This window comes from Peromyscus maniculatus, chromosome 5 (genome assembly GCF_049852395.1).
Source record: "Peromyscus maniculatus bairdii isolate BWxNUB_F1_BW_parent chromosome 5, HU_Pman_BW_mat_3.1, whole genome shotgun sequence".
NCBI classification, from domain to species: Eukaryota; Metazoa; Chordata; class Mammalia; order Rodentia; family Cricetidae; genus Peromyscus; species Peromyscus maniculatus.
This window is the reverse complement of record NC_134856.1, coordinates 7,994,160-8,066,248: the sequence shown is the minus strand read 5'-3', so window position 1 is coordinate 8,066,248 and position 72,089 is coordinate 7,994,160. Positions and strand designations below refer to the sequence as shown.

At 37.6% G+C, this 72,089-nt stretch overlaps 1 non-coding gene across 1 annotated transcript; it reads left to right on the top strand.

The window, feature by feature from the left end:
* The first annotated feature begins 29,348 nt into the window (after window positions 1–29,348).
* On the top strand, window positions 29,349–29,454 carry LOC121829875 (U6 spliceosomal RNA). Its single transcript, XR_006072937.1, has one exon. It is a non-coding gene; the product is annotated as a U6 spliceosomal RNA (small nuclear RNA).
* Window positions 29,455–72,089: the final 42,635 nt, after the last annotated feature.

The following is a 72,089-nucleotide window of genomic DNA, read 5'->3' as shown; positions in this document are numbered from 1 at the left end:
GCCTATCAGTTGGAGATTTGGATACAACTGCACACAATTAACAAAATAAAGAAATATTCTCCCTCTCCCTCTCCCTCTCCCTCTCCCTCTCCCTCTCCCTCTCCCTCTCCCTCTCCCTCTCCCTCTCCCTCTCCCTCTCCCTCTCCCTCTCCCTCTCCCTCTCTCTCTCTCTCTCTCTCTCTCTCTCTCTCTCTCTCTCTCCATTTTGCTCCCTCTTTCTCTTTCTTATGTATGTGTGTAGGCAGGGGATGAATCAGCTTATACAATAATGGAGCTGAAGAATTCCCATTGTGCTGGGTAGTTTTGCGACAATGTGGCACATGCTAAAATCCTTTGAGAGACTTGAACATCAATAGAGAAAATGTCTCCATAAGCTTGGCTTGTAGGCGAGCCCGTGAGGCAATTTCTTGGCTGATGACTGACTGTGGCCTTGCTACCCCTGGCCTGGTGGTCCTGAGTGTTGTAAAAAAGCAGGCTAAGAACGCTATGAGGAACCAAGTAGTAAGCAGCGTTCCTCCTTAGCTTCTGCTTCAGTTCCTGGCTCCAGATTTCTTCCTTGAGTTTCTGCCCTGACTTGCTTTGGTGATTAACTATAAGCTGTAAGATGAAATAAACCCTTTTGTCTTGTGGCTGATTTTGGTAACGGTGTTTATTACATCAACAGAAAACCTGACTAAGATGTCCATCATCTCGCATGTGCACAATGGAGCCCCAAGAAAGCTGCTGGAATACAGCATAGTTTATTTTGAGCCAGAATACCCGAGAAACAGAGGAGTTGCTGGAATACATTTCTGAGGACCCAGAAAGGGAAGATTAGATGTTACAGCTAGAGTAGGCAGGCAGGATGTAAATGGTAGCAAACTTGTCTTGCTCTCTTTTGTCATAATCAGGCCACTTACACGGAGTCAGCCATCTCCTGGGCATACTACATCAAGCGTCAATTGTAGCCTAACCATTCTAACCTAACGAACAAATACACAGAGATATTCCAAGGCTGCCGTCGATATATACAATTAGCCATCTTAAGAACTGAATTTGCTTTTAATTATTAGAATTGCAAGTATCAAGCCACTGTGTATGTTGTAACTAAAAGGCCAGCATTAATGAGGTGATGAATGTCTTAGACTTTAATTAGAGGCTACATGTATGTTTTCAGCAATGCATGTGGTTTTGCAAGTAACTGTGTCTTCCTCCCAGTGTGTTGATCTTCATGGAATCTTCATTACTGAGAAGCAAGACTGTAAATTTCTTTGAAAGATCTTTCAGACCTCTCCTATTGCATGAATACTATCAATGGAGTTCCTGCCTGATGTGAGATTGCTACACATATTATAAACATCTAGGAAGAGTATCACAAGAAACACCATGAGAATTTACTTTTTGTCTTTCCTATGAAATTACTCAAGGTCACATAACTAGTAAAGGACACACTGAGGTATAAATTCAGATATCTTTGGGAAGTTGAATAGAATCTGGGCTTTGGGAACCAAGCTCTACTCTACCTTGATCAGATCAATAAATAGAAATACATTCCTCAACACTAAGTCATCATCATTTCCATTCTGAAAGATTGCATTGCTTTTTCCCTACAGGAATAGGGTGACATGACTGTTATCAGAATGGAATTAAAGAGACAGACAAATTTCAGAACAATGGTTGCTATTCTCTGATTATTCTGCAAGATTTTCAGTGAAATTCAGGAACGCTATGATTAAAAAAATATAGAATGGGTAGAGGTTTCTATAAGCTTACTTCTGAATGAGATTGAGCATAAAAACTTCATTCCAAACAAAAAGTTCTCAAAGTGTCAAGTATTCCAGTTAAAACAGACCTGGTTTTAGGTAGATACAGACACATAAAAATATAGATGAATTCAATTGTCATATGAATCTAAAACATACATACACTTTCGCTTAAATTAGTTGAAATAATATTATAATTAATAATTTCTCTCTGTAATGAAAGTTACCATCTTAAAACAATTCAAGACTACCCACCCCCTACACACACACACACACACACACACACACACACACACACACACACACACTTTTTGTTTCAGGGACAAACTCATCAAAGCAGATGGTCGATCTTAATTAATTCTTATCACAGAGACAACTTTGTCGTAAAGTATTTTTCACAGATGAACAGTATTATATAAGCCCCTTTGTTTACAGAATTAAATAGAGAATGACTTTTCATGAGGGAAGCAGTTACTGTAATTTTATCTTTTATTTCTTCTACTTCCTTGGCACTTAAAAGCAATTATAACATTTAGGCTATTGAGTCTTCGCTGAAGCAAGAGACATGTTTGTTTAAAATGCTTATGTTTTCAAAAAATGATTTTTTTTTCAGAATTTTTATGTGAGGCAGAGTTTAGTTTCAAAATAAATATTGCAGAGGCCACATTTGTCAGTAGGCATGCTCAGAACTTCTACTCGCCACTGACACAGCTCTTATGTCACTTTTCTTCCCTGGCTTCCCTCCCATCTTCCCCGGCTAGGATACGGTTACATCATCAGACTTGTTTTTTAGAGTATTCAGAAGAAAAATTGTTTAGAGACAAACACCTAACAATTCAATTAGATTTAATTTGTCAAAAGTCATATAACCATAATCTATATGTTTCAGAACACTGAGAAAATGAATCATAAATTTTAGTGTGATCTTTCATATCATCTCTCCTCTCCTCTCTCTCACTCTAGACACACACACACACACACACACACACACACACACACACACACGCGCGCGCGCGCGCACGCGCGCGAATTTCAAATGTCATTAAATTTGTTACAAGAAAGATTTAAATCAGTGTCCCAGCAAACGGAAAAATCCAAGTTTGGTATTACTATAAACTAACTTCAATATTTAGAATAATCATTCAAGAAAGGCTTAGAAATACCTCATGGAGGTGAACTGGAAAACCTGGATCTAAACAGGTTACTTGACTATGAATTCTGATTGTTTGTGACATACCAGCCCCTTTTTTTGTCTCTAAATAAAGCAAAAGTACACAATTTCCATTCTTCTTGATATCTTAGGAATTCTTTGTATGGTTTCAAGCAAAATGAGTGCTTTCATTTTCACTTAAATGTATTACTATTCATCTGAAATCATCAAATAAGCATGCACTAGAATGTATGAGCATGTGTTCCTATGTATGTGTACATATGTGTATGTACATGTGTGTGTGTTTTCTTTGAGTCATGTTCTGTTCATACAAATGCATTGTTTGCCCTTGTTTATTAGGCTACTTCAACATGAATTTTCGTCTTTTCCTTTAATAATGCATTGATTGATATCTCTACATCTATTTTTTCTAAATCTATTACATTCTTGAGATTATACTGATGCCAAGATTAAGCCTCCACATTAACACAAAAGCAAAATTATTTTCTAAACAGTAAGCATAATTTTTTTGAGTTTCCTTTTTCTGCTCCAACTCCCTGCATTACAAACTCTCCTTAACTCTAACTTACTAAACAGTATCTAAGGAAGCAAGGGGAAAATTGAGAGGGTGAAAATGAAATGAAGGTTAGATAAAAATGCTAACGAGTTAAGAATTAGCTCAGTTATTCACTCAACAAATACTGAATGCGTGACATGTGCCAGGTCCTATATTAGGGAAAGATTCCAATGGAGAGCAATATCGGAGAAATTATATTGCTTTATAAGTTGGCAGATAATATTATATGTATTTACAATGTGCAGTGTGATGTTGTGTAGTCTGTATGCACTGTGGAATAACTAAGCCTAGCTCACAGGGGCATTTATCTCACATAGCTTCATACACCTTATAGTGAGAGTAAAGCTGAACGTCATGTCTCAGCACAGCTAAATTAGTATGTATCTTACACAAATACTTAAAAAAAGTTTTATGCAATAAGGGTGGAATGCAAAGCAAACTATGAAACTAAGGAAGTAATTTAGTGAGTTTTTAAGAGAGCAAAATAATTTTCACTCTTGAAAGCCTAAGCCAATTGTAAAGTATCATTATCTTAAGAATTAAGAATCTTTGAAATATTTTAAATAATTTATTCAAGTCAAGCAATTAAACCTAAGAAGAGAAGAAAGCAACTTCTTATATTGTTTGGTAATAACTCTGATGAAAGGCATGCATAATGACATTTTGATCAAACAACTTGAAGATTTATTCTCAAGCTATTTCAGAATAAGAAATGAAATTTCTTGTTGTGTTTACCTCACAAGCAGCATCAAATAGTGCCTTAGGGAGGGAGACTCTGTGTGACCGTCAAGCAAGGCCCACTCTGCTTGAAATGGAGCTTCTCATTGACTATCAGACTCCCATATGTTCCAGTGAGTGGATGACAGCTCAGGTTCTAAATGTTGGTGTAGGAGTCAATCTGTATATATTGAGAATCTATCACAATTGATAAAAAAAAAAAAAATACCACCACAGTTTTGCTTCTGAATCACAAACTGTAAAATGTTATTTTTCCTTTTTAATATGAATCATAAGGCTTTGTCATATCATCCCCAGTAGTAATTAGTAGTTATAAAAGCTCCCACATCTGAATCAAGTGAATCACGGGAGACTGACCAAGAAAGAACAGCTCTGCTCTATAAAATGATGCAATGTCACCCTTGTACTACTTGATCATTTGATGAACTGGAACGTACTGTGGAGTTCTTCTTTGAATATGGGACAAGCACAATCACCTGAGAAAAAACTAGGAGTCTCCAGACCAACAAGGCTGAACCAATGTATTCTACAAATATAAGAAGTGAGTGGTGAGAAGGGGAGAGGAAAGAGGAAAATATAAATTGGAGCAGAGAGTTGTCAGCCTGATGAAGAGAAAATCTGTTCTGGGAAGGGGGTAAAGAAAAAAGGTGATAAATGTCCTTGCAAACACTGTCCTTAGAGGCTACACTTTGATTTAAGGACACATTTGTCAAGATCCAGCACCTTTAATCATCTAAAACAACAGCTAAATGCAATTGCCCTGGTACTTCTATGAGGCAGCTCACCTTCAAGGCATACACAAGATCGTGCAAGGCATACACAAGATCCTGTTTCTAGTCTACAACAGAATGTCCTACACCAAGTAATATGATCACTAGGACCTCTAGGGTAACAATGTCCTGAATTCCTTACAGTTTCTTTCTTTTTCAGTTCAAAATGCTACCCACTGAAAAGGCAAACTTTGTAAAATCCCACTTAATATGTTGTGAATTCAGGAATAAGAGTCTAGGGCTGGCAAGTTTGCTCAGTGGGTAAGGCTACTTGCCATTATGCCTAATGACCTGGACTTGGTCTTTGGAACACATCTAGCAGAGGAGAACCAGTTGTCTCTGATCACCATACATGTGAAATAGCATGTGCATGCCCACACACAAATAACCACAAAATAAATACACATAAAAAATACTAACTGTGTAGCACTCAGTACTAATTAGTCTTTAGTGAATATAAGCTATTTGCAAGCTATTTACAGGTGACCTTTTATTTAATAAACATGCACCTTCTATGTTTCTTAACTCATTAATATTAGAAAAACATATGAATTTGACACTATGACTATTCATACCAATCAATTGAAGAAAACTGCATATCGTGATATTTTATTTGTGCTGAAATGTGATTTTATTTGTATGTTAATAAATAAAAGTGCCTGGGGTCGGAGCTAAGAGCAAGCCATAACAGAAGTCTGGTTCAGAAATCTTTTGTGTGATACTGGGAAAGAAGTGATTAAACAGAGATTAATCATTTCATTTGTTGATGTCAACATTAACTTTATTATTACTGTGTTGTTTCACTTGAATTCAGTAATATTTCAAATGTTAAAGACATGTAAAAATAAGTGACAGGTTAGTTAGCCTGATGAAGACTGCCATTCTCAAGAAGATGTATGCATTACATTTTTTAAATTATTTCTGTCACCAAATATCTGACACAAAAGATTTAAGAGATTAAATGTATATATCATTTTGGAGAACACAGTCCATCATGGTCTTGCAGGCATGGCCACTGGAGTGGTTTTCTTGATGATGGCTGGAGCTTGCTGCTGCTCACATGATGGAAGTATATGATAGTCAGAGAGGAGGACAAGACATGAGAATGAACTATAACCTTAAAGCACCCATCAGCATGCCTGTGTTCATTAGGAGAGTCTCATGTGTCAGAGGTCTACAACATCCCCAAAATTTAATACTATCTGAATACTCAAAACATGAGCCTAGGGAGAAGGAGTGAGTGGAGTGGTGTAAATAGTGATGGCCCTCTTGGACTCTTGAGAGTAAGGACTGTTGAGAGACACTCTATAATCAACAGAGCTGCTTGGATGACTTTCAGATAAGCTGAGCTAGCTGGAAGAAGGTCATACTACTTGAAGTGAAGTAGTGTCACCAGGAAGTGACACTCCTCCCACCTATGGGAGTAGGTTGCAAGTCGTTTAGTGAGCTCCAGGTCACTTTTGCCAACTGTTACCCATCCTGGAGTGAGTTTTGGTGACTTTGAAGCATTTGTACTTTTGTAAGAAGCTCTTAGATAACCTGTTGGTTCATGAAGTTGAAGTCTGGTCATATCCTACTTTGGTCTGTCATAGTTCGCCTACTATGTAGTATTACTTCTACTGGGGTCAGTCGAAGTTTATGCACATCTGGTCAAAAAGTAGTGTTATACAATACTCAAGAACTTAGATGATTCACTTACTGTCTTTGTCTCTATCTCTGACTCTGTCCCCTCTCTCCGTCTCTCTATCTCTGTCTTTCTCTCTCTTCGTGTGGTATATATATATATATATATATATATATATATATATATATATATATATATATATTCCTAGACAACTCAATAGCTAATTATTGTTTTTCTTTATTGAAGAAGCCACAATTTGAGAAGCTATAAGATGCTTTGACAAGTGTCTAAGTTTTTTTTAGGAGACATAAAATGTTAACATACTTCACTCATTTCTGTAGTAAAAATACATAATTTAGTGATCAGTACCCACAAGAAAACATAGACAAATATAACTAAATACTACAGTTAAACACTGAAAATTATAAGAGTTCAGGATATAAAGGAAGATCGATTTATGAGCTTTCTATGAAAAGCCATTTAATAAAAGATTCAGATAGGCTAAATTTTGAAAAAGCAAACCATTACAAATACAAGTCAGAACAATGGAATGGCTTTTTGAATATAGAAAGGAAACACTGGAGAAATATTATTGGAGATAAAAGGTTACCCTTCATAATGATAAAGGGGTAAATTCATCACCAAGTCATAAAACTAAGTGTGTATGCACATAGTAATTGAGCCTCGGAATGTGTGGTGTGCATGCTGATAGAAGAGAAGGGAGAAACAGACAATTCAATGCTTATCATAGGACATTCAATATCAGTAATCAATGGAAGTGTAGACAGATAAGCAATAGAGATGTGGAAGGAGTAAACACCATTAACAAATCTGAAATAATTGACCTTTGCAGCCCTGGATCATCACTAAGTTACTTAAAGAAATGCCACCTTTTCAAATGCAACACAGGAAAAATTTAGATCTCTTTCAAATGCATTCCTGCATGTAGCAAAGTGAAATATATTCTGGGTCATAAAGTAAGCTCCAGCAAAATTAAAAGAATCAAGATTATGCAGACCATATTCTTTTATCAAAACATAATTAAAATATAAGTCACAAGCAGTAAGATATCTAGAAAACCTTTGTGTATTTTGAAATTAAACAATGGACTTCTAAATAACCCATAGGTCAAAGACAAACTCAGCAGGGAAATTAAAGATATTTTGAAACTGAAGTAAGTTGAGAATAAAACATGTCATACAATAGAGGATATGTTAAACAGTGCTCAGATAGTAATTTGCAAGTTCAAAGTCTTGTTCTAATGCTTGTACATAAGTAAATTATATAATTAATTAAAGAGGAATACTATTTGAAGATAGGCTCTGGTAAATTAATTAAATATGCTATAAAGCATAGACCATCCACCAAAAAACAAGCAAGAAGGAATAGAATATAGGGATTAGGCAACACACAAAAGAAATAACCAAAACTCAGTAACTCAGTTTTACATCTTTAGAATCTAGATACAAGAAGGAAATTTTTAAAAAATAAGAAAATTAAAAACACTGATAATTTTTTAAAGTAGATAATTAAAATACCAGTGAAAAAAGTTTGATCTGATAGTGAACCCACAAAAGTAATAATTTTATAGACTGATCATTAGAAACAAGCACAAAGTACTAAGATTAAGAGTAAGAGAAAATGAACAATTAACATACAGATATTAAAGGAATATCTTTTGGTAAAGAAAACTACACTGTATCCAGGTTCTGGCTATTACAAATAATGCTGCTATGAACATAGTTGAGCATGTGTCCTTGTGGTATGACTGAGCATTCCTTGGGTATATACCCAAGAGTGGTATAGCTGGGTCTTGAGGGAGGTTGAGTCCCAATTTTCTAAGAAAGTGCCATATTGATTTCCAAAGTGGCTGTACAAATTTGCATTCCCACCAACAGTGGAGGAGTGTTCCCCTTGCTCCACATCCTCTCCAACATAAGCTGTGTTCAGTGTTTTTGATCTTAGCCATTCTGACATGTTTAAGATGGTATCTCAGAGTCATTTTGATTGGCATTTCCCTGATGATTAAGGATGTTGAGCAATTCCTTAAATGTCTTTCAGCCATTTGAGCTTTTTCTGTTGAGAATTCTCTGTTTAGCTCTATAGCCCATTTTTTAATTGAACTGTTGGGTATTTTGATGTCTAATTTCTTGAGGCAGATGCAGAGATCCACGGCCAAACCTCAGGTGGAGCTCTGGGAGTCCAATTGGTGAGAGAGAGGAGGGATTATATGAGCATGAGATATCGAGACCATGAGTGGAAAAAGCACAGGGACAAATAGCCAAACTAGTGGAAACACATGAACTCTAAACCAATAGCTGAGGAGCCCCCATGGAACTGGACCAGGCCCTCTGGATAAGTGAGGCAGTTGATGAGCTTGAACTGTTTAGGAGGCCCCCAGGCAGTGGGACCAGGACCTGTCCTTGGTGCATGAGCTGGCTTTTTTGTACCTAGGGCCTATGCTGAGACACTTTTCTCAGCCTTAGTGCAGTGGGGAGGGGACTGGACCTGCCTCAACTAAATCTACTAGGCTAGGCTGACTCCCCAGGGGAGACCTTGCCTTGGAGGAGGTGGGAATGGGGGGTGGATTGGGAGGGAAGACTGGGGGGTGGGAGGAGGGAGGACAGGGGAATCTATGGCTGATATGTAAAATCAAATTAGTCATAAAATAAAAATATTTATTTAAAAAAAACTACACTGGTCTTCTCTGCTAAGTACTTTGAAACTTCTGAATATTATCATGATTCATGGGCTAGAAGAAAAGCTTGGTGGTTGAGTATGAGTTCAGTGTGATTAAGACTCTGGGTATTGTCCCTAGCAAGACACATATACACATGTGAGAAGAATATTATTCTTATTCTTTTCATACACAACAAATGAGGAGAAAATGCTTCTTTGCTTATTTATGAGGCCATTATAACAAAGGCACCAGAAGCAAAGTCATTACAAAATCAATAAGCAAATAAGCCATTCCAGTTCGTAAGCACAGAGGGAAATTTTAACAGAATGAGCATATTAAATTCCTAATTATGTAAGATGGACACTTTGCCAGCAACAAGGAGAGTTTATTTGAGAAATGCAACTTCAGTTAGGCCTTGTGGCACAGATATAAAATTGCAGCTGAATTGGAAGCTGAGGCAGGAGAATCACAAATTCAAGGTCATCCTGGGATATAGAGAAAGCTCCATACTTCCTGTGTAACTCAATGAGATTCAATCTCACAGTTTAAGAGAACTGAAAGAAAAAAGTTGGGACTATGGTTTAGTAGTAGAGCTTTTGTCTGATATATGTGGGCATATATGAGTTCAGTATCCACTGCAGAAAGAGAGAAAGAAAAGAGAGATTAGAGTTTACCACAACATTTAGAAACCACTAATTATGTCAACAGATTCAGTAAGAGCATTTCAAAACCTCTATCTGCATTTAAGACAACTCTCAGCAAGCTAGGAATATATGGATAGCACTCTCAACTTGATAAAGTAATGATATTTTAATTCTTATGAATAAAATCTACATCATACTTAATGTAAAACTATTTACTTTTGAACTAAGATCAGGAACCAGGTCAAGATATTGCCATCATTATATTGGAAGGCCTAGCCAGTGTCAAAGGACAAGATACGGAAATAAAAATCACAGACAGAGGCTGAAAAGAGGACTTGGAAGTTAAAAGTGCATATTCCTCTTGCAGAGGACCTAAGTTTGGTTCCCAACACTAAAGCAGCACAGCCCACAACCACCTGTAACTGCAGTTCACTCACAGTTCTTACAGTTCATTCATATGTTCTTACAGCCACTAACATAAACACATGCACATAATTTTAAAAATTAATAATAATGCACATAGAAAAAAAGGGAAGTTGTTTTTAGTGTCAGAAAACTTGGTCATTTACACAGAAAATTCTAAGTAACATTAAATAAGTGACTAGGAGTAATAAATTAATCTTCTCAGTCTGAGCAGTAGGAACACTTGAATAATGTTAGTTCTTCCAACTCATAACAATAAAATATTACTCATTCAAAGATTAATTAATTAATAAATAATAGAGTAAAAGTTCAAACTCAAAAAGCACCAATGTACTTAATTGATAACCACAGCAGTAGTTACCAATTAACAACAAATAGAGCAGTAGAGTCTGGAATTGTTTCCCAGTGCTTCAAAAATATAGTTATTAATTAAATATATTAAAGACAAATGTAATATGTAGGAATATTTTTTCAAAGTATGCTTAAGAAATGTAAACCATTGGGTTAGAGAAACATATCAGCCATTAAAGCACTTGTCTTACAAATGTGAAAACCTGAATGTGGTCCCCTGCTCTGTGTAACAGTCCTGGTGTGGTATCCATACTTGTTACCCCAGGTTGTGCAGTGACTATAATGAGTCTGTAGGGTATATTAGTCAGGGTCCTCTAGAGAAATAGAACTGATAGAGTGAACATATCTATCTCTTTGTCTGTCTGTATATGTGTGTATGTTTGAATATATATTCATATTTATGGCATTTACATATGCATATATATATATATATTAAAGATTCCAATAGTTGTTCTAAAACTAGTATTTAAAAGTTTGGATAGATGGAGAAATATACTTCATTGGTACACTGAGAGCTTAATATTGATGAGATAACTGACAAATTTGCTAGATCAGTGGTATACTGGATAAAAGTACAAAGTTATAACAGAACAGCTCTCATCTCCCACGATTCCCACATGTTACTGTATGAGTGTATTCTCATATGTGTGTGCAGGTGTCCATAGAGGCCAGAAGATGGCATCAGACCCCTGGAACTGGAGTTATAGGCAACTGTGAATGGTCTGATGTGTTGGGATGCAAACTCCAATCTTCATGATAGTTAAGAAGCTACATAAAACACTGAGCCACCTCTCCAGCCCCAAATACAATGTTTCTATCATCCATCTTATTAATTATGCGGTGGTTGACTATGGTTGCCTTAAATAAAATTCAGTGTGTAAACATATGTAGAAAAATCAAAGGTAAGAACAATCAGCATTAGAAAAGATTTCTGCCCATGTGGAAGATTAAAATGTGGCCTTAACTATGAGTAAGGTTTTATGCTGTTAAGAGTCTCCTTTACTTTTTCCATGTTAAAGAAAACATCCTTCCATGCCCAACTGAACTAGTAAGGCCCAATGAAGCTGCAATAAAAACCATGAAAGAACAATCATGTTAGCTCTGTATTTGCTAAAGCTGACAAACCGTGGTTATTAAAGGAAGTTACCTCTGTGCTTAGGAAGTGCACCTTAAGGTATTTTGAAAGAAACTAGAGGCATATGTAATTTGCCTTCAAAATTTTTAAGGACAACATAAAACACAATGTACACATGGCGAGAGACAAAGAGAAGCAAGTGATAGGTACCACTTATGTAACAGAATTTCAAGTGTCAGGTAAAGTTAAAATGAAGAAAAATAATTATTATTACTAATTTTTGCACCTTTCTAAGTTTGAAACTATTTTCAAGAGAAATGTAAGATAAGATTTTATACTTAAGCAGAAATGACCAATGATATATGAAATGCTCAGCACCACAGTTCATCTGTGATCTACATATTAAATACCAATGACTTTAATTGCACATTCTCTTGAAAAGTTATTAAAGAATCTGACATTGTTAAGTGTTGACAAAAACGTGCACCAGCTGGAACTCATACACTCTACTGTGGGGGATATAAAATTGGTCAAGTACTTTGGAAAAATTCTTAGTAATTTCTTAAAATAATGGAACTATACCTACTTTTTGACCAAGCACATCCAATATGTAACCACATAGGATAAATCAAAATAAATGTTTTTTACAAAGCTATATCCATGGATATTCTTAGCATCAGAAAGAAGAGAAACAAAAGAACTCCATTGTATACATATACAGAATAGTAAAATGAGGCATCCTAAAGATATGGAAACAACCTAAATGTTCTGTAGCTGATTAATATATAATGAAAATGTAGTATATAATGACAATGTAAATGGATGGAACTAGAAAATATACTGAATGAGATAGCCCAAACCCAGAAAGACAAACACCGTGTGTTCTCTTTCATCTATGGATCCAAGCTCTGATGTGTAGACCTGAGTACATAGCCTGAAGTAACCAAAGAAACCAGGTGTGTAGAAAGGGACCATGCTGGGTGCAGGGAGAAAAGGAGCTCTGGAGAGAGGGGATAAGAGAAGACAGGTGCTGTGGAGATGGCCATGGGAAAACTAGGGAAATTGAACTGGGATAGAGCAGGAAGAATAATATGGGGAGAGGTGGGAAGGAAAGATAAGACTACAGATGCTTGGTGTTTTGTTTTAACATTTTTTTCTCACATAATATATCCTGATTACAGTTTCCCCTTCCTCTACTCCTGGTTCCTCCCCTCCTCCCTTCCCTTTAGGATTCACTTTCTTTTTGTCTCTCATTAGAAAACAAGCTGCCGGGCATCAGTGGTGCATGCCTTTAATCCCAGCATTCAGGAGGCAGAGCCAGGCAGATCTCTGTGAATTTGAGGCCAGCCTGGTCTACAGAGCGAGATCCATGACAGGCACCAAACTACATGGAGAAATCCTGTCTTGGAACAAAAAGAAAGAAAGAAAGAAAGAAAGGGAGGGAGGGAGGGAGGGAGGGAGGGAGGGAGGGAGGGAGGGAGGGAGGGAGGGGGAGAGAGAGAGGGAGAGAGAGAGAGAGAGAGAGAGAGAGAGAGAGAGAGAGAGAGAGAGAGAGAGAAAGAAAGAAAGAAAGAAAGAAAGAAAGAAAGAAAGAAAGAAAGAAAGAAAGAAAGAAAGAAAGAAAGAAAGAAAGTTTCTAAGGGATAACTAAAATAACATAAATATAATATAAGATAAAACAGCAGATAGCACATCAGAATGGAACAAAACAAACAGAAGAAAAGAGCCAAAGAGCTAGCACAAGAATTGGAGATCCACTCTTTTGCATGCTCAGGAATCCCATACAAACACTAAACTGGAAGCTATCTTATATATAAAGAAAACATAGTGCAGATCACCATGGAAGTTTTTAAAAGCTATATGGAAGCATATCATTTTATAAGCTTGCTTAAAAACACAAGTGTATTTTTGGTTGTGAGCCTAGTCTTTAAAGGCTGAGCTGTCCCTCCTGCATGCCTTTAATTCCAGCACTCGGGAGGCAGAGCCAGGTGGATCTCTGTGAGTTCGAGGCCAGCCTGGTCTACAGAGTGAGTTCCAGGACAGCCAGGGCCACACAGAGAAACCCTGTCTTGAAAAACAAAACAAACAAAAAACCCCACAAGTATACACAAATACGTGCATATATTCAAATGGAGTTACATCGCCGTTAAGAGGGAACAGAAAGCTAGTAAGAGCCACGGGACCAGGATGTCTGCTTCTAGTTTGTGTCCCCTAGACACACTGGGGAAAATGCCACCATGAAATGTCAGCAAGACTGGCATAATGAAATGTCAGCTGATATGCTGGTATAGATGTGGGAATTCCACAAGATCTTATGCTCTGATGCCCAATGACTGCTGAGACAGAGACAAGCTGTGACATATGTTGTGCAGTCCCAAGTGGTCAGCCCTTGATACACGTACATACAAGCAATGCTAAATGGGCTCAGAAGTATGTATGCATGTATGAATGTATGCATATATGTAATATGTGTGTATGTGCCTTTGTATAACAATAATAATTAAAGAAATCATCAACTTGGGAGAGGGAGAGGTGTTATGGGAGGAGTTAGAGAGAAAGGGAGGAGCAAGAGCAATGGAGAGGCAGCGTTTGTGTATGAAGTAGTTGTAATTTTTTAATAATATAAAAAGAAATAAAAGCAAAATAAATAAAACTAAACATATATCTAGTTGGTTCTCTGTATAGATGACCTCTACTTCCAAAAGAGTCCAAAAAATGATGAATTGAATATATTCAGGAAAAAACTCTCAATATCATGCTTAACCCTATGAAAATATACATTTATGGGGCCCATTATTGTGATTTGTAACCCAGTAGAACATATATCTTCTGAATGCCTATGATAACTTACATTCCACATAGGAAGTTATTAGGCAAGTGCCTCTTCTATGTCAGTGTATCCATAAAAGATACTGCCTATACTCAGTGGATAAAAGTACTTGTTGCATAAGTGTAAGGACCTGTGTTCAAATCCCCAGAACCCTGTAAAATATACATGTAGTAGTAAAACTGTCTGCAAGTCCAGTGTTCCTCCAGAGCAAAAGGAGATAGAGGCACAGGAATTCCCGAAGCCCCTGAGCCAACTAGCTCAGAGTGTGAGCAGGAAAAAAACAGCAAATAGATCTTTATTCTAAATGATCTGATGTGTGAAGAATGATTCAATGTTGTATTCTGACAACCACATGCATGCCTTGGTTAATAAGCACGTGCATTTCCATCCAAAAATGTGTACACACATATGTACACATTGTGCACACACAAAAATTACATTACTTATGCTAATTATTAATTTGTTTTACTATCTCAACATACTTTTAAAATTATAGTCTAAAGATGGAAAACTTACTATTTTCCTTTTATGCTGCATGCCTCTGAGAGTTAGTGTGAATGATTGAATTTGTTAAAACCACTGGAAGAGGGTATGTGAAAATGATTGGTGTTCCTTCTCTGTGGCATGAATGATTTACATGGCCTTCCTGTTGCTAGTGAGGTGTGCAGAGTGACTGTGCATCCACTCCTTTCATTTTAAATTAAGAATCATATTTTTCTCTTTTCTGGATTCTTCTAAATTATTAACATTCCCCATTCTTCATGGTATTTCTTTCAACTCACCAAAAGGGAAAAGGAGGAGGAATGTTCTCTCAAAGGTCATTCTCCCTCCTCACCCATAATCACGATGGAGTGATGCTCTTTCTGGGGTGAGAAACTTTTATTTGCTTTTGAAAAGGATGAGCTTCTGAGTTTGAAAGTGAAGATCTCGTATGAGTCTCAGAAAAATAATGAGGAATAAAAAAACTAAGATGCAATCAAATGCATGTTGAAAATTATATTCTAAAATGACTTAAAACTTACACACTTGTAATGCTATTTTGTATAGATTTAGTCACATAGACTTATAGATTACATTTTTTTTATAAATGTGAAAAACAGTATTATACTGAAAACTTCAACAAATCAAATATTCAAGTAAAGAGAATGGTTGAATAAATAATAGTGCACACTATTTTAAGGAATATATGCATTTATATTTTCAAAGCAATTAAATGCATTATGTTTTACATTTTAACTATACAACATAAGAGATCTTAAATATAACAAAAGTATACATATACACACCACACACAAAAAACAGAGAAAATTGGAAGTCACCTGATGCAGGCATAACTGGAGATACAATTTTTTCTTTGTTACTTAAGAGGACACTGAATCAATTAGAAATAATTATAAGGCACTCAGATCTTAACATGCAAATGAGCCATGCATGATGGTGCAGACCTTTATTCCCAGCACTCAAAGACAGAGGCCAGCAGATCTCTGGGAGTTTGATGCCAGCTTGTCCTACATAGATATTCCAAGACATTCAGAGCTACAGGGTAAGACCCTGTCATGAAAACAAACAGAAAACCAAAACCATGCAAATGTGTACTGTGATTGTCTAGGTTCTCCAGTGAAACTGGCTAGCCAGGTAGAAAAGACTTAAGAATTTGATTCATGTGATTATGGAGTGTCCAGTCCTGAGATCTGCAGTCAGCAATTTGGAGACCTTAGAGAGATAATAGTATTGTATCTTGTCCCAGTTCAAAATGCTAACAACGACAAGAACTGAAGCTATGTTACAGTTTGAAGACTTTCAGGCTTAAGACCTAGGAAGAACCAAGGTTTCATTCATGGTCAAAGCAAAGAAAAAAATCCCACATTCCCAAAGACATATCATAATTGTTCAGTCCAGAGCAAGGCAAACTATTACTGCTCATAGCAGTGGGATAACTTTTATGTGGAAAGGAGTATTAATCTTTATAAATTAAATTTTCATCTGACCAATTTTGTTAATTCTGGTTTCATCATTAATTAGCAAATTGCATTAAAATTGGCATATGTTCATTTAGTATTGTGTGTAAAATATTTATATTTTCATTACACCTTGACCTTCTTTGATAAATTCATCATTCCTATAATTACTTCCCAAAAAATATGTGATAGCCAGTGGATTATAAGCTTAGTGAAAGTAAGGACTTTATTTGTCCTATTTACTTTTATGTCCCCAGGACTTATTGTTAGGAATGTATGAGGGGCTCAGAAAATAGCCTCATAGTTTTCTGAAATAGTAAATTCAAATGAATCAAAATTATTGCTGAACAATCAAATGAGTCTTTCGGGGGAGTCTTCTGGTAGTCAGGAAAGCACTAACTGGCTTCATTGAATCAGAAAACGAAAAGTGTTTCTAAGAAGTTATTACTTAAAGACTGTCTTTCAACATCCATCACCACAGAGAGCTCATGGTACCTTTAAAGAGGAGTACAATAGTGTCAAGGAGCTGTGGTCCAAGCTATCAGCACAGACCAGAACAGAAATCTTTGCATAAGGAAGCAGAATTGCATTACAACGTTTCTACCTAGAGATTGTAACTTCTATACCTAGGGTATTTCACTTCTCATTCTTTTCCCTTTCTTAAAATCTTTACCCTTCAAGTATTTTGCAAGGAATTAAGGAAGCTAAAGCTCATGAAATATTTAAGTTCACAAAACACATCATTCAGTCAGACTTGGATGTGCAGCAAATTGTCATCTTTTGTACATTACCATGCTGGTGATCTTAGAAGAATGGTGAAAACTGGGGGTATATGCTTATTGACTCATGACTGATTGATATTAATATCTCAATCCTGACACATAAGTTCCCTGGGAACATGTTATTAAAAGATCTGACTTGTTTGCTGGATAACATTTATTGAGACCCAATGAGTGTGTGATTTCTGTTTATTCACACATGGAGATAAAAGGAAACAATCAAATCTAAACAAAGCAGAGCAACAACATCTTTGTCATGAGGTAGCATGTCTCTTTCACACAAGAGAATGATAAGAACAAATGTGACAGACCTTTTCAAATTAACTGTTTAGTCTTGGTGACTATTAAAGGAAACATCTTAACAATGGGTTTTAATAAAGGAGTAGGTAGAGTTAGGCAGATCCTAGAAGGGACTGCTTTAGCTGGGCTCTGTTAATACTTTCATCCCAAAAAGGATGAACTACAGGAAAAAGTGAGAATTGGACACAATATGATTGGCTAAAACCTGGCATTTGCTTTGCTTGAATCCATTGTGGTAAGCTCAGCTGCTGCTGATGATTCAGACTCAGTTGTTTTGTGACAAAACCAATTCTCTGAGCTTTCAGTTTAAGAACTGAATTAGCCTAAGGCTGTAGCTCAGTGGTAGAGTCCTTAGGTAGACTCTTTAGCATCCTCCCAAAGGATATTTTTATAAAACATTAAACAAACTATTAACTACTAAATGAGATTCTTCATGTGCTAGTTTGGAAATGGAAGGTCCCAGAAAGAAGCTTCACATTGAAACATGCCTAGACCTTGTGGAAAGCTGGCTAACTGGTAAGCATATCAATGACTGGAAAGTTTACAATGCTGCAGATAAAACGCCCAATTACAGTTTACCTTGGGCGGTCTCTAGACAACTAAATTGCCAGTCCTTGCCCACTTCATTGTCAGACCTAAGACTCTTTTAGAATATCGTCACTTAGCAAAACCATGTGTTCCACCAACCAAAAGGCTAAGAATCATCCTATAGCATCTGAGGCCTGCAACTGAGATGTCTCTGCTCTGCTGTCACCTCCATTTATGTTTGCACACACTTGAAAAGTGTTAGGATTAATGACTCCCATTATTCTGTTACTATAAAAACTTCATGAACCTGCCTCAACATTGGAAGACAGAATTTGGAACATGTAAATCTCTGTTCTATAGCTGTGGCCACTCATATTTGGCTCCAGAGCAAATCATTTCTTATTGCCTTTGAAGTGAGAGTTGTGTTTTGAGCAGACAGGCTCAAACTAGCAATACCGAGGCTTCCTTTTGTCTAATCTTTTTTGAAAATAGTATTTTGAGATCTTATACAAAAGATTCCTGCCATTCCATTGCCCTCTGACTCCTCAAGTGCCCCTTCCTCCTCAAATTTATCACCTCTTCTTTGTTATTTTTTCACATACATTTTATGCATACATACATTTATCATTGTTCTGTCTACTAATTTCCAAGACTGACCACTTAAGACTGAACAACTCATCCCTGGAGGAAACCAATTCTTCTTCTTTCCAGCAGGCATTGACCATCTGTAGCTCTTTGGCGATACAATTTTGTGGGATTTCCCCCATCCACATTAGTGTGCCAACTGTTGTCATGATGTCAGTCCTGTTCAGGCAACCATATTGTTGACATTTCATGGGTGCATCTTTCCTGTTATGTCTAGAGGACACTGTCTAGCAGCAGGTATCCTGGTCCTCTGGTGCTGATCATCTATCTTCCCATCCTCTTACATAATGTTCCCTAAACTGAGGTGTAGGGATTGCATTATACATGTATCAGTTGGAGTTGGGAACCACATGGTCAATTATTTCCTATATTTTGGTGAGATGTAGATCTCTGATAATTTCCATCTTTTGTAGAAATAAGCTTCATTGATAAAAGAGGAATGCTACAGTTACTTGTAGGTATCAGAATAAGTATCTAGAATACACTTAGAAATAACATTTGTTCAGGAAAATGGCAATTGTAGATTCTCCTTTAACATCTATAACCTCTCTACCCATGGTTAGTTGGCTAGGTTTGCAGTGCCAGGCATGAGTTCCTTCATATTGGGTAGACCATAAGTCTAACTAGCCAGCTGTTGGTTACTCCCAAGATAAAAGTGCCACTATTGTACCATTTAGGATCTCTTGCTGGTCTGTTGTGATGCATAAGCTTTATAGCTACATAGGGTTACTGATCGCTCCTCTCCTTTGGCAGATTTCATAGCATCTTCTAATTCAATGAGAGTCACTCTTCGGGCAAGAGGTTTCCAAGTTAGTTCCAGCTCAGTTCCTCCAAGACATGTGTCTGAAGTGTGCGGTATCGTCAGAAATAGGGTCATACCTTCAAATTATGAATGGTAACCAAGAGTATTGGCAATAGTACATGTTATTTTGAGTGACTCATATTCCCCCAGCCAATAAGTCAAAGGGAGGGTTCCCATGCTTGTCACCAAGGTTTTTGTTACTTAGTACATGGCTCTTGGTAGAGGGTACCTTCACCCAATGTATATACATATGTTATATATGTGTGGATTTTAAGATGTATACACATATTATATACATATGTGTAATTATAAAATGCACATTTGCACATGCTATATAATGTATACATTATATATGTGCATGTTGTGTGTATATGCACTTTAAGCTTATAAAATAACACGTTTCCCTATGACTTTTTCAAATATCCATTATTTATCTCTCCTTCCTCCATCTTCCTCTCTATTACCCTTCCTTCCCACTTCAGTTAAATCCTCCCCCATTTTTCCTGTTACCCCCTTTGTGGAGCCTGTCTTCTAGTATCCTGCTCTTTAGTGTTTCTTCACTTTCCTCCCTGCCATGACTCCTCTAATTTCCTGGCTCTTTGACTACTTTAGGTTATGTATTCTTATCTAAAGATTCAGCCTTTGCCTTTCTCAAAGCAATTTTATTTTGATTAAATGTAAGTTATTAGGAAACTCAATATTCACAGACCTTTAAACTCACATTAATGTTAAAATATCTGAAGGTTTTTTCTAGTCTTTTCACTGAGAATTCCTGCTTTAGCCCCAGTCAGAAAACCTACTGGAAGTGTGTTGTACTTTGCATCCATATAGTAAGCAAGCAGGAAATTTTCAGCTGCTTATTTTAGCATAACCCCTGAGTACTTCCTCTTTTTCCCTTGCAATCCCAAAACATTTTTGATGAGTTAATTATCATTTCTAAGTAATGAATATCTTGGTCCAATAAATGATACTGGGTAAATTGAATCACTGTGATTATCATCTAGATGTGTCTAATTAGTCATTAATATGTTTAAAATTCTAATAAGATGGAAATGGTCAAAGAGAGTAGACATATCCTCATCTACTGCAATGATAATTTTTTTACTAACTTATGAATGCATAATCTGCAAACCCAACAAAAAAAGGCAGCTTGCTAAAGCACTAATGTTATCCAAGAATTGGGAAGTACTGCTGGTGTCACACTCACTGAGCACAATGAGCTTATCATTGCTGAGAGAAAAGGCAAAAAGCATAACTAGGAAATAAGAGTGAGGCAAGGTAAGGAATGATTTTCATGTGTGCAATAAGGGGCTTGGAGATAACTCCACAGCAGTGTGTCTTTCTGAACACAGAAAGCCAATGCCTTTCTCCTTCTCTCCCTCTTCCTCCTCTTCTTATCCCTCCCTTTGTTGTCCCTTCCCATTTCTGTCCATTTCCCTTCTCCTTCTTTGGCCTTCTCTTTTCTCCTTATGCCTTTTTATTTATTTATTTTGTGTGTGTGTGGGGGAGACTCTTGCATAGTATATTGGAGGGAAAGTCTTCATGTGTAGAGGCGGCACATTCTTGACATGCTCAGTCTGATATCATTCTTCATGCATCACATGGACACAGAATTAACATTATAATGGGACAATAAGCAGAAAAAAAATATCTCTGGCACACCTAAAATATTGGCGAGATGATTTGGGGCTGATTCTTTGTGCTTTCTTTCAAAAAAACCTTAAATATTAACAATTATTTAAAGGAGATGCAGCTTTCTGCTCTTAATATTTCTATTAGCTAACAATATCACTGAAGAATGTTTTTATTGGCCTATTAACATCATATTTTTTAATTCTAAGCCAATCTCTTAAATGAGTACCCATATTAATTATAATTATTCAATCTGTAAACTTCCGTATTCTTGTTATATCAATGAGATTAAGAGATGGAATGGAGAAAAACACGTATAACATATTAAAGATCGTCAAGCCCAGAACTTACTTAAAGTGTCAAAACCAACCACAAATTGAGCAACATTGGTTAATGAAAGAAATTGCCATAGCTGTTCCTTTCACTGAGATTGTTTCATCTAGGACTCTTACAAATATTTCTTCAGAAGTTTACAAATAAATGAATTTGGGAGACTGAGGTGGTAGGATTATGGTAAGTTTGAAGCCAGCTTGAGCTACACCCAAAGAATAAAATTGGATTGTTTTCATAACAACAGGACTGGTTGACTAGAAAGTTGAGATAAATTTTCTATACCTCCTGTGTCTTCAGAAAGGTAATCACTTGTTTAATTGGCTTGATCAGCAATACCAACAGCTTAGGATTTTTGTTCATATGTTCCCTTAAAAAGAAAGGGAAAATTAATTCAGAAACAGAAGTGTTGAGTGGTTAATTACCTAGACTTGGTGACTGACTTTTGTAGACTAAATTCTAAGCTCTATACCCTAGGTGTCATATGGCATCTCTGAGCTTTGATTTCTTCACCTGTGGGATACAAAATGATAATGATTAATAACCCTGATTTCATTGTATCATTGTGAGGGTTAAACTAAACTATGCATATAAATCCCCTTCATTTTGTCAAAAGAAAATATTAAAAAGAAAATTCTCATTGCAAAATGTACATACACACACAGAATACACACACAACATAAAGTTAATAAAAACCTAATCTCCAAAACAGAAAACTTCCGTATTAATTTGTTTTTCCTAAGACTCTAGTAAGTGTTCATGGAGTAGCTAAATTTTTCATTTTCTTTCATTTCTCATTTCCCTCTCAAGCTTCGATTCTAGCTGCTTGTGTGGTGGCCACAAGGATACACTGTGTTGCTGCCAAAATCTTCTCACGAGCAGTATCATTTGTTGACGGGACACTTATCCTAGAGCTTAAACTGAGGACTAGTCCATGAAGATGGTAGACTGAGTAAAAGAGACATCTAGAGCTTAGATAGAGCGTAGATGGACCAACTGAGTGGAAATCCCAACCCTGGCCAGTTTCAAACCTGTACATCCCATCCGTAGTAGAGGCAGCATCACTCACCACTAAGGGGAGTCACACGCCTGAAAGAGAAGTTGACTATGAAAACACAATAGGAGGTTCAACAAATAATTTTTGAGAAGCTCCTTGTTTTTGTAGTGATGCGACCATAGTTTCACTTTTACTCCAGATAACTGATGAATTCTGTGACATAGCTGTCCCTTGGAAAGGCCGGCAGAAGATTGGTACAGTATATAAAAAGGATACCTGTTCACTTCAGGAAAAAAAAAATCAAACATATTCATAACCACTAAAATTATTTCTAATTCTATAATGTGATATTTTCAAAACATTGATTTACAGTTTTGCATCCCCCCCCCCCCCGCCCCATAGCTGGAAAGGGAGACAAGAGAGCACCCACTAGTCTTTTTTTTTTAAGCTAGTGTACAGAGCACAGCACAGCTCAACCACTGATAAATTGTTCCAAGGCCTTTTTAAGGGTCTGCTCTTTTCAGAATTCTTGTTACAGCTTGGTATATTGAACAGGATCAGAGGACAAAACTCTTCAGCATAAAAGAGTAAACCCTAAGATTTCAGAAACATTCAAGATTATCTTTAGGACATTTCCCAAGCCTTGGAAAGAAATACATCAACTATAGCACAATAATAGTCTACATTTGAAGTTCGGCAAAAAGACAGGCCAATGAAGACATATGAGAGGCACGTCTTCTCCTCAAATCCAGGAGCTGTTTTGACATCTCCCTTTTTGCTATAATATAATGCGCTTTCAGCATCAGAGTGGAATCCTCTCAGCATGAAGTCATTTATCACAAGACTAAATGTGTGAGCTGGCTTGCTTCACTCTGCTTCTCAGCCTGGAACTTTTGGTGGATGCTGAAATGAATAATTATAATAGAGATTTGTGTCTAAAATTCTGATCATAATCCCTTTATCCAATTCCAGCTCCAGGTTACTGACACACATTCCATAAATTTCTACTCTCAACCAAAGATCCTCCTGTGGCTTAGATAGCAGCTTTTTGTTGTATTTTTTAAATGAAGTTTAAGAACAGCTGGAAAAAAAACTAATGCATCTGTTAATATTAATAGTGCTCGTTTTGAGTCACTATATGTGAGACATTCTGCAAAATGTTCTATTTATTTCTTACTAGTACCCTGCCAATAGCTACATTTATTCTCATTTTATAGGTGAAGAAACCAAATGACCATAGTCAGAAAACAAACCAATAGCTATGTGGTGTAGAGGATAAAAGGAAAAATAACTTCCCCAGGTTTTCTGTAGACTGGTGTAATTAGGAAAATAAGAAATTAAATACAAAGTAGAAGCATTTCTACTTTGGGAGCATTTCATTTATGGGAGAATTCTACTCTCATAAAAGTAGACTGATGTGTTTCCCTATTTCCCTTGCTAAAAACAGTGGAAAATCCTGAATGTTGTACTTATAGTATGATTCAATTTTAAAGCTAAGGAGATCAACAGATTAAAAACTTCATGAGTCAAGAGGTACCACGGAACTGTGTTCCCTGGCTTGTCATTTGGCATCATAAATTTTAGATTGGAGCTGAAGAAGGCAGCAATTCAAAGTTGCTAAGTATAGAGATAAAAGCAAGAAAATGACAATAATATCTCTATAGCCAAAGGACTTCAATGAGATAGATTAATAAAACAGAAAACATTTAGGCACTAACTGTTCTATTTAGCTAAATAAGTTGTAAAAGGCCACACACCCCCATCTCTACATTGAATAGTACAAATTGTGATGCTTTGTTTTTGTTGTTGTTATTGTTTTATAAATTTGACAGTCTAGAATTACTTGGGAAAAAAGTTTTAAGGAGGGGTCGTCTAGATTAGGCTGGCCTTTGGGTATGTCTATGAACATTTGTTGGTTTGCCTTGCCTAAGTTAATTATACTGGGGCAAATCCCTCCACTATAGGTGGCATCATTCCCTAGGCAGGGGTTTCTGAACTATGTAAAAATGGAGAAAGTAAGTTGAGCACTAGAATGCATATATTAATTTAGCATTAACTCATTGCTTTCTATTCTTGACTGTGGATACCCTGTGAACAGTTCTCTCAAGCTTCTGTTGCTGTGACTCCCCTGCCATCAGGAACTCTAACTTGAAATTATAAAACAAATAAAACCTCTCTCCCTTAAGTGTTTTTTTTTTTTTTGCCAGATTGTTTTATCACAACTATAGGAAATTAAAGTAATAAAAAATTTAAGCAGACATCATATGTGTCAATCTGCTCAATGAGCTACTTGGCCCCATTGGCAGGATCAAGTCTTGCCAGATAATACAGTATAAAAGATGTTAACATCAGGAGCTACATTTCCATTCCTATCAGTATTGAGACTCCATTTCTGTGAGATCTACTGAAGAACCTTACTTACATTTTATCTTAAATTTCTTATCATATTGAGATGGTGCCACAAGAGAGCTAAGGATTACATGGGAATTTCTACATATCTCAGAAATAATAACAACATTCCTTGAGCCTTGATATAAATGGAAAAATAAGAAAGTTACCAGTGGAGGACAAATGATGACCCAAAGCTCTAACTCCCATTCAGCAGCATTAAGGAGACCCCACACTTGTATTTCAGCAGAAGCCAAACAGGGAACCTGAATGTTGGCATGCACCTAACACGAATGAAGTGCCATAACTTTCTTTCCATACCAGAGTAGAGCCCACGGAAGACAGCTAAAATATAAATTTAATATCCAGAGTCACATAGCATAATACAGAGCCAGACTTTCAATAAAATCTACTTGTATTTCCAGGAATACACAATAGCTCAAACTAAACTGAAGCAAGCAACCATTAATAGATTAAAACACTGAGATTATAAAGATATTAGAATGATCTGAAAAAGACTTTAAAGACCTCATAATAAAAAACAAGTAAGAGTGATCATGCTTGCAACTAATAACAAATGGAAACTGACTACCAGGCATGGGCACTTTGAACAAAGAATGCATAAAGGAAAATCAAATTGAAAGTTATAACACCTCAAATAAAGTATTCAGCAGGTAAGTCTTCATATGGAATAGGCCAATGGGAAAGAAAGTAATGAAATTGAGGACGAAGAATAGAACTGACTCCACATGAACAACAGTGAAAAAATATACCTAAGCACACAGCTTCATGCATGCTGGTGTGTATCAGTGTGTATAAGCCCAAAGCCCTGGCATCCTTTCTTTTGTTTTTATTTAAAACTTTTTTCTTTCCTTTTACATACCAACCCCTGTTCCCCCTTTCTCCCCTTCTCTCACTCCTCCCCTCCCCCCCATCCCACCTCTCTCCCTCCTCATAGAAGGTAAGGCCTCCCTTGGGTGGTCAACACATGCTGGCATACCAAAGCTGGGGCCAGTACTAGCCACTCCCTGCTGCATCAAGGCTGAGTAAGGCATCCTACCATAGGGAATGGGCTCTAAAAAGCCAGTTTGTATACCCAGGATAAGTCCTGGTCCCATTGCCAGGGGCCCCACAAATATATCAAGCCACACGACTTTCACCCACATTCAGAGGGCCTAGTTCAGTCCCATGCAGGCTCCCCAGCTGTCCATCCAGAGTCCATGAGCTCCTACTAGCTTAGGTCAGCTATCACTGTGTTTTTTTCCATCATGATTCTGACTCCACTTGCTCTTATAATCCTTCTTCCTCTCTTCAACTGACCTCCACAATCTTGGCTAAGTGCTTGGCTGTGGGTCTCTGCATCTGCTTCCATCAGTCACTGGTTGTAGGTTCTATGATGACAATTAGGGTAGACACCAATCCCAGTGCAGGGGAAGGCTAGTGCAAGCACCCTCTCCACCATTGCTTTGAATCTTAGCTGAGGACAATCTTGTGAGTTCCTGGGGTTGTCCCTAGCTGCAGATTTCTACCCACCCGCTTAATGGTACTTTCTATCTATGTACGTCTTTCATTGCTCTCCCTCCCCATCTCTCACACAACTCAGCTATCTTGAGCCCTCATATTCCTACCTCCCATCTGCTCCCCTCTATTCCTCACTCCTAGTTTACCCGGGATATCTTAACCCTTTCACCTTCCTGGGGTCATCCATGTGTGTGTCTCTTAGTGTCTCCCTCTTTACCTAGCTTCTCTGGGCTTGTTGTCACCTAGAAACTATGAATCTAAAGAGGTCAATTCTAAAACTTGTTGTCATCAACATTCTGAAAGGTAAATATAAAGGAAGACATCTTAAAAATAAGGAGAAGGGCCTGGCGGTGGTGGCGCACACCTTTAATCCCAGCACTCTGGAGGCAGAGGCAGGTGGATCTCTGTGAGTTTAAGGACAGTCTGGGCTACAGAGTGAGTTCCAGGAAAGGTGCAAAGCTACACAGAGAAACCCTGTCTCGAAAACAAAAGCAAAAACAAAAACAAAAACAAAAACAACACCCCCACACCAAAAAAATTAAATGAATAAATAACAAGAAGGAAATAGCATCTTATAGGATAAAAACAGCACAAATTGGAGTGAAAGATAATATAAATTGTAGTAAAAAAGCAACATCACATTCCATATAAAACTATCACCTTGGAATTCCACAGGAAGAATATATGTGAGCATAGACATTCTCAGATGAGGGAAACTAAGGGTGTATTAGCAGACCCAGCTTAAAAGCTTAGGAATGTTATTTAACTATAAATGATATATTTAAAAAGAGACTTTAAAAATCAGAAATAAAGAAAAATCAATTGGAAAATAAAAATTGTCCATAAAAATGATGTTTCTTTGTCCTCTGAATTTCTTATGTTTGACATTTGAAATGAAAATTACAGTATTATCTGATGTGCCTCTAATGCTTACATGGAGAATACTTTTAAGAGTAGAGTGAAAAGGAGGTAACTCTGTACTTAGCAGGCAGAAAGGATGACCTAAATAGATCGATGATTTGTCAGTTTGTAACATAGTATCTAGAGTAACTAAGATGATATACAAAGGAATAGACTTAAAATCACAGACTTCAAAACATCATTAAAGTAGTACATCGATGGGCAGATAATACAAATAGGAAAAAAAAAACTGAATGAATGGGGATACTGCCAATGAAACACAAAATTAAGCTTAAGCTCTTAGCTCTAAGTAACCACACTGAACACAAATAATTAATATATACCAATTAGAAAAGAGATTGGCAGATGGATTGAAAACTAAAACAAGACCAAGTACAACTTTATGCGATTTCATTTTAGAGGAATCAAAACTGGAAGAATGTAAATCAAGTAGACGTTAATTCAATAAAGGGGAGCTATGACTATATCAATATGGGATTAAAAAAACTGTCTTTGGAGTAAAGAAAATACTAAATTGAGAAATACCATGTATAATTGTGGATAAACTGACTAGTTGCTATAGTCAGACCTAGTTATTCTTGATGTGTGAGAACCAAAGAGTACAGCAGTAAATTTTGTGAAATTAAAACTGATCAAACTGAAGAGAGAAATAGAAAAATATACAAGTCTAGTGGGACAACTCAACATTTCTCTCTAAAAAAATTCATAAGTGAAAAAAATCAGCAAGCATAAGTGTAATTCCATTCAAAGTATCGTGGCCAACATGCATGGAATTTTTTATTTAATAAAATTGAATACACATTTTCTTCCTGTTTCTACATTAGAAATACCAAGACTGGCCATATGATAAAAGAAGAAGCTTGGTAACAGGAAATGCTTCAAGAAATTGAAAAGACTTGAAATCAAATAGAATAGAATTAATAACATCAAATGCAATAAACTTGGAAATCATTTACAGAAATTTAACAGGGAAATCTTCAAACATTTGGAAAACAAACAACACTCTTTGAATAGTTCATGGTTCAAAGAGAAAGTCTCAAGGGCAGTAGAGCACTATCAAACTGAGTGAAAATGGAATACAATAAATCAATATTTATGGGATACAGCTAAAACATTGCTGTTGGGAAAATTTATTGTAGTAAATATATGCAAACAAAAGAAGAGGTTTAAATGAATAATCAAAGCTTTGTCGAGAGGAATGTAGGGAAAACAGCAAAATATCACCAAGTCTGCAAAGTTTGTCTTGGAAAACAAAAGACAGAACCCTTACCAGTTCTTATTAAGTCAGTATTATTCTGATTGATTTGCATAAACAAAAAATACAAAAAGGATTAAGAGGATGAAAAAGAATTAACTTGAGAACAATAGTTTGAAGAGTACAGAGGTAAGTTTCTCTTAGACTTCTCTAGAGAAACAGCAGAGAGAGAGAGAGAGAGAGGGAGAGAGGAAGGGAGGGAGGGAGGGAGGGAGGGAGGGAGAATTTATGCATGTGATAGAAATTAACTCAAATCACTGTGGGGATCATCTTACGTTATCTGTAAACTAGATGGCTAGAAAAATTAGTAATATAAATCAAACTGACTTTACAAATCAGAAACCTAAATATCACTGGCTGAGAATAGGAGAGAAGAGATGACCATTCGCAAAAAAAGGAAAGTGAATTATTTATTTTGCTTTTTTCCTGTTTAAGCCCACAACAGATTAGATAATGTTCACGAACACTGGAGATGACTATTTACATTTCTTAGTTAAATAATCCAAAGGCTAAGGTCTTCTGGAAATATTCTCACAGACACACATAAAATATTTGTCTCACTGAGCATCATTTAACCCAAACAAATAAACCATCACAGCTATAAATCAACTTATGAATATATACATATGTAAAATATTTGACAAAACATTAGCAAACTAAATTTTAAATAGATGAAAAGAATTACATGGTTCTCAGTTTGGCAGCACATATACTAAAATTAGAACAATACAGAGAAGGTCAGCATGGCTTTAAGAAAGGGTGAGACATAAGTTCATAAAGTGTTCCTTATTTTTGCAAGTAAATGGATGGAACTCAAAAAGATCTTATTGAATGAGGTTGTCCAGACCCAGAAAGATAAATGTTGCATGTTCTCTCATCGGAGGATGTTACCTCCAAGTCTTCAGATGGGAGCATATATCCAGGAGTAATTTCTGAAACCAAGGAAGTAAAAAGGGACAATTTCCAAGGTGGAGAGGTATGAGAAAGCAACAGAGAAGGGAAACAATGTACAAGTGATCTGATTTTCTCCCATTGAAATGGGGAAAGGTGAACTATAACTAGGGAAGGGAGGCAGATAAAACCAGAGAAGAGAGGAAGGCAAAAATAACACCAATGATGTTTGAAAAAGTCATAAAAAGTTATACTATTAACTACCTTAAATGAAAAGCATACTAACACACACACACACACACACACACACACACACACACACACACACACACCTCATCTGAACTGACTATGTTCATTCCAAGAGTCGAAATCATCCAACAAAATCCCCAACACCAAGCATGAGAAACCCTCCTGAGTTGTTGGTCAGGGTTGTCTAAGATATTCCTAAAATAGTGTGTTACCATTGCCTTTGGTTCCCACCCTTCTCCACAGAGATGGAAGGCAGGCAATTCCCTGTTCCTGAAAACACCATGCTCTTCAAATGCAGAACTTAGAGGTCCCTCAGCAGGAACTGACCTGAATGCTGCTTCCTGTGTCATGTAAGCTTCCAAAGTAAGTAAGCAAGAGTCTTACCCAGCTATGACACCTGTGAACCACAAGTACAACAAGCATGCCACAATAACCCTAAAGGTTCAGCAGTGGAACATGTTGTTTTATCTCCTACACAGTGACTGTGTCTTAATCTACTGCTATTTCAGCTAGCAATTGCAACTCCAAGGTTACCAGCCTATCCCCCCTGTCAGCAGCTTGGCTTCTCAGGCTGCAGCCTGGTGGGAATTTTATTCCTGCAGGCACCTGCTCTGTCGCTGCTGCTAAGGTAGTTTTAACTAAATCTTTATTGTTCTATTTATAAATTAGACTGGAGATTCAAAGGCTGGGGTGAAAACTTGCTAGCTCAGAGAGGCTGAGTATCAACTAGCTAACCTTCTCTCCCTGCTGGCATCTCCCCCAAAACACATACTTCTACTCTACCAAAATAAACAAAGAACGGCACCACTCAAAATTCCTCCGTACTACCTTGGGTGCATCTCTCCATCTCTTCCAGATGCCCTCTGATGCTCTATGATTACTTTCTATCAACTAGATACTAACTCAGCCCCCTGACTCAAGGCTAATTTTATTTAACTAATACAAATTCTAACTCAGGATTCACAATGTGATCGAGTATCTCCTAACAGACACACATACCTTGGCAGTAATGAACAGCTCTCTAATTAGACTTAAGAACCACTCAACAAAAGAGATACTCTGTCTGGTACTAGAAACCAAACCAACTACCCAATACTAGGGAAGTCATAGATCTTTGTGGAGAACCTATCACCAACACTTTGCTATCCCTGTATTGCCCCTAAATTACAATCCAAATATTGATTCTTATACCTACAGATAAGAGTAGTACTCATCCCTCATCAAGAAAACTTCTCTTTGCAACAGATGGAGACCAATCAAAATGTAGTGTTGTGGATATAGCTACAAAATAGCTTCTTCACCTAAAGCTTGAGAAACATTGTGGAAGAAGGGTTGCAAAAATTATAAGAGCAGGAAGATTTGGGATTTTACTATGAGACTGTGTTTCCTGGTAATAACAGAAGCTACAACCATAAAGTATCACCAACATGACTGTCAAAACATGAGCTAAAGGAGTATGACACTAAGACACACCAAAGTGTGCAGGAAAAAGCCTCTTAGGCCTTGACCCTACATAAAGAACTTTAGGAAACTAGGAAATTTAAGAGCAGGAGAAATGTTCTCCCCCAGTGAAGAAAACACCAATTGGTAGTCCAGTGTCAATAGGTCAGCCTTGAAAACATACATGCAAGTAATATTATATGGACAAAACAGGATATATGTGTGTGTGTATGTATTTATATGTATAAACAGATATGTGTGTGCATGCAGTAACAACTAGTGAAAAAAGACCACAGCTTTGATGGAGAGTGAGAGGTCCATATAGGAGACTTTGAAGGGAAGAAAAGGAAGAAAGAAAGGGGTATAATTATATTATGATCTGGACAATGACAACCATAACAACAAAGAATAAAAATGAGGGAAATAGGCATTTCAACTGTTTAAATAAAAAATAAATTATTGCTAATATCAAATATTAGAGCATATGTAGAGAATAATAGATCACAAATACACTGCTGGTGAGAACACAAAATAGCAAAGACATTTTAGAATATTTTGGCAGTTTGTTAAAAGCATAGAGTCATGATACATAGTCCAGAAATTGAACTCTTGGACATTTACCTGAGAAGAATGGAAACATGTTTCCACAGAACCTGAACATGTATATATGTTAACTTTATTTGTAATGACCTCCTAACTAGGAACAGCTCAAATACCTTTCATCAGATGAATTAATTGCCGCAGGGATGTGACTCATAATAAGCCAGGGTACATGATGGATGAAAACAAAGAAAGGCACAAACCTCTATGCAACTGGAGCATGGAAGCCAGTTCTTGAATGCTAGAAAAGTGCTTAAACACTGTGTATAGTCTGAATTCCTACCAATTATTCTTTTTTTTTTTTTTGGTTTTTCGAGACAGGGTTTCTCTGCGTAGCTTTGCGCCTTTCCTGGAGCTCACTTGGTAGCCCAGGCTGGCCTCGAACTCACAGAGATCCGCCTGGCTCTGCCTCCCAAGTGCTGGGATTAAAGGCATGCGCCACCACCGCCCGGCTACCAATTATTCTTAATGATAAAACGTCAGTTACTAGATTCTCCAAAATAAAAAATATTTGAGAAATAGAAACTGTCAGGGAGGAACTGGGAAGACGTGACAAAGTGAAGGATCCTATGTACAGAGCTTGAATGTATCACCACAGAGTGAAGTGGGTAAATGTTACAAAGGTTTTCCTACTATTTGGTACAACTGAAAGTGGATTGGCAATTACTTCAAAAAGAAATTTGCAAAGAACTAGAACATTGGAAACACCATGAGAGGGAATAATTTGTCACATATCAACATTGGTCCATTTTGAAATAATTGTCAACTTTATGTGATATATTGTGAACATGTTAATATTGGAGATAATGTGTAGGATGTATAGGACCTGTTGGAAAACTCTTGAAATTAGGGCAAGAAGCATGGTTCAGTGATAAAGTATTTGCCTAACAGGCCTAGCATGTGCCAGCCTCTGGGTTCAAGCCCGCAAAACACCAAACAAACAAACAAACAAACAAACAAACAAATAAATAAATAAATATAAATACATGTTTGTAAAATTCTTGGAAGTAATAATCTTACTAAATATAGTCACAGATTAAAGGAGAATACATGCACCTAAACAGCTATTTATATGATAATATAATAATAATAGTCACATAACAACTAAATCAGGATCCTACATGGATTCACTTTAGTTAAATAATAGCCAAACATCTATGAAATAAATTCTCTTACACATGGATAATGGAAATATACATAAAAATGTGACATATATGTATATATCTGTAACAATATTATCCATATTAAATAAGAGTTTGTAAACACAAAGATATTGGTAATGATTAAATGTTCTATACTAATACTTTAAATCTGATATTACCTGTTTTCATTGTTTTAAAGAAAAAATATGAAGAACATCAATGTGTATATGGTGATGCTTTTAAAAGATTGCATGCATGGTTCATAACCAGGCCCCTTAGGCTAAATATACCAATACTCCTGACTTAATACCCAATTAATTGTTGAAATAAAATTCACTTGCCCAAGATATCATGATTTTTTTAGATGAAAGTGTAAAGCGAGCCAGACTCATGCTAATGTCTCCATTATAATGGCAGAGGTAATTCAACTATGATTTTTAAAATTTTTTATTGAATTATTTTTTCATAAAATATTGATCATGTTTTCCCCTTTCCCAGATTCTCCCAGGATTTTCCCAACCTCCCTAGCAACTCTCACTCTCTCTTTCAAAACAAACAAAAATATAAAACAAAAACAAAAAACACAAAAATGAAAATTTAAACAAGTAAATAAGATTTTTAAAAATTCCAAACAAAACAAACTGAAACAAAAAGTCTAAAAGTACACCATTGGGATCACTTTGTATTAATCAGCTGATGCTGGACGTCAGGCCTGCCCTGAAGTATGCTTCATATTCCCGGTGAGACCATATTGCAAAAAATGGTTTTCCTTTTGTCATTATCAATTGCAGGTAGGTTATTGGTTCAAGGTAGAATGCTATGTCCACTCCTGCTTCTCTAGAGCAGGATCCGGTTTGGTTTGAAACTCTGCAGGTCTTTTGTGTGCTGCTAGAGCTTCTGTGAGTTCATATGTGCATCAGTCCTCTTGTGTCAGGATACAGCTTCCTTGGAATCGCCCACAACCTCTGTCTATAATAGTCTCTACTTCCTCTTCTGCCTAGGTCCCTGAGCCTTGTGGTGGGGTGGGGTAGGGGCCTTTGAGGAGGATACTCCTTTTAGGACTGAGTTCTCCAAAGTCTCTCATTCTCTGCATTATCAATTTGTGGATCTCTGTATGAATTCACATCTACTGTGAGAATAAGCTTCCCTGGTGTAGGTTAAGCGAGGGACTGACCTATGGATATAGCAATATGTCATTAGGAGTCATTACATTGCTATGTTTCTTTAGCAGAATAATAGTATTATGATTTCCCATAGGCCTATGAACTATCTAGTATCAGATTCCTGGCCACGTTAGCAATGTAAGGTATGAGTTCATCTCACTGGCTGTACCTTAAATCAAAATTTAAAAGTGTTTGGCTACAGCCAGGCGGTGGTGGCACACACCTTTAATCCCAGAACTCAGGAGAGAGCCAGGCAGATCTCTGTGAGTTCAAGGCCAACCTGGTCTACAGATAGCCTGTGAAGTTTGAGGGGTTTTCATTGGGTCCCTTTGGCCAACTAGTTAACAAGTTGTAACTCAGTCCTGGCACTGGAGATTTTATTCAGTAGCATACTGTCTTATTTAGGGTTTTTATTGCTGTGAAGAGACACCAGGACCATGGTAGCTCTTATAAAGAAAACACTTATATATTTAATTGGGTTGGCTCACTTACAGGTTCAGAGGTCCAGTCCACTATCATCATGATGGGGATCATGATGGCATGCAGGCAGATGTGGTGCTGTAGCTGAGAGTCCTACATCTTGACAAGAAGGCAGCAGGAAGGCAACTGAAAGTCACACTGAGGTAAACTTGAGCAAAAGAGACCTCAAAGCCCATTCCCACAGTGACACACTTTTTCCAACAAGGCCACATTTTCTAATAGTGCCATTCCCTTTGGGGACCATTTTCTTTCAAACCACCACACATGTCCAATTGGGTCATTCTCTCCCCCTATTACTTGATGATTTGATTCATATTCCTTACCTATATGCATGTATTTTAGGAAGCTGCTATAGCGTTTAGGTTTCCACATGGTTTTGAAATGGTCTTTAGTCATTGTCACTCCCTGAGTTCCATCCTTACTCTTCTCTACATCCATCCCTGTTTAATCTCCCTATTCCAGCTTGCCCTATCTCTTTATAAGACCATATTCTATTTTTCCTTCCTTGGGAGATCTCTTCCTACCTCCTAGTCCCTTACTCTATACACAACCTCTGTGGTTATTTGGATTGTAGCAACATATCAAAAGCTTAAAAGTTTAAATCTACAAATAGGAAAAAACATACAGCATTTGTCTAATTTTGATCTGGATTACCTCACTCAGGCTGATATTTTTTCTAGTCCTATCCATTTCATAATTTCAATTTTCTTAACAGCTGAATATCCATCTGTCAGTTGATGGAAATCTAGGCTGTTTCCAAATTCTGACTATTCATAACAGAGCAGCAGTAAACATGAACGTGAAAAGTATCTCTGTCGTAGGGGATACAGTCCTTTGGGTATATACCCAAGAATGTCATAGCTGGATCTTGAGGTATACCTTTTCCCAGATCTCCAAGAAACTGCCATACTGACTTCCACAATGGCTGTACAAATTTGCATTCCCACCAGCAATGGATGAATGATCCCTTTACCCAACATCCTCAGCACCGTGAGCTCTCTCTCATTTGTTGTGTTGATCAGATTGGCCAAAGAGTTTTAGTATGTATTTTCCTGATGGCTAAGGAGACTGAACATCTCTTTAAGTGTTTGTCAGCCATTTGTGTTTGGTCTATTGAAAACGTCTGTTTGTTCTGTACAACAATTTTTTAAATTGGGTTCCTTGTTTTCTTTATGATCAGTCCTTTCTAGTGTTTTGTATGTTCTGGATACTAACCCTTTATCAGTTACATAATTGGTAAAGGTCTTTTTCTGTTCTGTAGGCTGCCCCTTTGGCAAAATGATGATGTCCTTTGCCACACAAAAGTTTGTCATCTTCATGAGGTCCCATTTATTAGTTGTTGTTCTTAGTACTGGTGCTATCTGTGTCCTGTTCAGAAAGTCCTTCTCTACAACAATGAGTGCCAAACTATTCCCTACTTTCTCTTCTATCAGATTTGGGATATTGGCCCTAAGTTAAGGTTTTGGAATTGAGTTGTGTGAAAGGTGATAAATATGGATATATTTGCATTCTTCTACATGCAGCCATCGAGTTTGATTTTACACCATTTGTTGAAAAGACTATTTTTTCCAATGTGTATTTTTGGATAAGTCAAAAGTCAGGTGTTGATGGATGTGTAGACTTATGGCAGAGTGCACTATTTGATTCTATTGATCAGTATGCCTGTTTTTACATCAGCAGCATACTGTTTTTTTTTATTACTCTTAGCTCTGTAGTAGAATTTGAGATCAAGCACAGTGATACATCACGTGATTATTTTATTATTCATGATCTATTTTAGCCATCCCATTTTTTGTGTTTCTATATAAAATTGAGATTTATTTTATTATGAATTCTTCACAATTTCTATGAAGAATTGGGTTGGAATTGTGATGGACATTGTGTGGAATCTGACAATTGCTTTTGGTAAGATGGCCATTTTCACAATATTAATCTTCAACTGACCCATGAGCATGGGTGATATTTCCATCTTCTGGCGTCTTCTTCAATTTCAAATTTCATTCTTTAATGTTTGAAACTTTTATCATACAAGCCTTATTCATGCTTGGTTAGAGTTATCCCAAGGTATATTTTGAGGCTATTGGAAAAGGTATTCTTTTTTCTCTGTCTATTTGTCATTTGTATATAGGAAGACTACTGATTTTTTTTTTTTGTGTGTGTGTGTGTGTGTGAACTTTGTATCCTACTACTTTGTTGAAAATGTTTATCAGCCGTAGAAACTTCTTGGTGGAGTATTCAGGGTCACCTATGTATAAAATCACATTATCTGCAAATAAAGATATTTTGACTTTGTCTTTTCCTATTGTATCCAGTGGTATTCTTTGGATATCTTATTGCTATATCTAATATTTGAAGTACTGCAGTAAATAGGTAAAGAAAGAGTGAACATCTTTGTCTTGTTCGTGGCTTTCATGGAAATGCTTTGATTTTTTCTCCATTTATGTTGATGTTTGCCTTGGGCTTGTTGTAATTTGTCCTTATTATGTTGTGATGTGTGTCTCTTATCCCTAGTGTCTCAAAGGACTTTTATCATGAAAAGACTTTGTCAGAGGCCTTTTCTGCATCTAATGAGATGATAATGTGGTTTTGTCTTTCAGTCGGTTTATGTCATGGATTACATTTATTGATTTACATATGATGCACTGTCTCTGCATCTGTGGGATGAAGCCTATGTGATCATGCTGGATAATTTTTATGTATTTTTTATTTAGTTTGAGACTATTTTATTGAGAAGTTTTACATCTAAGATCCTAAGAAATTCTGGTCTATAATTTTGTTCTTAGTTGAGTCTTTGTATAGTTTTGGTATTGGGGTTTGGGGTAATAGTGGCTTAGTAAAAAGAATCAGAAAACTTTCCTTCACTTCTTATTTTGAAAAATAGTTTGAGGAGTATTGGTGTTAATTCTCCTGTGAAGATCTGGTAGAATGCCACAATGAATCAATGTGGTCCTGAGGTTTTTGTTTTGGGGGGTTTTGTTGTTTTGTTTTGAGGTTGGGGGGGGATTTTATTTACTGCTTCTATTTCACTGGGAGTTTAGGTATTTTTAAATAGTTTGATTTTGATTTAAGTTTGGAAGTTGGGATATATCAATAAATTCATCCATTTCTTTCAAGTTTCCCAATTTGATGGAAGACAAACTTTAAAGTATGTCCTTTTTATTTCCCAGAATTTTCTCAGTGTTTGTTGTTATGTCCCCTTTTCATCACTAATTTTATTAATTTGCATCTTCTTTCTCAGTCTTTCAGTTAATTTTGCTAAGAGTTTATCAATCTTGCTGATTTTCTCAAAGAACTAACTCCATTTGATCCATTCTATTGCTTTTTGTCATTCTTGTTATATTCTATTTCATTGATTTCATTCCAGAGTTTGATTATTTTTCCTGACTCTTCCTGTGTTTCTCCTGTTGTTCTGGAGGTTTGTTGCTAAGTAAATAATATGAGATCACTCTAGTTTTTTTTTTTTTTTTACCTTGCTCTTAGAACAGTCTTCATTGGTTTCCATAGGTTTGGATATGTTACGTTCTCATTGAATTCTAAAAAGCACATTAACACCTTATTGATTTCTGTCTTGATCCATTTTTATTTCAATAGTGAATTATTTAGTTTCCTTGAATTTGTGTACATTCTGATATTTCTGTTGTTGTTGTATCCAATTTTAATTCACCAGAAGCAGGGTGTTATTTTCATTTTCTTATATATGTTCAGATTTGCTTTGTATCCAGCATGTGGTCAATTTTGGAGAAAGTTTTTGAGCTGCGGAGAGGAAAGTAAATTCTTTAGTGTTTTAGTGAAATATTCTGTAGATATCTGCTAGGTCCATTTGATTCATAATTCATTATTTAACCCTAGAATTTCTCTGTTTTTTTTTTAAATCTGAATGACCTGTCTATTGATGAAAGTGGAGTACTGAGTATCAGTGCATAAGGTTTAATATGTGATTTAAGCTGTAATAGTGTTTCCTTTATGAACTCCGGTACCTGTGTTTGGTGCATACATGTGTAGAATTGAATATCTTCTTGGTAAATTTTTCCATTAATGAGTATATAGTATTCTTTTCTACCTTTTAGGATTAGTTTGGTGTGAAATCTATTTTGTCAGCTATTTAAATAACTATAACTACTTGCTTCTTGGCTCCATTCACTTAGCATATCTTTTTCAGAACATCCTTCTACCCTGAAGTTATGTCAGTCCTAATGATAAGGTGTGTTTCTTGGGTGCGGCAGAAAGATGGACCTTGTTTCCTCTTCCAATCTGTTAGTCTCTGTCTTTTTATTGGGTAAATGAGATCATTACTACTGAGAGTTATCAATGAGCAGAGTTTATTGACTACTATTATGTTGTTATGTTGTAGGTTTTACTTCCTTTTTTTCATCTACTAGGCTTGGATTATTTACTAATGTTTGCTTGTATGTAGTTAAACTCTTCAGATTGAAGTTTTCCTTCTCGTGCCTCCTGTAGAGCTGGGTTGGTAGATAGATGTTGCTTAAATTTGGTTTCAATCCAGAATCTTTTTCCTCCTCCATTGACTATGATGGATAGTTTTGCTGGGTAAGTAGTTTGGATGGGCATCTGTGGTGTCTTAGAGTTTGTATGACACCCATCCAGGTCCTTCTAGCATTTAGAGTTTCCATTGAGAAGTCAGGTTTTATTCTAATGGTACTGCTTTTATATGCATCTTGGTCTTTTTCCCTTCCAGATTTTACTACCCTTCTTTTGTTCTGTAATTTAGTATTTTGATCATTAAGTGTCATGGGGAATTTTCTTTCTGGTCCTGTCTGGTATTCTCTATGCTTCTAGTACTTTGATAGGTTTCTCCTTTTTAGATTGGGGAAATTTTCTTCTTAGATTTTGTTAGAAATATTTTTAGTTTCTATGAGCTAGATTGCTTCTCCCCCCTCTGTCTCTATGATTTGTAGGTGTTGATTTGGTCTTTTCATAGTGTCCCATATCTCCTGGATGTTTTGTTCCTGGATATTTTTTTTAACTTAACATTTTTTGACTGAGCTATCCATTTCTTTTGCTTTGTCTTCAAGACCTGAAATTCTCTTCTACATGTCTTTATAATCTGTTAGTGAGGCTTTCTGCTGAGGCTTTGCTTGATGCCTTTTGTCTTTTGTTTCATGTTATTTCACTTGGGTTTATTTTAGTGATTCTGTTTCTACTTTCATGTCTTGAAATGTGTTCATTATTTTATTCAACTAGGTTTTTGTTTGTTTTTTTTCATGGTCTTCATTAAGTCATTTATTCATATCCTGTTTAAGACCTTTGAACATATTCATAATTACTATGTTGAAGTCTTTGTCTTGTGTCTCAGCTAATTGCAGTTCTGAGGGCTGCTGGGGATGCTGTGAATGTGTTGCTCTGATTGATTGATAAATAAAATGCTGATTGGCCAGTAGCCAGGCAGGAAGTATAGTATAGGCAGGATAAGCAGAGAAAAGAATTCTGGGAACAGGGAGGCTGAGTCAGGAGTCACCAGCCAGAGACAGAGGAAGCGTGATGTGAAAGTACCTGTAAGCCACAAACCACATGGAAACTTATAGATTGATAGAAATGGGTTAATTTAAGATATAAGAACTGGATAGCAAGAAGGCTGAGCCATTAGGCCAGTTTAAATAATATAAGCATCTGTGTGTTTATTTGGGTCTGAGTGGCTGCAGGCCCAGGTGGGACTAGAGATAACTCCAACAACACAGGGCCCTTTGTTATTAGCTTCTGGGAGCAGACACTTTGTTTTGGCTGTTCATGCTTTTGCTTTTGTTCTAGGAACTCAGTATTTGAATGTTTGAAGTGTTTCTTGGTGTAGATATCTGATCTTGCCTTTGTTGAGTGGGTAATCTTTTCTTTTGTTGATGATGCCCACTCTGGATCCTTGGCAATGCCATGGCTGCAGGGTTCCTGGTAGAGAGTGCCTCTGTGGGTTAGTAAGTGACATATTCTAATAAAGATGAGCTAGGAAGAAAGACTAAGAAGATCAGTGCGGGACTAGGGTTCACACCAAGAGACAAGAGTACCCAGAGAATGGAATTAAGGTGGGAGGATGGGTTCCTGCAGGCAGAATGAATAGTGATGTTGGGGTGACCAGAATGGAGGATAAAAAGGATAGTGAAAATTGCCTAACTGTGTCCCAAACTTAGTGTGGACACTGGAGGACTCTGTAGATTGGCAGATGACACAAAAGAATGGGAGATAGCATAGGAGGGCAGCTGGGAGGTTTGACAAGAAAGAGCTGAGAGGACTCAGAGTAAGCACCAAAAGGCAGAGTCCCCAGGGACTGGAGGAAGGGTAGGAGGAGGAACTCCCACAGGCAGGTTGCAAATGGTTAAAAGTAAGTCTGCAAAGATAGGAATGAAAAGACTTTACTTGTGATTCTAAATGTGAGTAAAACAAAGACCTTTCTTCTTTATGTTTAATCGTTGCTTCCCTTCATGTTTGATTAGCATGTTTTATACATAGTGGTTAGCATGCATGAGTTAAAGAAACTCAGATAATTCTTTCTATGGGGCCACCTCACATTTCAATCCTTGGTCTCTCTACCTCATAGTTGAGACTGCAAAACTTGCCAGTTTTCATTCACAGCTTTGAATGATTTAGAATTCTGTTTTGCATTTCAGTTTTGTCTGAACCCATATGGCAAAGTCGAAACTCCAAACAAATCTGAGAAATCCCATTTTGTGCTAGCCATTCCCTGTGGCTCAGTAATGCTCTGTGAGCTTCTGCAGGACTTAATTCTCCCTTGTCCCATGGCCATCTGGTTAGGCATCTTCAGACTTGGATGGGTCTCACAATTGACACTGACACATGAAATGAAAGAGTCTGGGATTTTCTTCTACTACAGTGAGTCTAGAAACTCAGAATATAGAAAACATACTGAAAACAACAGTCTCCAGCATTGGAGTCATATCGTCCTTCAGCATTGGCATTCTCACCTATGAGAGACCACTCTGGGAGTCTGGTGGATTTAAAATTCAGAAACTGTCACTTACTAGCAAGAGTTATTAACCACTAATCAATATTACTTGGGATGAAGTATATTAAATTCTCCAAGCAACTCTCTGAACTGAACGCTGATATTATCATCAACAAATTTTTCACTTTAGTCCCTCTTTTTAGCAAAGTTCTGAGCACTCAGCAGTTAATTATTCCTTTCTACACATACAATGCAAGTTGGTGTTTATGAAAGCACAGGCAAAAACATGTAGTTAGAGCCGATTTTATGTTTGAGTTGGTTCTTGACGAAATGAGTGGGATTTGAACAGACAGAACATGATGGAAAGAACATTTTGTTATAAGAGATCATTTTATCTAAAAACCCAAAGGAACTTGTAAATGAATGATTTATTTAGACAGCAATGTGGTAAAATGTCTGGTTGTACAACAGTATGAAAAGGCATTACCCACTGGGGATTCATTTCCTTTATTGCCTTTTCTGGGAAGTTTTTGAAAATGAAAATATTACAGTTTTCTCTCCTTGACATTCAAATAAATGATAAAAGAGAGGCAGAATGACCAAAGTGACCCTATCAGAGTAAGCACAGTCAAGCAAACTGAAGAGATTGGAGTCCCTCAGAAGAGAGTAGTCCACAAGACCCCTCTCCAGACCCTCTCCCACCCTCCCAACCCCCTCATCCCACCCACCCACCCTGCCAGGTTTTGCCTTAATTCCTCACAAATACAAGCCCCAACCTAGCACTAATCTGTCCATTCTTCAACAAGGCCCAGCCCTGTAACTGTAACCCAGCTCTTTAGACAAGTTTTTAACGTGGATTTTCTGCCCTTGGGAACTCCATGTTTAAAATGTATTTTCATTCAGGAAAGAAAGGTTTATGATACAGGGGGAGATAATTTTAGATTCAAGTTTGAATGGTCTTGCAAGACAAAGCATTTTAGACTTGATTCTCTAAGGACAGCATTGAAATGTGAAATGTAGAGCTTCTCCCGCAGCAGCATGCAAGATGCAGCAGAGGCATCAGAGAGAGGACACCAGGTAGGTCTTCCCAGACTAATTGGTTGAGGGTGAACATGAGCCTCAAGCTCATTAATATGCTTTGCTCTCTATTAGGCTTTATGTCCCGTGGCTCATTAATTCCCTGTTGCTATAGCCTCAGGCTGTGTTTCTTTCTCACTGGGTTCATGGGGTAAGGATTTTCCTGTCTCTTAAAACCATTTCAAGCATCCAGCCCCACTGGCCTGTGCAGCATTTGCAAATCCCTTTTCCAGCACCTATGACCCATGAGTCCAGTTTCAATTTTAAATGTTAAGTTTAAAGCTGAGAAGAATATAATTAAATATGATTAGACCTGGCTTAGTTTTTCATGACTACTTCTGAGATTTTCTACAACCAAGGTGTAGCCTCTTTACTACATCTCTAATGTGATTTCTCCAGGGAATTGGACTGTGTTGGTTTTAAGATTTGCTTTTATAAGTAAATGTTTTGTTTTGTTTTATTTTTGTTTTGCTTTTGTGGGAAGAGACAGATTAGGCCAAGGCAAAATCTTAGACATTTTCTTATTACTATTTACTACATTGAAATTATTTCTGAAATGCTCACATTTCCTTCTATATATGAACATGTAAAGGAAAAAGTAAAAGTATAGAGTAGATGGAATTAAGCCAGTGAAAAGCTAGAGTTTCAATTAAAATGAGTTTGACAATCAGATCCACCATGGCGTCTTGAAAAACCCAGTGGTCTCTTTTGTAACGTGCTTTGAATTAGTCTCTCAACTTCCTTTCCTAAAATTTTATGTGTGTGTGTGTGTGTGTGTGTGAGAGAGAGAGAGAGAGAGAGAGAGAGAGAGAGAGAGAGAGAGAGAGAAAGAGAGAGAAAGAGGGGGTGTAGGGAGTGCACATGTCACAGTGTACATGTGGAGATCTGCTACGGGCCGCAGCAATATATCATAAGAACTCAGCTGGTTATGGCAAAGTCACTACCTGGAGGAATCAGGGAATTCCTCCAGAGGAAGCCAAATCCCAAGGAGTTTTTGGTGTTACTTGGCTTGTTATATATCAGCTGTATTCTGTTATGAAAATCATGTGTGCCTTCATAGTTTTCCCAATTGACTTTTCCCTAAGAAGGACTAACAGTGTGAACTGATCACTCCCTGGACATACACATTCCAGGCATTTGGAGAACAGCCTCAGGAAAGGCTATCTCTGGAATCAGATATCTCCCCTAGCCACTTTCAAGGACTAAAGGAGACATCACCCAGGTGGTCACCCAATTTCTGAGGATTAACAGTGATAACAACCCACAGGCGAGTCTCCTGACTTAAGGTAAATTCCACAAGGGGACACCGCCTAGGTCAGGTAGACATTAAGTAATAGCTTTACACAATTTAGCTCAGACCCCTCCTTTCTTACAGCCTTACTAACTTTATAGACCTCTAACTACTTACCTAACCACTTCTAGGAATATTTAGATAACCTTCTGTGCTAACAGCTATGCTCAGCCAGAACTCCCAGTTCAAGCCTCCCTGTAATTATCATTATTGGTAGCATCCGGCCAGGTCCATCACCCGATGGAGGAAAGTACCTTATCAGAGATACCTCTGTACTCTCTAAGAACAGACTTAAGCATCCAGGCTACCTGTTTGAGAAGGCCTGGTGGATGTGCTAATTAAGCTTAACTTCCTCCTTTCCCAAACCTTACCTCCAGTTCCAGATCTCCCTTTAACTATCACCAGAGGCATCTAGCTGTACACAGGTTGCCTAGAGACTGAGCACACTTTCCCCCACCCTGCAGAAAAACAGCAGACAGCTTGAAGAGATAGGAGCCACATTGACCTAGCAACTTATAGATTTTTAACATCCTTTACCAAACACATTTAAGGTTATAGTTGTGCACATAAGATCCCTCTTCTTAGATATTACCCATATTTAGCCTTTAGTTAATTCATTAGTCACTTCCCCTTTGGGTCACAAATGGTAATTAACAACTAGTGCCCCTCTTTGTAATTCTTATCAACCCTCCATTTGATCCTGATAGTGGACAATCACTGCCTGAGGAAGTTCAGGCTGAGTGTCCTGGGTGGAGGGGAGGATTGTGATTTTGGGGAGATATATAACTGTAAAGCAGAGGACAGAAGAGGAGAGAAGAGAATGGAAGAACGAGATGGGTAAGAACTTGAGAGGAACAAACTGAGATGGGGAAGAAGTAGATTGAAGGGCTACAGGAGAGTACTAGAGGAACGAGATGGAAGATGAGGAAGAGCCAGATGAGAGAGAAGGAGATGGGAGAGGAGATGATATGGGAAGGAACGAGATGGATGAGAACTTAGAAGGGACAGAACTATATGAAGGAATTAAGATAGAACATAGAGGGGATCGTAGACAAATGTAGAAAGAAATCAGGCTAAAGATGACCTAAATATGAGAGCAGAATATAAGCTTGTAACTGTCACAGAATAATAAAGTATATGGACTAAGGAGTTTCATGTACATAGATTCATTTCTTCCCATTAAAGATTAATTATCAGCTGGTTGTAGATTCTTCCCAGACCCTGGGAGGGGACTATCGAGGGGCTGGACCCCCATAGTCTCCAATAGAGATCAGAGTTCAATCAGCAGGAATCAGGGATCGAACTCAGATCCTCAGGCACAGCTGAAAGTGCACTGACTCTCTGAGTAATTTCTGTTCTAGGTTTTCTATGTATTTACATAGTCTAAGAATATGTTTTAAATCATATCCTGAACCTCAGTGATGGTGATCTCCATGAAATCTTACATACATGACAGGGGCCAGCCCAGATTTGGTAGACTATGCCATCTTAGGTCAGGTTTCTTCTTTGTATTTCCCATATATTACTAAGACAAATTATATGCAAAAACAAACCACTAAGGAGTGAAAAGAACTAATTTATGTCTCAACAATAATAAATAATTCATTTATGTAGGGAGACCAAATTAAAATTATTAACTTAGACATTGCAATAATTTATAACTTTTTAATCTGTCAATTGTAGCTTCATTTTAGTCAGGTAAATACCTAATCAATTTGTATTTGAAAAGTTAAGTACACGTGGTTTTCAAAAAAGAACTCAAAATACTAAAGGCTTTCTGACCCCTGAGCCTAGTGGTTACTGAATACTGGGAGCTGGGGAAGTGGCTGGCAGTGGGTGGAGCAAAACTCTAAAGACAAATGTGTCAAGAGTCTTGCAAATGGCTCTTCCAACTTACAGAACATGTAATTTGGATCTCATCCAAGGGCAGGTTAGAAATGAGAGTTTCATTCCTCACTTTCTCTTCTGAGCATTTTCAGTATGTTTGCCTCAGAACCTCAGTTATTTACCACAGGTGTGTCAGTAATTATGATATATTATAAACATTTACACTGTATAATAGTCCTCAGCTCCTTCCACCTGTGACCTGGTACCTGCATACCAAGCAGGCTTGCAAAGCTGCAAGAAGCAGGGACTGCTAACTTACAGGGGCTGGGGACTTATTTCTTCCTCTTCTTTGATGTGCCATTCTTGGGGAATTAATATTTGTCTGGAGACTTTTTCTTGTCAGTTTTCAAAATTGTTCACTGAAATGTCTCTTTTAACCTTAAAATATTAACAATTTTAAACCTTTCTAAATGACACACATGCTTCACTGTCTTCTTAAACCAAGTAAAGATAAATGCACATTTATTTTCTAAATGGTCCAGATCTTATTGTCTTGATAATTAGACCATGATAGAATGAGTCCCATCAGTAGAAAGCAGACTATCTATGTTAAGTGGTCATATACGTCTGTGTCTTCTGAGCTCTTGACTTTCATAATAATAATGATAGTATCTTCTACATTATAGGGACAAATGATTCTGGGATTAGAAGAATATACCATTTACAAGCTATGATACTGAGTATCAAATTTAGAACTTTTTGTGCAAAGTAGTCAAGCATTCAACCAACTGAGCTACACGTTTTTTTAAATTGTGCTGGCTGAACAGCAATGACATTGATGACATTGGTCATCCTAGCATGCGTCCAGTACCCAGGACACCTTGGGAAGTCTTTGAAAAACTTCACTTTAATCAAGGGCTTCATTTTCCTCTGCAATTGCTTTGTGAGGGAGCTGTTATTAACACAGGTGAAAATAGCAATTCAAAAATTTCCAGAGAGTTAACAATGCGATGTTCACAGAGAAGGCACACAAGCAACTACAAGAAACAACAAAATATTCTCTGGAAGGAAATCTATGAGAGCATCTGTCATACGCATAAATGAACTAAAATGAATAGTTCTAAACAAAAGAACTCAAAACCCACACAGGATATTCCCTAGACATAAGAAATTTGCATCTAAAGCAAAATAATTGGAAATGGTTTTAAAAAATATAATCCTTATCTTTAATTCTGTGCTGCTTATGCTAACTACTATTTAAATCCAAACAAAAAGCTTGAAGGCAGCCATAGATGTTGTGTGAGGGAAAGATGAAGGGAACAGAAAGAAATGGCAACATGGGCCAGGAGCTGAGGATGCTGTTGACCAGCTTCAGAGACCAAGACAAGCAGTTGTTTGGGGTACCAACAAGGGTAGCTGTTGGCATGTTGTTGTAGGTAACATAGACATCTAAAGGCATTATTAATTGTGTAGTGAGTTGTGCTGTCCATAGGATCCTAGACTGTAAGAGGTTAAGGCAATTAGCCAGGCAAAGAGATGAACCAAGAACCCAGCCTAATGATGTATTGTAGAAGCCAAAAGTATATTTTCATGAAAGGGGGGTGGTCAGAATTGCTAGAATATTCTCTGAAATATCAAAACATATGATATAACTTTAGTGACTATTCTGAATGGCAGTCTGGGATGAACCCCAATATACCCGAAGAAGATCAAGTTTGTGGGAAGAACCCCTGCTGTCTTCAGTTCTTGTTGCCCAGTCTCTAGCTCACTGAAGTAATTGGTGCTGCACACAAGTCTTTGCTTTTCATCCTACATGTTTAGTATGTTATTTGCTCTCTTGCCTTTTTCATCCTCTGTATTTGCTACCAGGAGTGATTCCGTTTCCACTTTGACTTTTCTTCACACTGTTTCTGTTGATTCTTCCCCTTGGTGGCCAACCTCACTGAAGATTCTATCTACAGTTATAATTGTTCCTTTGAGCCAGTGTGCTCGTACATGGAAAGCACAGTAAGAAAGACAGCCAAGTTCAAAGGCAGTGTAAGATACATAGCTATACTATTATTACAAATGAATCAATGAGTCAATGAATCAATCAATAAATAGTCTTTCCTTTGGCAACCAAAAGAAATAGTTACTAATATGTTCTATCCCCTGAGCTATTTTTAGGGTGGATGCATAGGCAGGCTAGCTATCTAAGAGGCCAGGAACACCATGTGTATATAAGCAACTGGGAAACCTCAAACAATTATTTGGTTCATTGGGCTTTTAAGTATCAGAGCCTCAAGGAAGAAAGTCTGTTGTTTTAAGTTCTTATGTGTCAATTAAGCTATCCTTCCATTTCACAGTTGGTAACACTTAGAAACCCTGTGATGGAAAAATCACATCCTTACCTTGTTCTGTAAATAAAAACTAAAATGCCTAGAGGAAAGAGGAGCAGACAGCTTCTGGAAATGGAAATGTTTGTGTTAAGGAAAACATACCCCCTCCTGACAATGACAATCCTCTTCTCACTTCCCCTCCTCCTCAGGGCCAGCCTGGGTTTACCTTGCCTTGTGTTGTAAGTTGTCATTGCACTGGATGCAGACTGAAGCTCCAGGCAATCCACTCACCAAGCTTAGCATAAGCTACTGCTTAATCAAGGTGAAATAAACACACATGGGAGGATTTCAAAGCAAAGACAGCCGCTTCAATAGCATTCTTTGATCTCTCCACCCCACTTCCACAACGAACAGAAAAACACACCCAATCAGAAGCCAAATACCTAAAACCTCTCATCTTTATGTAAACAATGAACAATTTCAAGCCACAAATATCATATATCCTTTCTGTTTATAACCTGTTGTTACCAGAACAACAATGGCTATATCAAAGCAAATCATGATATAAGAGAAACTTTCTCTACATAAACCATTTTCACATATATAGGCTTAAATGTTGAGTCAATTAACAGACAAATACTTAAAATGATCTCACTTACCCTAATTTGTATTTCAATATGTCTCATTTATGTTTGGCCCACGGTTATAAATTTAATTAATGCTAGTTTGTGATTTCTCTTTAGGCTTATCAATAGTGTATATAAACAGATATGCACATCACATATAGTTAAGGATGAAATTAAAGAGTAGTAGCCACATAAAATTTATAGGTTTTTTTTTATGACATTGAATTTTTTATTACTTCTCATTGTTATTTAGAGCCTCTGCTAATTTATTAAGGTACTTTCAATCCCTGTGAGGAATTATCTATATTACTGTCAGAGTTAGTGTCTACCCAATATGACTATTTTGTCTTGAAAGTGTCCTATAGTTCTCTATTTCCCTTGGATTAAGTTCCAAATTCTAATTCTATCATCCATTTTCTGACTTTTGCTCATGTGTTTTCTGACTAAATCACTTAAAATGATGAACTGCTATGAGAGCCTGAACTACAAGGTCATCCTTGACCAAGCTTCAGAGCCTTCATTGATTCTTCTCTTCCAGCTTAGAACCTCTCTAACCACTCACCTTCTCTTGTTCTCTTCAGGATGAAGCCATAGCCTCCAGATCCAGTTGGAGTGCTTTATCTGGAGTTTTTGGTGAGACTTCTACTTCCTTTGAAGAACCCTAGGTCCTATGTTGTGAAGCCAGACTTGTTTTACTAAGGTAGAAAAGACCAATTATCAGATACTCATTTATTTAGTGGTTTGCTTAAAGCACTGCTTGTCCTGCCTATTGCCAAGTATGGCTTTACTTTGTACCTGAAATAGAGTGACCCTGAAAAAAAAAACTACAACAATGGGTTGTTGCCCTTAAAAAGCTGCAAAATCTTGCTTGTTCCACCTTACCTTGTGGTTTTGAGAATATAAACTGAAATCAGGATAGTTGTTGTTTGGTTTTCCCTCTTTTGGCTCTTTGTTCTTTTGGGGGCCCACCACCCAGCTCCCAAATAAATCACATGGGGGATTATTCTTAATATAAATGCCTGGCCTTAGCTTGACTTGTTTCTTGCCAGCTTTTCTTAACTTTAAATTATCCCATCTACCTTTTGCCTCTGGGGTTTTTCCTTTTCTTACTTCTGTATATCTTACTTTCATTCTTACTCTGTGGTTGGCTATGTGGCTGGCCCCTAGCATCCTCCTCTCCTTGTTCTCTTGCTCTTTTTTTCCTCCCAGATGTCTCCTATTTATTCTCTCTGCCTTCTAGCTCTGTCTATCCTTTCTTCTGCCTTGCTATTGGCCATTCAACTCTTTATTATACCATCATGTGTTTTAGATGGGCAATGTAACACAGCTTCAAAACATATGCAACATAAAAGAATGCAACACATCTTTGCATCATTAAAACAAATGGTCCATAGCTTAAACAAATGTAACACACCTTAAAATAATATTCCACATCACAGGATCAAAGACTTTCTGGTGCTATCCTGGCTTCAATCTACTGGTGACATGTCCTTTCTTCTACTATCATTGGTGTCAGAGTACTTCTGTCTGAAAGACTCAAGGATATGCCTACATAGTCATTTACATGTTGTTTTAATTAGGGGTTCTATTGCTATGATATACATCATGACATCAAGCAACTTGGGGGGGAAGAATTTATTTTGCTGGCCCTTCCACATCACCAATATCTGGGGAAGTCAGGAAAGGTACTAAAGGTAAGGACCTGATGCAGAGTCCATCAAGTAGTGCTGCTTCCTGGCTTGTTCCTCACCACTTGCTTAGTCTACTATCTTAAACACTCTGGATTGCCTACCCAAGTGTGGCACTGCCCACAATGGGGCAGACCCTGCTACATTAACTATCAACCAAGAAAAGTTTTTACAGGCTTGCATATAGGCCAATCTGCTAGAGAGTTTTCTCAACTGTTGGTGTCTCTTCCCAAATGACTACCCTGTGTCAAGATGATATTAACTAGTCAGCACACATGTGTATCCCTTAATATAATGCTCTACCATGAATACAAAGGAAGTCATTTTATTTGTTTCTGTACACTAATTCCATGATACCTAAAATCTTAAGGATACCTGTTATATTTCTTATATGTATATATAAATACATGTATAAATGTACATATTATAAATATGGGTGTATATTATTGTTATGTTCTATGTATATAAATATACATATAGCATTTTTTATTTTTATATGCATATAATTATACCTATACATAAAAACAAATATGTTTATATGTATATACACATATTAAATTTTAATGTATCTATTATTGAACCTTTTTTCAATAATTTATTTTCATCTTTTGTATTCAATGTCTATCAACAAATAAAACCTAATGAATAAATCAGTGTGATACTTTTTCTGATTTTATTGAAAATGATATTATGGTCCAAAAGGCAAATTTTAGCAAGTAATATTTCTGATGGAGTGTACAGGTCAGGCATGGGTTGTACTTCTTTTGGAGAAAATGATTCCTAACTTGAATCTTATGGGACAAGGAAGTACTGGCCAGTGTAAGAAGTGGAAGGACACAGATTAGAGTGTTTAAATGAGTTGAACATTCTGAAAAAGAAAAATTAAGTGGAAATTTGAAAAGATGGAAAATGTTGACAATAATTGTTTACAGAAAGGGAAGGAGAAAACAGAATGAAAAGTAAAAGCCAGAAAGAGAATGGAAAGAAAATGTGTGGAGTAAGGAAAACCTCATGTGAAGGGAAGAGGGGCTGGGGGGAAATGTGTGGAGAAAGACCTCATGTGAAGGAAAGAGGGGCTGGGGAAATGTGTGGAGAAAGACGTCATGTGAAGGAAAGAGGGGCTGGGGAAATGTGTGGAGTAAGACCTTATGTGAAGGGAAGAGGGGCTGGGGAAATGTGTGGAGTAAGACCTTATGTGAAGGGAAGAGGGGCTGGGGAAATGTGTGGAGTAAGACCTCATGTGAAGGGAAGAGGGGCTGGGGAAATGTGTGGAGTAAGACCTCATGTGAAGGGAAGAGGGGCTGGGGAAATGTGTGGAGTAAGGAAAACCTCATGTGAAGGGAAGAGGGGCTGGGGAAAAGTGTGGAGTAAGACCTCATGTGAAGGGAAGAGGGGCTGGGGAAATGTGTGGAGTAAGACTTCATGTGAAGGGAAGTGTGGCCAGGGCTGTTTCTGAGGAGGTGGCTGAGGATAAAGTGCTTGATACACGAGTGTGAGGAACAGATTTTGAATCCCGAGAACTCGTATAAAACCAGGGGCAATGGTATGTTCCTGTAATTGTCATGCTTCTAATGAAGATGGGAGACAGAGACAGGAGAGGCCATGGAAGTTCCAGGGCCATCTAGCCTGACATAGGCGGTGATGAGCAACAAAAGACCCTGTCTTGAAAAGGGTGGAGGTGAGGACTGACATCCAAAGTTGCCCTCTGTCCTCCAGGTATAAAATAATATAATCTAATACTCAGACACACAAAGGCATATACTCATCTCTCTTTCTCTTTCTCTTTCTCTTCTCTCTCTCTCTCTCTCTCTCTCTCTCTCTCTCTCTCTCTCTCTCTCTCACACACACACACACACACACACACACACTGCTTACATCACACATATAACCTTTTTTTTTAAGAAAGTGGGTGGAACCTTTTTTTGGTAAAAGTCACAATTTACTATGGAAATAATGTTACTTTATCTCAACTTCACCAACACATGCCTTATAGAGCTGTTAAGTCACATCCGAGTTATAAATGACTGAGGAGATAAGTAGATACTAGATGTAACACAAAGGATAACCAGACTGCAACCCACAGCTCCAGAGAAGCTAGCTAACAAGGAGAACCCTAAGAGGGACATGGATTGCCCTAGGAAGGGGAAATATATGATATCTCCCGAGTAAATTAGGGGTGAGGGGGCAATAGAGAGTAGAGGATAGGGGATGAGAACATAAGGGAATGGGATGTTCGAGCTGAAACAGGGACAGAATGGGAGAGCAAGGAAAGAGATACCTTGATAGGGGAGACATCACAGGATAGGGGAAAACCTCATGCTAGGGAAGTTCCCAGGAACCCACAAAGATAACCCCAGCTTAGACTACTAGCAATAGTGGAGATGGTACCTGAACTGGCCTACTCCAGTGATCAGATCGTGAATACCCTAACTGCCATCATAGAGCCTTCATCCAGTAACTGATGAAAACAGATGCAGAAATCCACAGCCAAGCATCAAGCTGAGCTCCAAGAGTCCAGTCAAAGAGAAGGAAGAAGGAGTCTACGAGCAAGGGGCATCAAGATCATAATGGTGAAACCTACAGAGAAAACTGAACCAAGCTAGTAGGAGTTCATGATCTTTAGACCAACAGCTGTGGAGCCTTCATGGGACTGGACTAGGCCCTCTGCATAAGTGAGACAGTTGTGTAGCTTGGTCTGTTTGAGGGGCCCCTGGTAGTGGGATCAGGATTTATACCTGGTGCTTGATCTAGCTTTTTGGAGCCCATTACTTATAATGGGACACCTTGCACAGCCTTGATGCAGAGGGAGAGGCTTGGACCTGCCTCAACTGAATGTACCAGGCTTTGCTGACTCCTCATAGGAGGCCTTACCTTTTTGGAGGAGGGGATGGGAAGTAGGTTGGGGGGAAGGCCGGGAGGGGGAAATAGGACGAGGGAAAAGAGGGGGATCTGTGCTTGGTATCTAAAATGAATTTAAAAAAATTCTTAATAAAGAAAAAAATACATGAGGAGAACAAGTTCTGTTTTCTCAAATATCTATTGTTTAAGACAAAATTGCTGTGTGACTAGGTACTTTATTGGCTACCTGAAAAATCTATTCATAATGTGTCCCCCATCTCAGTTATGTGATCTAAATCTAGTTGATGTCCAATAAATAACTGTTGGGTAATAGTAAATATGTAAAATTTTACATCAGTTCCCAGATGGGCAGATTGTCAGATTGCCAACATCTAACAAAGCCATATGACAGCCTCTACCTTTTATTTCTTACATCTCTCTTGCAAATTACTACTTTATTAGCTTCAAGCTCATATTAACACCATAAAAATCAACTTGATAGATGCTGCTGGGCTACAAGCATCTCCCTGCTTCAAATGGTTCACACCCCAACATCTACACCATTTTTTCTCAGTATCTATTATTTTCAAACTTTTCTGACATTAAGGCTCTTACATTCCTTCCCTATCATTCAGATTTAATTTTTATTCTCTTAACATCTACATTCAAGTCAGAAAGATTTGTTATCAAATGTTAATGGTTTGTTCATTTTCTCAAATCTTTTCCTTTCATGTCCTCCTCTTCTACTTTTTCCTTTCTCTAAAAGATCCCCTCAAACCGGCCACTTCATTTTCCTTACTCTTAAACCCCACCTGTAGTGATGCCAGCTAGTTTCATTTTGTTTTGCTTCAGCAAGTTAGGCAGTGGGTGGTCCCCATCAACTAATACTTTTATGTAAAAGTAAGGGTGGGAATAGTCCTTATTTTAATGACCTAGAGTATACCACTTCAAAACCTATGTCATCTTTTTTTTTTCTTTTTTTTTTCTGTCTAAACACACTGTGATCCAAATGATAGGTACACTTTCTGGTCCCTTGAAATCTATAGAAGTTTATGCTAATGCTTATTGCTTGTCTCACAGATGTTTAATCACAAGTGGATTTAGTACGATTTACACACAGCCTTTCTGCTTTGGGGATTGTGAGTCTTTGCAGTTACTCTTCGCAGTGGTGGCACACGCCTTTGATCCCAGCACTTGGGAGGCAGAGCCAGGCGGATCTCTGTGAGTTCGAGGCCAGCCTGGGCTACCAAGTGAGTTCCAGGAAAGGCGCAAAGCTACACAGAGAAACCCTGTCTCGAAAAACCAAAAAAAAAAAAAAGAACTCTCTAGTAAAGACAGAGAAAGAAGGATTTTCATCAGTCCTGTCATTTCATGCAACCCCAAGTTCTGCTGAAGATTAGGAGTAGTACAGTGGTATGTAAAAGTGGTCTATTTTCCCACAAATACACATGGCAGGCTCTCATATGTGCTTCAATTAACTTTGTAAACCAGACTGGCTTCTAACTCACAGAAACCCATCTGTGTCTGCCTCTGGAGGGTTGAGGTGGATCAAATGCGTGCAGCAGCACACCCATGCTGATTGAAATCCAGATATATTTTTAGTTGATTATTTTCAACCCATGTCCTTCCCAGTCTCTGACTTTTCCCCAATCCATATCTTTTCTCCACTTTCTTCTCTCTGTTTTCTCTTTTCACTGAGACTATGTGGAGATCTGCATCTGCTCCTTCCTCCTCTCTCCACCTTCTCCCTAATCTCTCACTCTCATCACTAGAGCTAGATTACACACAGAGGAAATGAGACTCAGAAGTCAGGTTACGCATGAAAGCTCACCTATTTAGCAAGTAGTAGAACCACGTCGCACACTCTGGATTGTTGACTTATTTTAGAATAAGCATTGCTCTGTCTTCAGTGGTTCTTCACATCTCATTGTCCAAGACAACTGTGTACATCTCCATGGCACTCCACTTCACAGTTTATTGACACATGTTACTGTAATAGCCAGTGCTCACATATTTTTGTTCTGATTTCTTCTCTGTTGCTGTGATAAATATCATGACCTGGGGGAGGAAAGGGTCTGTTTTATCTTATACTTCCAGATCACAGTCTATCATTAAAGGGAATTTAAGGCAGAAAATTAAGCATGAACCTTGAAGCAGGACTACTTTTTATTCTACTTAACATTATGTCCAACCAGGCATCTCACTCACAGCCAAGTAAGTACAAAAGAAACAATGGAGTAATGGTATTTGCTAACTCACTCATGGGCTCCTACTTTAACTGTTTTTTTTTTTTTAATATATATAGCCCAGGACCACCTGCCTAGAGATGGTGCTGCCCTTAATGGGCTGAGCTGTCCTGCACCAATTAATAATCAAGATAATCCACCACAGACCAAATTGGTCTAGACAAGTCTTCAAGGGTGGCCTTCCTTTCAGATAATTCTAGGCTATGTCAAGTTGCTAATTAAACCTAAGTAAGATAACTGTCTATATATCAGAAGCTTTCCAAAGCCCTTTGTATCCACTACTTTATTTAATTCCCACATAAATATAAAATTTTTAATGCTCTGATCATTGTCCAAGGCTAGGCTATGAGTTTAAACTAAATATTCTGGTGTTTTTGCTTTTTTTTCTCACTTATTTAAAGTAGAATATGGTCTGTGTACTTCTTTGTTTGTTTGTTTTTTGGGATTTGTTGTTGTTGTTTTTCAAGACAAGGTTTCTCTGTGTAGTTTTGTTGCCTGTCCTGGATCTCACTCTGTAGACCAGGCTGGCCTCAAACTCACAGAGATCCACCTGCCTCCCATGTACTTCTTAAACTCTCTTGGCCTATTAGGTCATGTATCATAAGAGACCACAATAGACAAACAAATGTGTTTTTCCTTTCCTCTAGCCTATGGGTAGTGAATATAAACAAGTATTCCTGCTACAATTTAATATGTGGACTATCGTGTTTGATGCCATGAGGGCTCTCCTCCATGTGGACTTTGCAGATAGTCAGAGATGACAACCATTAGTGCCAATTAATAGAAGATAGTGAAATATTTTGTAAATAGATGGCAATTTAGTAAGCACATCTCCCAGGAAAGTGTGTAAACCTAGACTATATGATGTAACCTCTAAAAATCCAAAAGGAAGGCAACTCCTTTAAGCTGCTTTAAGCTGAACAGAATAAAAATTTCAGGTTGATAAGATGGCTCAGTGGGTGGAAATATATGTCATATGAACCTGATGATAACCTGAATTTAATCAGTGGAAACCTTGTAGAAACCCAGATGTGATGGGATTTATAATCCCTATGTTCCTATCACAACTGGAGGCAAAATAATCTCCTAGGAGCTAGGAAGTTCATAGGTCAGTTAGTCTAGAATAGTTAACGCAGACAGGTAGAAAAAAATAAAAGATACCCAGCTTCAGGCTCCATCCCTAACCTAAAAGCTATCTCCAACTGATAATCACTTGCCAGTGAAAATTTAGTATTACCCAATGGAGTCTCCCTGGGGAAACAAAAGACTCTTTTTTTTAAAATTTTTATAATTTAATTTAATTTTACATATTAGATGTGGATACCCCTGTCCTCCCTCCTCCAGCCCTCCCACCCCACTCTCCCCCCAGCACACCCCCCATTCCCATCTCCTCCAGGGCAAGGACTCCCCTGGGGATTCAGCTCAGCCTGGTAGATTCAATCAAGCATAGCCAGTCCCCTCCTCCATTCGCCCAGGCTGAACAAAGGGTCCACCATAGGCCCCAGGTTCCAAACAGCCAGCTCATGCACTAAGGACAGGTCCCTTTTCCACTGCCTGGGGGCCTCTCAAACTGTTCAGGGTAGGCTGCATGCCCAGCAGGAGATGGCCAACAGGATGAACTCAAGAGCATCTATGGTGGGTCCTTGTTTAAAAATGTCATGTCTTTAATTCTCTCTCTCTCTCTCTCTCTCTCTCTCTCTCTCTCTCTCTCTCTCTCTCTCTCTCTCTCTCTCTTTCTCTGTCTCTCCCTATCTCCCCTTCCCCTCTCTTTTCCTAAAGGTCCTTTTTGTATATGGTAGGGCCTCCAGTTCTGTGTTTTTATGGGATTCCTGAGTATGCAAATGAGTAGGTCTCTGATCTATATCTTGTGCCTTTCCTTGGGCTCTTTTCCTTCTGGTTGTTTGTTCTTGCCCATCCTTCTGTGTTTGTGTTTGTTTTGTTAAATAATAATATATAATATTATATTACATTATATTATAATCCCTTAAAAACCTGTTTGTTTTCTAATGAGAGAGAGGAAGGGAGTGGAGCTGGATGAGAGGGGACATGGAGGGAGGAGAGCTAGGAGGAATAGAGGGAGGGGAAACCACAATCAGAATATATTATATGGAAAAAATCTATTTTTGATAAAAGAAAAAGAAGGATAAATCCAAGGGCAATTAAAATATAAATAAAATAGAATTGTGTTCATGTAAAGTATGTGATTAAAATAATCTAGCTGACTCAATCTTAAGAAATAAAAAAGATATTTTCTTGTAAAGCACTGCCAATCTTTCTCACTCCATTTTGCTGATATAAAATAATGATTGTATATTATATAAACTTTCTTATGCTCAAGCATTTATGATGACATCATATATACTTTCCAGGAAATGACAATATACAGACATAACTCTCCCAACATCTCTTACCTGGTGCATACCTGGACAGGAATTCAGCATTCCTAACTTCAAGTTTTATGCAATTCCTATAGTAACTGTCTCTTTTATTTTACTTCACTTCTTCCTCTGGGATTAAATGATAAGAATCTTTTTTAATAAAAAAAAGTTTCAGGCAAAAACAATCTGAGGGCAGAACATCAGCAGAACTCTTATTATACATTAGTATGACTTCATTTCCACTGTGTCACTGAGATAGAAGGGAGGGAAACTCTCCGTAGGGGACCCCCATGTTGCTGACTTGTCAAGTCTTTAATTCAGTCATTATCGATTATTATAAACTGGCACTGTGCAGAGCACTGAAACAAAACATAACAGAGCTCGGCCTGGTGAGATTTGTGATAAATTCTCATCTACAGATGCAGCATATGGTTCATACAACCATTTCGATGATTAGAACCCTAGATGGGTGCTTATGGAAGGGTTTGCAGAATCTGTGCTCTTTGGTGTATATTTTAAGTGATTTTTTTTCTTTAAGTAGGAAATAATATAGAAAGACTTTACAATGTAGTGTGGATACTATGATTTCTACTTCAACTGCAAGTTTTGAATAAGGCATTCAGTCTCCCCTGTGCTTGCAGTACTGACTGTCTATAGCTTACAAATAAGTTTCACTTTATTTGTGTATTGCTATGAAGTCTCCATTATACCAGCTTGGCATCTAATTTTGGCTCCTCTTGACTCAGTTTTTCAACTTCTAGAATTAGAGACATGTGTTATCACAGGAAGCTACAACTTACTTCTTTGTCTCTATAATGGTGTGAATACATACCCTTTATAACTTTTTTTTCACTTTTAGGACAGTATTTTATAAATTGCATGAGATATTGCATACTTCGTTTTTTATAATGTGCTTTGAATTGGGTGATAGTACCCAACTTTAGGCCATTATCAGTGTTCTAGGCATGCTTACATTTAAATAGATTAAACAAAGACATTATGCTTCCTAGGCCTGGTGTGTTAAATAAGTTTGGTTTATATCATTTTCAGTTTATTGTGGTTTTATCAGGATGAAATCCCATTATAGCTCATTCAGCTTCTCCATTTTAAAGGTTATGTTCTTTCTGAATATATCAGGGACTCAGGGAAAAGCTCTCAGTGTGCAGGCCCCAGGTCATTACTGGCTCTGGCAAGCATGTTCTAAGTTTTACACAAGGGACTGTGTTCCTTCTCCATACCTCGGAAAAAGCTTTGGCTCCACCTGGCTCCTATCAGGTTGTCATGAGTCATGAAACAATTGTATTGGTTCGACAAAGCAGGATTTACTCAGCCACATGTTCTAATATTAACGAAAGGAACTGTTCTTCTCCTTTGAGAAACTGGTTGATGTCAATGTAATATATACTGATTTTGAAAATGTTAAAATGAAGGGGAATTTAGAGAATGGATGTTAGTCTATCTTTTGGGGGGGGCTAGAGATTGTAAAACTTCAAGCAAAAACATGTATGCATGTGTATGTCCATATTTAAGAGAACTGAGCAGCAAGAGTGAAGATAAGTTCTGAGCTCTTGGGAGTTGGAGTGAAAGGGGTTTTTAGCAGCTAGAGGCAGAGGGTGTGGAATGATGAGTTGGGAATGAGTGGGTGAGTTTAGTTATGTGTGTGGTTGATTAAAGTGTCATCTCTTCGGAGATTCTTAGGTAGCAGTTGGAGTGAGATGGTGGAAGAAGCTAACAGTCTAACCTTACTCTTCGGAGTCTGAACTTTGAAGCAGAGAGCAGCAAAAGTGGCTCATTTCCAAATGGCTTGGAATCATAGCTTTGCTCTAGCATTGGTCTTAACAAGGACCTTGACCTCTCCGCATCTGGAGGGCATTTTCCCACCTCTTAGAGAGGTTAAATATGAAACAAAGCCATATGCACATAAAACGCATAATACAATAGGGGTTAGAAAGTAAGTAAATCTGTCATATGCATGCTATCCTTATATTCTAATAGTAAGTCATTGAGGAGAAAGTGAAAGGCAATTTGAATTATCTCAGTAGGAGTCAGAAAAGGGTTTACTTATTATGGTAGCAATATATATGGCTTATGGAAAGTTTCAAATAAAATCCACCCATAATGCAGAAACATATAGAACACTCACGCACTAAGCAGCCTCATAGATGGCCCCAATGCATCAGGTAGATGTTTCTTCATGTTATGACTAAACATACACAAATGTGCAAAGAGCCTCGCTGGCCCTCTTGATGTGCTTTGTCTTGTATCTGTGTGGGAACTACTATAGCAAAGAACATCAGATTTTCACATGCGTAGATAGATTCAACCTCTGCGTCTCTACCTTCCCCTGGATATCATGGTGCAGAACACAGGTAATTACACTGGGAAGCCTGCTGGAATTACAGCTAGGAAAAATAAAGAATAAACTAATACACTTGGCATCAAATACTTAATGAGTACCTTCTGTATTCTAGATAAAGTTCAAGTTGCTCTGGAAATACCTAAGGCAAATTAATAAAAATTTCTCAAGAAGATTCTTACCTAAAGTAGAGATACAACCCCATGAAACAAAAGTGTGAAGTCGGAAATGATCCATACCACAGAGTGTTGGAGACATAGAAAGGTTGAGGGGGTACAAGTCATTTTTATTTTATAGAAACAAAGAATACCTCAAGAGTATTTTACTTGAGATCTGATGGGTGAGAAATACTTAAAAATGTTCTGATGTCATACATTTCTAGTTTGCTTCTTGTTATACACTTGTTACACACTTGCATTTGTGACATGTTCCTTTTCAAATGTCTCTGGATGTAAAGCCACAAAAATATTTTAATCCTAGACCACGTCTTTGTTTTCCACTTATGCCTTTCCAGAGTGAGAGTCATTACCTTAAAGTAAATATGACTTTCTCTAAAGAATATCTGTTTATTTTCTGTCTCTCCACTTCGGGAAGAATCACTTACCACCCTGAGTTTTTGATTTCTGATGAAAATCAGGGTGGTTACTTGTGAACATGCAAGGATCAAGTGTGTCAGGATTATGACAGTCCTTTACAAACTGTAAAATATCATATGACTGTGAGCACTTGTAATCAGAACAGTAAAGTCCCAGGAAAACCGAGTAACTCATTTCAGAAAGTGCTGGATGACTGAGTTTTAAAGCTTTGGGCTCTTAATGCACTATTCAACACACTGAAAACATTAAGTTGAGAAAGGGGAGAAAGTAACTAAAGGACTTCAGCTTCTTGGAAGGGGACCTGAATGCCCATTAAAATGCATCTAGCAGAGGACATAAAACCAATGAAAAGGAGCGATTTACTTTTACTGCTGGGGCAGGAGTCATGCAACTATTTTTACTAACTACAGCTGCTCCCAAGTCTATCGGGGTACCTAAAATATTTATGATCACTGAGCCTGTGTGAGACACTGTCTGTCGCAAGCAGAAAAGCCGACCTGTGTTGGGAAGTATTTGTAGTCATTTTCTTGTCTGATAAGTAATGCAGTGAAAATGGAGAGTGGGTAAGCAAAATCTTCATATAGAACATCAAGTAAAGAAAAATGAGGAAGCCATGGCCCAGTGCCAGGAGCCAGAGCTGTGCCAAGTTGGCACGCTGCCTACCTAGACTTGGGGATTACCCTGTAGTATATTAAGGTATCAGCTTTTTAATTTACTGTGTTATTTTCCAGATGTTTTCGGTAGAAAGGGACTTCTCAGCAAACACTTGAGTGCTTGTCAGAGAATTACACATTTAATATTACATTACTCATTATTTTAATTAATGACAGGAAGAAGTTGCTTGAAGACAATTTTAGTCACACAAGAAAAGAATGTTAATATTTTATGAAGGAAGGAAATTATCTTCAGCACTGATGAATTGGATGCGAGGAGGTTATAATCAGAGGAATATTACAAGAAAAGAATGAGCAGGTTGTACCACTCTCTAGTGTTATACACTGAGTTCTGTTTCCCAGAGAGAGAGATCAGAGGGAGAACTCACACTCAGGCAGTGTTGTGTACTATTAACAAAAAATGTGTGAAATCAACACACAGTATTATAAAAGGCCAGTGTATAGCACTTCAGTTTGAACTTAGAAGCAGATTTTTTTAAATGTTGAATAATAAGACCCATAAATCTCATTCTCTAGTCTGGGAGAAACTGAGTATTAATGGCACCAGTGAGATTTACTGAATGTATCCTGTATGTTAGGCACCCTGTTAAAGAACCTACTTGCCACTGCTCAGGAGAGATAGATTCCTATAGTCCAAATTATTCCAAGCATTAAGTAAATGAGTGGCCAAGCCATTGCAGAGCCTTAGTTTGGGACTACCCAATATTGAACTTTCTAAGCCTTTCATGGTAAAATTTTACAAAGCTTAGTCTCTCCACCTTTCAAACGAATTGGTTGCTATGGGGATATTAGCCAGGTGTGTCCAGCTTTAAAATTCTGAGGTCTCCTTTTCAGCATGTCTTTATTAGTTCTTACATCTGCCGGTCCTAGCCAGTATTGGGCTTCCTGATCAGCTTTTCTCTAATGTATTTATTGAACCCATGCTTAATTCTTTCTCTGAAAGTCTAACCTCCAGTTTCCTTCACTGCAGCTGGATCTTGCAGTACATTAACTTCTACTGAAGTCTCTGATTTTGCCACTACAGTGGTCATGTCCTTTACAATGTCTTTGCAAATGTAACAGAATTGCGTTCCTTGAATCTTGAAGGTTGATAACCTTGGCATAACTTTATTAATAATGTGGATCTTGAGAGTGTAGTATTAGTAATGAGATGAATGTTAGAAGATTATTTCTTTTTGTACTAAATAGGTACAAAAGCAAGACCTCTAATGTCATTTTCATGAATTTTTATTCATATGATAATTTCTGACATAGAATAGAAAAATGAAGGAGTTAAAGCCAACATGCAAATCAGTGGAAACTCACTTATCAGTAGAACTTATTTTGCAGAGATATAAAAATCAGTCATTTGTTTTCAACATAGAAAAAAACATAAAAACAGTGAGTGGTTCTACCTCAATATCAAGGTCATAGCAAACTCAGTCTTTTCAAGTTGTACCTCTCAGCCAGTCTCAGCTTTTTTTTTTCAGGTGGCATCATGGACTAGGTAACCGATAGTAACCCAGGTCAATGTGAACTGATGCTATAAGTGTACACGAAGATGCCTATATGTGTTCTACTCTCATTCACACCCACGGCCTCCACCAGTGCTTATATTAACAGCACTCTGACCAGAACACAGCATTTCAGCACCCAAGTCCCAGGGCTGGCTTTTATATCATTTTCCTTATCTTAATTACTTTGCCCTTTACCATGAACTTTTATTCTTTTAAAAATAATTATTTCAGCATTTGGAAAGAACAGTACAGAGTATACTTTATGGTTTAAGAGATTTATAAGCAATAAAAGTTTGCTTTTAAAACTCAATGAAGAAAGGGTAATTTCTGTACTTTTCTATTGAAATCTGAAGCTCAGAACACTAAGTGATTCTTTTCAAAGTCAAGACACAGAAAATTCTCAGTTGTAACAGCTAAAATTTTACAAAAAATCACTCTCTATATTAGATATGAATGTAAGTGGAAAAACAAAGAACAGGACTTGAATTCAGGTCTTTTGATTCTTCATCCAGACATTTTTTCACACCACACCTGAACCCCAAAATTTAGGTAAGAAGAGGGGAGGTTACATGAAAATGAAAATAAAAATAAAAGGCTTTCCGTTCACATTAAAATATGAGTGGAATTATCTCTTCCAGCTAAAATGCTATTGAAAATTTATATATACAAATAAAAATCATTGTATGTCTCTTATATTTCTTTAGACTTGTAATCATGTGGTCACTTCCTCTTCTTTCATTATTTCATGCAGTTCCTGAATGTCCTTGGTGATATAGATAAAGCCAAGGAGAAATGCCGATATTCATTATCTTTTATTTTATCTTTGATTTCGGAACAGTGGAACTAAGGGCAGTCATCACAAACTTTAGACGTATATTTCAATTTGTGTGGATGTGTGTGTGTGTGTGTTCGTGTGTGTGTGTGTGTGTTCGTGTGTGTGTGTGTTCGTGTGTGTGTGTGTGTGTGTGTGTGTGTGTGTGTGTGTGTGTGTTCACATGCAGGTATGCATGAATATGGCTGCATCTTCAGGTTAGTCTCAGGCAACACTGATCTTGTTTTGTGAGATGAGGTCAATCACCGACCTCAAGTGCAACAGATACGCCAGGCAGGCTGGCCAGTTAGCCAAGGGATGCACCTGTCAATGCCTCTACACTGCTGAGATTGCATGCCTGTTTCCCATGCCCGCCTGCTTTTAAAGAGTTGTGGGGATCAAATTCAGGTCCTCACGCTTGGATAACAAGCACTTTACCAACTGAGCCATTTCCTGAGTGCTCTGTAATTCAATTTTAACAATCCTCAAATCATTAGTTTTCAAGCTCTAGCATAGCATTTCTACAAGGATTACAACTCCATCTAGGATCAGGAGTGATTCAACCAATTCCATGAGGAACCAAGCCTCTTAGAGACAAATATTTTTCTAGGCATTTCATATGCAGTCAAAACTACATAAAGATAGTACAACAGAATCTGCTTTCAGTTAATAGGAAATTGCTCTAGAAAAGACTGGACTGTTTCTGTAACAAAACAACAACAGTCCTCCACTTCTGAAAACAGAGCCTAAAACGTTTGAAAGAGAGCCACTTGCCAAGGATTACTAGCCTTTGGTAGATATTCTGCTGAAATTTGCACTGTTTCCTATTCTCTCTCACTCCTCTCAGAACCTGTCTTGGCCATATGCCAACAGAGAACCAAACATTTAAAAATAAATGATTTTTAAAAAGCAGGTAACAACAGTGTATTAATTGTCAGTTAATGAGAAACAAGTGTCTCTCAAACGTAGCAGCTAATTACGGCATAGTTTATACACCAAGAAACCAGGAATAGTTTAACTGGGTAGTTATGGTCCATGCCCTCATAGGAAATTGTAGTCAAATTTGTTCAAGGCTTCAGTCATCACAGAACGCAATTAGGAAATCATCCCCTAAGCTCATTCAGGTTGCTATCAGCAGGCTTTCACTCTGTTATTTCTGTTGAATGGACACTTCTATTGCTTACCTTGCTCTATCCATAAAGCCACATTACTTTACAGATGGCATACTAAAAGCAAAGGATTCCCACAGTGGCTGAAAAACTTTGCACTCTCCCCAGCAATGGAAGGGTACTCCCCTTGCTCCACATCCTTGCCAACATAAGCTGTCACTTGTGCTATTGATCTTAGCTATTCTGACAGGTGTAAGATGGAATCTCAGAGTCACTTTGATTTGCATTTCCCTGGTAGCTAAGGACGTTAAAGAGTCTTTAAGGGTTTCTCAGGCATTTGTTTCCTGTATTGAGAATCTGTGTAGATTTGTAGCCGATTTTTTAATTGCGTTATTTGGTGTGCTAATATCTAGTTTCTTGAATTCCTTATATACTTTAGATATTAACCCTCTATCAGATGTGAAATTGATAAAAAATATTTCCTCATTCTGTAGACCACTGCTTTGTCCAATTGTTGGTGTCCTTTGCCTTACAGAGTATTTCAATTTCATGAGGTCACATTTATTAACTGTTGAATTTAGTGCCTGCATTATCAGTGTTGGGTTCAGAAAGTCGTCTCCTGTGCCAATGTGTTCAAGGTTATTCCCCAGCTTCTCTTTTTATCAGGTTCAGTGTATCTGATTTTATGTTAATGTTTTTGATCCACTTGGACTTGAGTTTTGTGCAGGGTGATAGATATAGATCTATTTACATTCTTCTGCATACAGACATTCAGTTACACCAGCACCATTTGATGAAGATGCTTTCTTTTTGTCCAGTGTGTATATATGGCTTCTTTTCGAAAGTCAGGTGTTCATAGATGTGTGGATTTATGGCTGGGTCTTCAAATTGATTCCTTTGATCATTATGTCTGTTTTTAATGTCAATATCATGCGGTTTTTGTTACTATAGTTCTGTAGTACAACTTGAAATCAGGCATGGTGATACCTCTAGCAATTCTTTGTTGTTCAGGATTGTTTTAGCTGTACTGTGGGTTGTTTTTTTTTTTTTTTTTTTGGTTTTCCATATGAAGTTGATATGGTGGTTCCTCAGAAAATTTGGAATTGATCTATACTGCTCTTAGGCATATACCCAAAGGATGTTTCAGCCTACCACAAGGACACTTGCTCAACTATCTTCATTAAGGCTTTATCCATAATAGCCAGAAACTGGTAACAACCTAGATGTCCCCCAAGAGAATAATGGATAAAGAAAATATGGTACATTGGCACAATGGAGTATTACTCAGCTGTTAAAAAATGGCATCAGGAAATTTACAGGCAAATGAATGCTACCAGAAAAAAAATCATCCTTAGTGAGGTGACCCATACCCAGAAAGACAAATACAATATGTACTCACTTATAAGTAGATATTAGCTGTCAAGTAAATGATAATCAAGCTACACTTCACAGACACAGAAAGGCTAAGTAACAAAAGGGCTCTAAGGGAGACACATGGATCTCCCCAGGAAGGGAAACAGAGTATATTTTGCAGGTGGACTGGGAGAAGGTGGGGAAGGGAGTAAGTGGTATCAGTCTGGGGGAACAACTGAGGATGAGAGAGAGCTGCATTTGGGAGGCACTTGGGGGGTGGCAATCTATTGCAGTGAAAATTTCCTGGAATCTATGAAGGTGACCCTAGTAAGGACTCCTAGCAATGGAGGATATGGATTCTGAACTAGATATCTTTTGTAGCCAGGCAAGATTTCCAGTGGTGGGACTGAGATCCATTCAGTTGAGTTATTGGCCAAAGGTGTCCTGAAAAGATCCAGGCTGATGGTAGGAAAGAGGGTCGTTCTTAAAAAACTAACATTGAAACTCCATTGCAGAGGACAACATCCATAGCTCATTTAACATAGAGAGGTCTAGCTGGTCCCTGAATGGAGTCTTCACATATACATTCTAGTGTCTTGGCACAAGGAAGTACTCTGCAGACTATGGAAAGAGAAACCTGGACACCAGCTCAGACACAAAACTTTTGACCTATTATCTGTCCTACCTGCAAAATGTGCTGAGGAAATGGTGGTGCGGAACTTGAGGGAGTGGCCGACCAAGTTCTCCTTGAACTTGGGGCCCATGCCATGAAAGGGAGCCTGTGCCCTGCACTGCCTGGAAGGCCTTGTCCATTAGTCATCCAAGAAACTTTCTCAGACAACAAATGGGAGCAGATACAGAGACCCACAGCCAGACATTATGCAGAGAGATGGTCTAAATCTGTGGTCTCCACTGGGTCCTTAACCTGCAGAGCTCAGGGAACCCTGCAGAAGAGGAGTCGGAAAGATTGTAGGAGTCAGAGAGGATGGAGGACACCAGGAGAACAAGGCTCACTGAATCAACTTACAAAGGCTCACGTGGGCTCTCAGAGACTGAAGTGGCAAGTACAGGACCTACAAGGGTCTGCACCGGGTCCTCGGTGTATAGCTGTTAGGTCGGTGTTTTTGTGGGACTCCTAGCATTAGGAGCACGTGTGCCTCTGTCACTGTTTCCCTCTATCTGGTTACGTTGTCCAGTCTCCATATAGGGGCTTTTTCCCTGTCCTAGTGTATCTTGTTTTGTTTTGCTTATTGTCTCTTGGAGGCCTGCTCTTTTCTAAAGGGAAATGGAGGGGGAGAAGATGTGGGGGAGAGAGAAGGTCTTGGGGGTGGAGGAACTGGGAGGAGTGGAGAGAGGAGAAACTGGGGTCAGAGGTATTGTATGAGAGAAGAATCTATTTTCAATTTAAAAAAAAAAAACACCATGCAGGATTTAACAGATAGAAAAGTTGAAAACAAGAGTCTCCAATATGAAAGCCGATGCCTTATAAAACCCACTCTAAGTCTGATATCATCAGTCCTGCAGCACGCTTTGTGTCATAGACAGAATAGTACTGTAAAAATATGAGAGCGAATAAACACGCCTGTGAAGACAATGTGACAGGAGGAATTAAAGGTTCATCTTGCTGTCTGAGACCACCCTCTGGTCCCAAAGATTTGTTCCCCTACACTGCAATAAATACATGTATATATAAATATTACTTCATTGGTTGTGGATGAACTAGAGGTTCCTCAGGTACAGTTCTTTGAATACAATCCCCCCACATGTGGCAGTTCATCCCTGTCAGAATGACAGGACAAGTAACTACATCCCTGTACCCAAGACATTATGATTTATTAGGGATGTAAGAACTCCCTCAGACTCTCAAGCATGTGAATGCTCTTGATTAGGTCTCAAGTCCACCTCATGTCAATCCCGCCTGTTTCATGGAAAGAATCAAGTATCTATTTGTAGCTGAGAAGTTTGTCTCAGCCTGTTTGTGTCAACAGAATTTGTATATTGTGCATGATTCTTTTCATTTTATACTCTGCTCACTTTAGTCCAAAATGTTTTTTTATTAGGCTCTAGTTCTTTTAAACACCTGCTGATGTTCTATGAATTTTTGGCATCTACTTCATTACCATAAAAAAAACAAAGAAAAAAAAAACAAAACAACAGCAACAACAACAAAAAAAAACCCTCACATCCACAGATTTCTCCCTGGAAATCTCTCCTCTTTACCAGCTGCTGAGGTTGGAAAGGATAGTGCTGTTAAACTTCCTAGGAGACCAGTTTTCCTCAGATGACGTATGCATAAGCCCCACTCCTTGTGAGGACCTTTGTTTTGACCTAAGAGTGTGCTGAGATAGCAGCTTTGATCTTTTAGGTCTTAACAGAGATCTTGTACTCATACTGTCAGGTTTATCTTCAGATCATATGTTGTTCTCTATAGAAGACTGGGGAATTTTCAAAACATTGATGGTTTAGTTCCTTTTGCTTAACTATCTGTCATTTTATTGCACTCTTTCTTCTCCTCTTAAGATTCTTGCAATCAGTAAGAATGTGCCAAATAAGTACACGCGATATCCTGTTTGGAGATCTCTTCAGATAGAATGCCTTGTCTGTTAAGTACAGTATCTGCATTCCCTGTAGTTACAGGCAACAGTGTTGTTAAATATTCTGCAACTAACAATACAGAAATTCCCTTGTTATGCCCAAATGGTATTTATCTCATGTTCTCAAAGCCCTTACTTGCAGCTCTATCAGAGACCACCATGCTGCCAATAACATCTCCAAGATACAAGGTTTTGCTCACCATCTCAAATTCGACCTCCAAATTTTAAAGTGGCTTCCATATTTAGGGTTTATTATAATAGCCATATTCTACTTTAAGAGACCAAAATCTGTTATAGTTAGCTATTGCTACATAACAAATTATTTCCAAAATGATTTTAATATTTTGCATTTTTAGTTACTTTAAAAATGAAAATATTTATTGTATCACAGTTTCTGTCACTGAGGAACCACTGAGCATATTAGCTGTGCGATTCTGGCTCAGGATTGCTCATAAGTTTGCAGTTAAATTTTTGGCCGTATTGCAGCCAGAGAATTGATTTCTGAGCTCACTTACATGGCTCTTGGCAGGCCATAGTTCCTTCATGACTCTTGGCTTAAGTCCTCTATTCCTTACCATATGGCTTCTCTTGGGGCTACACAACACTGAAAATTAAGTGAGACAAGAGAATGTATGAAGAAGAGGGTGTTAACAGCACAAGTAGAGGTCTTGGACGTGACTGTTTTATTTATAATGAATTCTATTGATCACCCCAAACTCTCCGAATACAATACAGGAGACACACGTGTGTCAAAACCAACTGTGGAGCTAATTAGGGACATCTGGGAAACTGGCTCCCAGTTCCCAGCCAGTGATAGGCAGATTTTAAAAAATGTTTGGAGTGGTATGAGTAGAGGTTGTGTAGAAGAATGAAAATTCACAAAAATAAGTTAGTGGTTTGCCTTCTTTTAGCTAGATCCCAAGACACATTTTAGTCCATACACAGAGCAGATCAACTGAATTTTATTGAAAGACTGAAACCATGTCAACTCATTTAAATTTTTTAACATTTAATTTTCAGGGAAAAAAATGTATAATGGATACCCTATTCTATAGTAAGATTTTGAACCTCGGTCACAAAACTTCAGGCAACAAGCACGATTTTGTCATTCTTATGATGTATCAGTCATCCTCACTATGATTCTAATAGTTGATAAACCAGAAGGTTCAGAGGACATCTAGTTCTCTTCTTATAGATGAAACCACTGATGTATTTAACTTGCTACCAAATACCCACTCTCTTTCATAATATATTTGCCCAGTGTACATCAGGATAGATCCAATATAATTAATCAATAAAACTTGGTTTTAATTTGTACAAAAAGATAGAATGATAGTTGATAAGATGGAGGAGAGGGTAGAAAATGTGTTCTTGGGGAATTCCTCTAAATTTATACTTCAGAGAACTCTCTAGAACATTTTATGCAAGCTATTTTTTCATTCATGTCCTATAACATACATCCTAAGACATAACTAACTATAAAGGGCAATTTGAATATATTAATGATGTGAATTAACCAAAACTTTCAAAAGTGGATTTTTAGAATGTCCCAAACAACCACTTTAATCTAGATCCTTAGGCTATGACTCCCATTAAGCATCAGCTCTTTGATGGACATCCTTGATACTACTTACTATATTTGCATATATCAGCAATGCTCTATGTATCACACTTTTCATCTGTGTATATAATGTTCTTTGATTACATTTACCATTTCCATCATTGTTTCATATCTTCTCTCCCCACTTCCCCCTTTCTTTATTCCCCTCTCATAAATCCTATAATTCAAGTCTGTTTTTGAAGGAATGGAAATCTAGTTTTCCAGTTGTAATGCTGAGGATTTCAAATAACATTTCGGTAATGAGTAGGTAGGTCTACAAACTTGTCAGATCTACATAAAGGCTTAATTTTAACCATTTGAAAGAATTAAGAAATTACTTTAAAGGATATGCCACAGAAAGGCTGTATAGTTCCATCCAGAGGACAAAGACTCTCTGAGAAAGGCTAACGAATTATTTGATATGTAGTTTCGCTTAATGACACATAATTAAGAAGAGACAAATCTAAGCTTAAGTGTCTTTCTTATGTCAAAATTATTAAGGACCATTCACACTTTGAAAGTGATTTTTCTGAGATGGTTACTTTCTTTTTAAATTTCCATCTCTTTTCATTCCTTAAAAACAAAGACTCTTCAGGACAGTACTGATGGCTTGATACCAGAGCACATATTGAGTGAGGCTCCTGAGGTCTCATTCATGGGACATTATAATTATCTGGCACATGAGCATGTACATTTGTGTCACTGAGGAAGAAGTCTCGATGGGTATAATTAATAGAAACCTTATTCCACTTTAGTATGAACATATTCCCTACAACTGAGCACATTTTTTGTTTAATAATTCTCTCTGAGCAAAAATATTTTCTCATCACATGTTTTCCCATTGTTTGTTTAATGCCAGACAACGCAGGGACTACATTACACTGACTGCACTCGGGCTCTATTATAATAACACACTTAACCACTGAAATGGTAATAGGAACCTTTCCTCTTGCAGGGTTGAGGAAGAATTTTCAGCCTGGATAAAATATGGCTCATTTTAACATACTCAGTGCCTTCCATTTCTCAGTTGTCACAATTCTCATTTTTCTGCAGGTGTTGCTGTTGTTATTGCACAATAAGTGTGGAGATTCTCTTTGTCACTTGCTTGATTAAAGTAACAGAAAACATAACAGTGAGAAGAAGATTCCAATGTGATTCGCTCATTAGCATAGCTTCGTTTTATGAGCATTGTTCTTCCAGTAGCATCATGAAGAATATTAGCCTGTGCATTCTCAGAGGTGATTTACAAAACTCATTAAAGATATGGAAATTATTTTAGAAACTATCTGAACTGAATTTAGAAGTGATGGCAAGTCCTGTGTATGACTTCAAATAGTAAACATATCCTGTGAACTAAAGCTCTTCAATAAACACAGAGGTAGGAAATTGCATTTGTCTAGACAGACCCAGTTTTTATACTTTTTGACGTTGATTTCAAATTTGCATTCTGAAAATATGATCATCCTTCTTGAAAAGGGGAAATGAGGAATGTGCATAAAAAGATTTATATAGTGGGTCAATAATGCCATTTATTGGTTTTGAAACACTAAGAATTTCAGGGCAAAACTGACAAGAGTCTGTCTTTCAGCTGCACCAATGGATAGCTATTCCTTTAAAATGTAAAGAGTTAGAAGTGGTTCAGTAAATTCTATTTATATTTCTGAATTTTAATCACT